At 37.1% G+C, this 72,089-nt stretch overlaps 3 protein-coding genes across 3 annotated transcripts in view; all 3 read right to left on the bottom strand.

Moving 5' to 3' along the window:
• Nucleotides 1–5,381, bottom strand: part of LOC306881726 (solute carrier family 24 member 2) — a gene marked incomplete at both ends in the record, with an annotated part of 39,311 nt that extends 33,930 nt beyond the window's left edge. Inside the window, one exon of the mRNA XM_079435963.1 lies at nt 4,542–5,381. Coding sequence (XP_079292089.1) covers nt 4,542–5,381 — 840 coding nt within the window. The remainder of the gene's footprint in view (nt 1–4,541) is intronic.
• A 20,561-nt stretch (nt 5,382–25,942) lies between these two features.
• On the bottom strand, nt 25,943–45,144 carry LOC306881720 (protein Dok-7-like; the record flags this gene model as incomplete). The annotated part of the gene is made up of 13 exons (XM_079435950.1): nt 25,943–26,118; nt 28,677–28,799; nt 28,913–28,976; nt 30,511–30,602; nt 31,065–31,484; nt 32,335–32,371; nt 33,583–34,232; nt 35,538–35,630; nt 39,145–39,264; nt 40,820–41,020; nt 42,231–42,446; nt 44,963–45,008; nt 45,091–45,144. The coding sequence occupies 13 exons, from the start codon at nt 45,142–45,144 to the stop codon at nt 25,943–25,945; spliced, it is 2,292 nt and encodes a 763-aa protein (XP_079292076.1).
• A 1,404-nt stretch (nt 45,145–46,548) lies between these two features.
• hgfac (HGF activator) lies at nt 46,549–70,773 on the bottom strand (the record flags this gene model as incomplete). Its single annotated transcript, XM_079435938.1, has 15 exons — nt 46,549–47,014; nt 48,202–48,344; nt 50,480–50,620; nt 51,601–51,740; nt 51,834–52,055; nt 53,328–53,429; nt 55,359–55,533; nt 56,761–56,871; nt 58,109–58,240; nt 63,876–64,016; nt 65,379–65,452; nt 70,001–70,094; nt 70,200–70,263; nt 70,350–70,361; nt 70,768–70,773. 15 exons carry the CDS (start codon nt 70,771–70,773, stop codon nt 46,781–46,783), a joined length of 1,791 nt encoding a protein of 596 aa, XP_079292064.1. The 3' UTR covers nt 46,549–46,780.
• Between the last annotated feature and the right edge of the window lie 1,316 nt (nt 70,774–72,089).

Genomic DNA, 72,089 nt, shown 5'->3' with positions numbered 1-72,089 from the left:
CTCATAACGAGGATCTCTCAATTCAATCCTGACCTGTCCTCCTTCAAACCCCACTATCCAGCAAAATAACCTTTCAATCCCTGAGCTCTTCTGTTGTCATGGTTTGTATCACTGTGTGGTCTGAAAAAAAGACTGATTACATGCTTTCTATTATAAAAGTGTTACTGGTGATTGTTTAAGTCTGTACTTAATAGCATGAGGGGGAGTCAAATAGTAGCAACAACAAACAAATGCAGGACAGAATATTATAAGCCCTATTTCTGATGGTGTGCTTTGTGACGGGCATGTTTTGTTAACACATGCTACAAACCAAAGAATACTATACTATACTAATCTTATAATATTGGCATCTCCCAAATAATGCACTTGATGTGGACTTACGTTGTCTTAGACTTCATGGAAATGCATGGTAACCCTTTATTTTAGGGTCTCTTAACTAGTTGCTTATTAGCATGCATATTACTAGAATATTAGGCATTTATTAGTAGTAATTAAGCACATATTAATGCCTTGTTCTGCATGACCTTACTCTACATCCCTAATCCTACCCAATACCTAAACTTAACAACTACCTTACTAACTATTAATAAGCAGCAAATTAGGAATTTATTGAGGGAAACGTCGAAGTCAATAGTGAATAAGTGCTCCCTATTCTGTTACCAAATGCATGAGTGAAGACCACATCAAGTGCACCATTTGGGATGGGCCCTTGGTATGAGATTAGTATAGGAGGGGGTTTTCCTGGAAATTCAACTTCCTGCAAAGTTAAAACCCTAATCAATTTTCAAATGCACTTTTACCAGCTAATTAAGTTCTTCAGGAACACCTGATAATTGCAAACAGGTGTGTTAAAGCTGGAAGTGAAATCTGCAGGAAGGCAGGTCTACAGTTCAGTTCCCCAACCCTGCTCCTGGAGGCACCCAACAGTACACATTCTGAACACTGTCTCCTTTATCTGACCCATCCATTTCTTGGATCCAAATGGATCCAAGACCAAGACCGTTAAGAGCTGGTCTATGTGGTAATACAGTATATTGGGCAGGACATTCAAATGCTCGACTATCATTCATCAATCTCAAATAGGGCTTATCATCTGAAATATGTAAGTACTAGCAACTTTACATGGCCGCTCAATCTAATGTTAACCTACAGTAGGAAAATTTGCGCTATTGAAGTTGAAGCTGAACAGCAGCACGCTCACTGCAGGACAGATGGAGGCGCCGGTGCGCTCACTTGCTCTTAAAATACTCTGTCATTTTTGCTCATACAGATGAGAGTAATACATCTTTCAAGACACCACGTTTATTTCTGTACACTCACAATAACAACAAAACGTGCTTTTGTAAAATAATGAAAGCAAACAGGATTTCTGCCGTCTCGGTCTCTGTGAACTTGAGCGCAAATCTCCATGTATATCTTTGCCTTACATACATTAAAAATATATCTATAGAGAGTGAAATGTCTACTTTAAAATGAAGCAATTCAACAAATGTTCAACAAATGTTCTCCGATTATGTAATCCATATGAAACATGCATACAGGCGCATGCTCTACGACGGAGATGACGAGTCAGTGTCACCGACTTCATCTCTTAAACCGAAAAATGGATCCAAGACCAAGATGGCGCCGATGATGGCAGCTATTGTGCGTTGTTCTTCAGTGTTTGCACCGTTTTTTTTTTGCTTTTCCTGTTTTTTGTTTTTCAAATACAATCAGTTTTACGAGGGATGACCTGCTGAACATTCGGCAGAACACACCACAAAATCTTTTACCAGATTTTGATTTTTCGGACGTTTTGCGGGACATTGTAGTTGGTGGAGCCGTAGCTCTGGTCAAACGCTACAGGAGGCGCAGGCGGCGGGGGAAGAGAGCCGGAGCGCTCGTGAAGCTTCGTTTTGAACGATCACCCCACACCCGCCCTGAACACCTCTCCACACAACCATTCACACCTCCAGCAACCCCTCTCTCCCCCACACCTACGATTCAAATCAGCGAAGAAGATGTGTGCCAGGTCTTCAGGAAGAACAAGAGAAGGAAGGTACCAGGCCCAGATGGTGTGTCACCAGCCTGCCTAAAAACCTGTGCCGATCAGCTGGCCCCCATATTCACACAGATCTTCAACAGAGCACTTGAGCTGTGTGAAGTCCCCTCATGCTTCAAACGCTCCACCATCATCCCCATCCCAAAGAAACCCAAAATTACTGGACTTAATGACTACAGACCTGTGGCCCTAACGTCTGTAGCCATGGAATCATTTGAAAGAGTGGTTTTGGCTTATCTGAAGGACATCACTGGACCCTTACTGGACCCCCTGCAGTTTGCCTACAGAGCAAACAGGTCTGTGGATGATGCAGTCAACATGGGACTGCACTTCATCCTGCAGCATCTGGACAGACCAGGGACTTATGTGAGGATCCTGTTTGTGGACTTCAGCTCCGCTTTTAAGACCATCATCCCAGACACCCTTCAGAATAAACTAACCCAGCACTCCGTCCCCACCTTTGTCTGTCAGTGGATCAACAGCTTCCTGACAGACAGACAGCAGCTAGTAAAGCTTGGTAAATTCACATCCAGCACTCGTACCATCAGCACTGGAGCTCCTCAGGGCTGTGTTCTCTCCCCTCTGCTCTTCTCCCTCTACACCAACGACTGCACCTCTAAAGACCCCTCTGTCAAGCTCCTGAAGTTCGCAGATGACACCACACTGATTGGCCTCATCCAGGACGGTGAGGAGTCTGCTTACAGACAGGAGGTTAAGGAGCTGACTGTCTGGTGCAGTCTTAACAACCTGGAGCTTAACACGCTCAAAACTGTGGAGATGGTAGTGGACTTCAGGAGAAACCCCCCTGCTCTCCCCCCACTCACCATCATGAACAGCACTGTGACTGCAGTGGAGTCATTCAGATTCCTGGGCACCACCATCTCTCAGGCCCTGAAGTGGGATATTCACATAGACTCCATTGTCAGGAAGGCCCAGCAGAAGTTGTACTTTCTTCGCCAGCTGAGGAAGTTCAACCTGCCACAGGAGCTGCTGAAACAGTTCTACTCCGCCATCATTGAATCCATCCTCTGCACTTCTATAACTGTCTGGTTCAGCTCAGCTACCAAATCTGACCTCAGAAGACTACGGAGGGTAGTCCGGACTACTGAGCGAATCATTGGCACAACCCTCCCCACTCTCCAAGAACTGTACTTATCCAGAGTGAGCAAAAGGGCTGGTAAAATCACTCTGGACCCCTCACACCCAGCACATTCCCTCTTTGAACTGCTACTGTCTGGTCAACGCTACAGAGCTCTGTGCACCAGAACGACCAGACACAGGAACAGTTTCTTCCCTCAGGCAATCCATCTCATGAACACTCAACAATAAACGTGGAACACACAACTATAATACACTATCCATTCACCACACTCACTAATTTTATTTTCTCATTTCTAATTTGCACATACTTGACCTGTACATACATAGTCGTCTATATTATATATTGTGTTTTTGCTGCTTTGTACATTGCCTATTTGGTTATTGTTGTTATTATTTTATTATCTGTGTAATCTTTAATCTTTGGTGTATGGTACAGCTCCGGTTATCCATATACAGCGTCGGTGATTTTGTCCTCTATTGTTGTTTTGATTTCTGCCTCCGCTCGTAATCACGTCACTACTAGAGCAAGCTCCTGATTGGTTAACGCGGCGCGAATATCCGCCAAAGTTCAGATTTTTGAACTTGCTCGATTCGTGCGAATCGCGCCGCAGGATGTCTATTCGCGTCTTTGCATTGACTTAACATGTAAATCACTCGCGCTTAACGCTTCATTCTGGTGTGAAAGGGTTTTTACATGTGCAAAAGAAGAACTTTTTTAATATTATAAACAAACAAGCAAGCCCAGCCCAGATTTAAAAGTAACTCAAAAGTAACATATTTCATTACTTTCCATAAAAAACACATGATGTAATTGTTACTTTCATAGGGAGTAACACAATATTGTAATGCATTACTTTTAAAAGTAACTTTCACAAAACTGGTCCCAATACTGCAGCAATACTCTTTACAATCAGACCAAAAACCAAGTGTGACCCATGGAGCACAAAACCATTCATCAGTAGCACAGGTACATTTGTAGCAATAGCCAACAATACATTGTATGGGTCAAAATTATCCATTTTCTTTTTTTGCCAAAAATCATCAGGATATTAAGTAATGATCATGTTCCATTTGGTACATGACCTACAGTAAATATATCAAAACTTCATTTTTGATTAGTAATATGCATTGCTAAGAACTTCATTTGGAAAACTTTAAAGGCGATTTTCTCAATATTTAGATTTTTTTTGTTTGCACCCTCAGATTCAAGATTTTCTAATAGTTGTATCTCTGCCAAATATTGTCCTATCCTAACAAATCAATGGAAAGATTATTTATTCAACTTTCATATGATTCATATTTGTGGTCCAGGGTTACAAATTAGTTCTCAACCAGTCCAAAACTCAAATGGGGGTCCGCTAACTCTACTAGAGTTGGACATTAAGAGGAAGGAACTCACCTTTGGTTGGGCCTCCACTTCCACCACCTGGTTTCTGTAAATGATGCCCTTGACAAAAGACTCTACATTCCCATTGAACTTCATGAAGACCACATAGGTGGCATAGGTCAGCAGCAGACTGATACTCTCCCAGTGTGTGATGTAGTTATCCAGGAAGAAAATGATGAGCATAATGAGGCCGACAATGTAAAAGAAGACGTCCCTAAACAGAGGCCACCACGTTAGGTTCAGGATCTCTTTGGAGAAGACGGCACACATTCCGATGACGAACAAGATGTTGAATACAGCGGAGCCGACGATGGTTCCGATGCCCACGTTACTATGGGAAATGAATACGCCGATGACGGAGGTGAAGAGCTCAGGAGCCGAGCCCCCGGCCGCCATAAAGGTGGCTCCAGCCACGTCATCAGAGATCTTGAATTTCTCTGTGATGACCGTGAGCGCGGGGACAAAAAAGTCGTCGCAGACGATGGCGAGAGCGATGAACATGTAGATCATGCCAAACATGTGTAACACGACAGCACCGTGCCGCCGTTCCTCCAAACTGAACAGGTCAGTCGGATAGTCCCCCTGACTCTCGTTTGACTCCGCGGACGAGCGCATGGCTATGGGTGTGTCCTCCGAGACGTTACTATGGTAACCCAGGTGTGTGGAGAGCAGTGTCCTGTGTGGGGCGTAGCTCTGTAGCCCCTCCCAGTGAGCAGTAGCTCGCCATGACAAGGCCACTGCACTTATTGCTATGAGACTAACGAGGAGGCCAAGCACCCGCGCAGGCCTAAGTTTCTTCCAGGAGCGCTGACGGACGCAGACAATCGGATGGCGCTGGATGTCAGAGGCCATGGTCATTCTCTCTGCTTTAACGCTCTCTCGTTACGCTACAGTGGGTTTAGCACATGCTGAGAATGCTACTTGTGCAGTAAATCCAGATGTCGTTCAGCACACCGGAGGCTTCCTCATATTAGCCTGAGAACAATAATCAGAGAGAGAGAGAGAGAGAGAGAGAGAGAGGGCAGGGTCGGGGGTTAATCACACACCACACAAAACTGATGAGATCTATGCTGCCAGGTCAGGTGTGTCTGTGCGTGTGAATCTGTGAGCATCTGCGATTGCTGACTTGTTCTTGCTCTTAGCTGCGTCTGCATTTTCAAGGTCACAGTGAAACGGCACAATGTCAGAAGCATGTCTGGATCCCTCTCATGCCCGACGCAGCACCACAAATAAGAGCTCAAAACCATTCACACTGATGCTACTGATAAATCTGACTGCCACAAAAACAAATTCTTTTCATTTGGACTCGTTACTGTCTTTAAAAAAAATGAAGAATGGAACTTTCATAGTCTACTTTAAGATCTATGTCACAACACTTATAAAAGTCATCTTTTCCTCACTAGATAAACAGAAATACCAGAACGAACAAATGAACGGCAGCTGTGTAGTTTGATTTTTTATTTTTTTTAAAGGTTGTTCATTCACATGTATGCATACTGTAGTATATTGGTATATTAAATACATTTACCCCATATATTGCATTGAGGCATTTATGCTTAAAGCTGATCAAATAAAGTGCTAAAAACATCCAGCAACAATGTAGTAGCAGAAAGATCTGCAGTACAGAAACTAGACGTGTTGGGTCATTTGGTAAGATATTAGCTCTTCTCCTAGTCTTTATCTTTATTTATTTGTTATTTTTGTACGTATATGTTGTTTCTTGTAATTGCAATATAGTGGGAAATATGAGTATGAATATTAATTTGTTATTTTGTAAATGTCTGATATTTTGACTTGCTGGTTAATGAAATGAATATGTGCATGTCTCTAAAGCCTTTACTCATGCTAGTGGCGTTGTTTTTATCTCTCTCTCCCAGTGATTTGTAATTTCAGGTTGTGAACAGCATCAGTAAATTTCTCCATGCATGGCAATGTCACTTCTAATAATGCTGTCATTTATCATGCTTCTATTAAAGGGGGGTATGGCTGTCTGGCATGAAACAGACCTGTCATTCTCATGATCTCTGAGCTCTGGGACCAAATACTAAAGGACATAAATCTCCAAACATAAAATCACTGAATGATGAATCTGGATCTATGAAGGTGAGTTCTGATCTAATCTGTTTATACTCATGCAATCACTAATGATTGATGCATCATGTGCAATGTAACAATTCCGAACAGTTTAATAAAAGCAAATAAACACATTGATAAAGTCACGGACCGAATGAATGAAAACTATGACTTACATTATGAGCGCGACGCGTGCAGTAGGTTGACAGTCCGCGTGCGTCCTCTCTCGTGCCCTCCAGTTATTCCTCTCCGACTCTGACTCTGACTCTGATGATGATGATGATGTTATTCAGGGGCGGAGCTCAGAGAGCGCATCTCTGTGTCCAGTCCCATGCTTTTATTCCCAGACTTCACCTATGGCGAGGAGCAACGATCAGACTGACCACAGCCCCGCTCTCTCTCTCTTTCTCTCTGTGTGTGTGTGTGTGTGTGTGTGCGCGCGCGCGCTCGCGCAGGTGCCTCAGTGACGTCACGATGGCCAGAGTAGAAGCGTTGCCGTGGTTACAGCTGCCTTTTATTAAAATAAAGTAAAAACAGCAGAAATATTTAATATTTGAAATATATTTAAAAAAATTATGTAAATGGGAATAAATGAAATGAGCATCGTTTTCACTTTAAATAAAAACTAATTAAATAAATTACAATAACTATTTTAAATAGTGATTATTTGTTGTAAGGCATATAGTATAGATAGTAATACATATAAAAAAATTCACATAATAGTGATAAGAAAAACAGAATAGATAGATAGATTTAGGAAGAAATGTGCTTAAGTAGGAGTCATGATATAATTGTGAGCCACTTTCTTCACAGCTTTTCATGAGATTCACCCACAGTCACAGAATGGTTTGACTTTATTTGGTGAACTAAAATCTCTTTCACAAAAAAAAAAAAAAAGCTGTCACTGGGTATGGTACCTTTTAGAAAGGTATATTTGTGCACCTTGTTAACCTCTGAAGAGTGCATATTAGTATCTTGAAGTTACATTTTAGTTTGTATTTCAATTATATTAATATGTTTTGAAAGGATTCCACCACAGTGACAGCTTTTGTACTTTTTTTTTTAAGAGTGTAGCCTACAAGAGAAAGCTGTTAATACTGAGAACATTTCTCTGTTGTAAGGCAAATGCATGGTTGTAATGGAAATCTCTCTCTCTGGATAAACACTCTGCCATTTGTAAAAATAAGGAGTCAGGCTGTATTCATGTGTGGGGTGAGTACATGTATACAGACGGAGAGGAAGGAAAGTCATATCTGTCTCAGATTGAGTCTCCATGTTTACTCTTGTAAAGTAATGGCTGTGTTTACTGACTCTCAGGAGACAGGAGTGTGAAAGCGTTGCTTGTGCTATTGTTTGGGAATGTTGAATCGAGTAATCATGTTTTTTTGTTTGGTTGTTTTTTTCTGGACTGTGCAGATCTATGCAGTGCATTTTTGCTGAATCTATTACAATTGCCCACTCAGAATCCAGAACACTCTCGCCGTCATTAACACACACACACACACACACACACACACACACACATTCCTGCTGTCTCATTAAAAGTCAGGGATTGATGGACACAATCAGAGTGAGTCATGATTTAGTCTGCTTGTGTTAACTCAGCTCTCTCTGTTTATAATGATGCAGCGTCTGTCCTCACTAATGCTCACTGATCTTGGTGCAATATAGTTCTGTTTATTATTATTAGTATTATTACTACTACACTACTACTACTACTATTATTACTGTTATTTTTATTTAATAGGAATAATTTGTAACACCAACAGATTCACAAAATATTATTTTTAGCCAGCCAACTAATAACAGCATCTAAATACTAACAAAAATGTAGAGCCCCAAAAATAATAATTGTATTATTAATCAAACAGTTCACTTGTTCAAAATCAACAAGGCATCAGCAACACTTACTGTAACTTCAAACTCCCACAGTTCAGCAAATAGTTCTGAACTGACCGATAAGCACTTATTTATCATGGACAATACTGATCAACTCACATGCTGTAAAACATATATATGTGTGTGTGTGTGTGTGTGTGTGTTTGTGTTTGTTTTTATATACCGGTGGGGACTTAAACCTGAATACACACAGACTCATGAGGACTTATTGTGTCATGGTGGGGACCTAAATTGAGGGAAAAGAAGCTTATAAATCACACAGAATGACATTTTTGAAAATCTAAAAATGCAAACAGGTTCCTGTGAGGGCTAAGTTTAGGTGGTTGGTGTAGGGCAATAGAGTATACGGTCTGTACAGTAGAAAAACCATTACGCCTATGGAGAGTCCCCACAAGGATAGTGAAACAAGTGTGTGTGTGGAGAATTGTTTTCTACTTTCACGCTTAATATTTCATGTTTAATTCAATGCATGTAATTTCTTTAGAATGGTTTGTGAAATTTAACAAGAATTTTAAATACAAATTTTCAAAATCTTTTATTTTTTTTTTTCTTCGGTGTAGATCTACAATGCATGACCATTAAAATGAAGTGAAAATCTTGTGTTCTGTAATGAAAAGCTGCTCGATGTTGCCACCCAGGGCAGAAGTGTGTCAGAAACACCCAGAGTCCTCGCCTCTTTAACGAGGAGATCGTTTGGCCACAAATTACTAGGATTTATCCAATAAATCGTATTGTGGACAGATCTAAGCTGAATATTTCATGCCTGTAAAATGTGTATTTACTCAAGATTATTTTGGTTGCATTTATAGGCATATATTACAGAAAACTGAGGTGAAATGTATGTATTTGAGGTGCTCTTGTACACTCTAAAAAATGCTGGGTTAAATACAACCCAGCACTGGATAAAATATGGACAAACCCAGCGGTTGGGTTAAACATTTAACTCATCTGTTGGTTGAAAACAACCCAGCATGTGTTCTGTCCAGTATTTACCCAGTACTGGGTTGTATTTTACAGTGTATTTGTCAGGATTTATATTCTTGGAATGCAAAAACAAACAAACAAACAATACATAATGCAATTATTTAATTAATTAGGAAAATACCATATAGCCTATAGGTACATAAAAAGATGGAATCTTTGTAAACCAAATTAATGGAATAAATGTAATATGATACAAGAGAAGTTGATCTGGATGAGCATCACTACTCAGGATTTTCTCCATCATCAAATCTTCCCGCCTGGAGTTTGATGTGCTATTTTATTTATTTGCCTTTGTTGGTCTTTCTATCTTCTGCTTTCAGAGCTTTTCCTCTTCTTCACCCAAACAGGTACTGATACTCCAGGCGTTGTGTCGGCTGGTAAAGCACAGTCATTTTGTCTAATTTGTGATCTTCTAGTCAGCAAACTACACTACTAGCGTGTTTTCAGAGACGGTGTGGCAGCCAATGAGCAGGAGAATTCCCAGCAACTCACATTTCAACATGGAGAAACACACCGCACCTATAGCCTTCTGTATAATTAAAACACTTTTCATAGAAAACTATAATGAGTACAGCATTCAGACAACTTCATAAAAAACGTGTTTCTTCTAATTTTTTTTTAATAGCATCAAACTAGGCCTACTGAATACACCTTAAAATGTCCAAGTGTTGACCACCTTTTTTCAAAATGCAAAACTAAATGTGTCATGTGCCAAGTCTTTAATTAGTCTAACTTAGTCCTTAGTATTGTGGATTGTATGTTGTATTCAAACATACATTTGAACATGTTGGCTGTGCATATATCAGGGTAGTGGGGGATTTCCAAGTGTTTGCTGCCTGTTCAGAACAGAAGAGAGTCCAAGCTAAGTGATAGTGATAGTGATACAGATTTTGATGTAATGCTTTCACGCCCCCTGGTGCAACAGTAATGTTATTACGAAAAATAGTGTTAAGTTAAGTTTCATCTAAAGTTTAAGTTTTCATTATTGGTCGCAGTCACTATACCTCTGTCCGAACAACATAGCTATGATTATAACGTCGCCACTTTAAATATGTGAAGGTAACTTTTGGATATGTTATTTGGCATGTGGTCCGGTTATGTCTTTGAGTTTGTTGAGAAGATACGCTTCATAATTTGAAAACCACTAAAATAATGTACGACGTGAATGAAAATAAAAATAATAAAAGTGATTTTATGTTTTAAGCTAAAACAAAGTTTCACATAGCTAACAGCAGTCAAATCAACAGTTATGAAGAAAACTGAAGAAATACATTAAACATGTTGATCTTCATCAGCACAGCACGTTAAGAAATATGTTGTTTTGACATTCAGATCATTTCACAGATACTGGTATTATCCTCTGCGGTGTTTCTGATGAAGATCTCTATAAGCTCACTTCTTACTGTGATCCGAGGAGAATCTTAGAAGAGAGAGTAAGTGTCTCAGTCTTCATCTTCTGCATTGTATTTGTCCAAACTCTCCGTAGCGTACTGTTTCCAGTATACTCGCCATTCATCTGGGATCTCAAATGTTTTAGTTAGGTATTTTTGTGCATTTTTCTGGAATCTGCACAGAAACCACGTTCAGTAAGGCCGATCGGGAAGCTCAGAGGTGATGCTCCAGAAGGCATCCCAGGTGAAAAAAGTGCACTTCTATGATGTACTTAAACTGCTCTATTTTCATGCACTAATTTTGTACTTAATATGCTAAAAAAAAAGTTTCTTTAGTACTTCTTAAGATAAACTTATGATCATCTAAGTGTACACACCTGTGCTGTTTTGGGACACCATGAATATAAACTAAAATGTGCTTTTAACATACTCTGTGTATTTAAAAAAAGTATTTAGTTACCATTTGTAGTACACTTAAGTGTACTAGTGTATGAAATATGGTTCAAGTGCACTACGAGTGGTAATTAAATACAGAGATAGTACGTTAAAAATGCATGTTAGTTCATATTCATGATGTCCCGAAATAGCACAGTTTAGTACATTTAGATGATCTCAAGATTATCTTAAGAAGTACTAAATAATAATTTTTAGTATATTTAGTGCGCGAAAACAGAGCACTTTAAGTATATTATGAAAGTGCATAATATTTTTTTTTTTTCACCTGGGATAAGCTCCTCCTGTACTCTAATGTAGAAAAGTCCTGATGACTTGTCACCAAATTTGTTCAAATATCAGCACTGAGATTCCTCATTTAACTTTAAGTCCCCCTTTAATGGAACAGTGCTGACACTGAATCTCCTGCTGATCTCAGACATTACAGCAGAAAGTTCATGTCTTAGCACATCAACTAGGAGGTAGAAATCATCAACATCATCGTATTTGACGCCGCTGAGGTCTATTTCAGAGAAGACCAGCATATCGGAGATCTGCTGAGTAAAATGCTTCAACCACAAACCAGCATCAACATAATTCTTATGAAAATGTTCAGTAGATCCACGTGCTTTTTCCATGAGGTTCTGCTCCAGTAATTCAATATTCTCCTTCAACTTGGGTAAAACAGTGACACTGAAATTATCAGTGATGTATCGACTGACTTCATTTCCGATCTCTGAATTTTTGAGGTTGTAGTTCATGCATGTAGTAAAATTTCCATTTTCTGTTAGTGTTGTCAGGATGTGTTTCTCCAGATTTGGCCTGTTTTCATTCAGTGATGGACAATTTATTTTCATTTCATCTGCCAGGTCAGTTGCGGTCTTATTGTAGACGCTCCGCTCAATGTACTCTTTGAGTTTCTGACAGATGTTCTGACCAAAAACAGCAGCTGATGCAGCTTCATGACAGTATTTCTGGAAAACTCTATAGTACTCGGATCTCTTCTTCTCAACATACTTTTCAGGGTCGCTATGTCGGTCAGCGATCGACCGGTTTATGCTCTTACAGATGGAATAAACCAAATCCATGACGAATTCCTCCATGAACACATATTTCACTGGTCCTCCCTGATATTTAGTTATTGTCTCAATGATATAATGTGTGACTTTTTGAATGCAGCTGATGTTGTAGCCCATCTTTGAAATGTTGAACGACTGAAACAGAACGTCTGTCTGCTGACAGATACCACTGAGGAAATTTCGAATTGGAGCGTCATCCTTTGCAGAGAGTTTTTTGAGAGATGTTTGAGCCACTCGAATCCCTTTTTTTGAGGGCTTTTTGAAAATAGCACACTCAGAATAACTCGTCATGGTGAAAATATCATTGTACCCATTGCTCTGTTTCAATTGATATACAGGAGAACTTTTGTAGATGTCACCGAGGACGAGATTCACATCTCTCAGGATGTCCATGTCTTTGATGCAGTGACTGTTTCTGATGAGCTTCATTACACACTTTTCCCAAAACCAATCAAACTCTTTCTTCAGAGTTTCTTCATCTTTTGCTTTGTCTTTGAGTTTTAGGGCAAGTTGCCTGCTCTTTTCATAGACAGTGTTTTTAGGATTATTCCAGGGATCATAAGCCTTCAGGTTTCGCTGCTGAAGAATCTCATTTAATTTCTGCTTGGTTTCTCTGATGATGTTTTGCTGAAGCACTTGGAGTTGGATTTCGAAAGATGTTTTCCACTGAATCAGTATAGCTGCATCTCTGTCGTCCTCAAAGAATTGTGACATTGACTTTTCCAATTCTTCACTGGTCTCCATCAGTTCTCTTTGAAGATCAGATTCCTCAACCTCATCAATTCCTTCATTTTCTATTTGGTTGAGTATTTTGATCTCAGTTTCCTTCATGGCACTGTAAAGACTCCAGGACCATTTCCTGTATTCAGCCTCCAGTTTTCTGTAGGCTGCAACCTTTGGGAATTGAAACCAACACAAATCATTCAGTAAAGAAAGCTTCAACATATGTCTCAGTTATTACTATTGAAAGCTCTATTACTTACGAACACCCACCTGTCGTGAAGCATCAATTTCAGAGGAGATCTTCAACTCCTCTTTCTCTCTTTCATATACATTTCTCCAGTTCACTTCTTCCTCAAGTTTTCTTTTTAGCTCATCTTGATACTGTTCTTCGAGGAGTTTCAGGATTTCGTCGAACGAGTTTTGTTGATTTTCTCTTACCTTTCTTTCTTCATTCAGTCTCTTCTCATAATCTTCTAGTTGGTTCCGTCTCTCTCTTTCTATTCCCTCTTTTTCCCTGATTATTTGCTCCATTTCACTCTGGAGTCTCTGGTACCGTTCTTCTAAACCCTGTTTTAATTTCTCATCTTGTTCTTCTCTTCTCATCTGTTCCTCTAGTTTCTGGCTCTCCCAATGCTCTCGTTCTTTTCTCATCTCTATTTTATATTGTTCTTCTCTCTCATTAATCTGATTTTCTTTTCTCTCTCTCTCTTTCTCATGATACTGTCTATCATTCTCTATTCTGTTAATCATTCTGTCAATTTCTTTGTCATATTTGGTCTGTAGATTGTCCTTTTCTTGTCTCCTGTCCTTAATTTCATCTCTAAACATATCTCGTTCTCTTTTCAACTCATCTTTCATCTGCATCTCCTGTTCCTTGAGCTCTCTTTTATATCTTTCTTCTATCTCTCTAAATTCTTCTTCTCGTTTCGTTATCTCTTTGTAATGATTCTGTCTTTCTTCCTCTATCGTCATCTTCATTCTCTCTTTCTCTTCTTCTAGTTTCTTCATCAGTTCTTCTCTTTCTCGGTTCAGTTGCTCCACTTTCTCCATTAGGATCTTCATCTCTTGCTCTTGTTTTTCTCTTTCCATCTGTCTGAACATCTTGCATGAGTAGAAACTCCCTCCATTTGCTGCCACCATGTCATCTATCTTCTCCAGTAGTTCAGTCACCTGTGTTCCGTCTCCAGTCTGATTATTATTATTGAACACATGATATCTCTTTCCACACGCATCTATAAATTTCATCAAAGAAGATCCAGGTTTTCCCAAACACTGATCAATGGTTTTGTCCTTCATATAATCCCCTCTGGTGAAGAGCACCATGGTGAACACTAAAGAGTGTTCACCAAACGTCTCTTGGATGATCTTCACAGTTGTTGCCTCCTCTTGAGTGAATCGTTGTCCTAAATTGAGCACAATGATGAACGCATGTGGTCCAGGCAGGATCATGGAGATGCAGTTGCTGATTTCCCTCTGGATCTGCTCATTACTCAGTTCAGTATCAAACAGTCCTGGAGTGTCGATCACAGTAACACATCGGCCGTTGATGACAGACGATTCTCTCCGACTCTCTTTAGTAACTGACTCTTGACATGTTTCTGCTTTAAACGCAACTCTTCCTAAGATGGTGTTTCCTGTTGCACTTTTCCCAACTCCAGTTTTTCCCAGCAGCACAATCCTCAATTCATCTTCACTCTCTGTGTGACCTGAGAATAAGTAAATGCATTAGTATTAAATTATGGGTGTAACGGTTCAAGTTTCTTATGGTTCAGTATGTATTGTGGTTTGTTAGAACTGAGATTAATCGTGGTACAAATGGATACCTAACCAATGGTACTTCCCGTTATCTCAGGGAGCGAAGGTTACGGTAATAACCGGAGCAATCCTTGTCTAAATGGTCTTTCATGTTGAGTAAAAAAACACTTTTGGGCAATGAGTGCTATAGCGCCATCTAAAATTAAGCACAGACCGAAAATCCGCTCTGCAAGACTAGAGCTATCAGCAGTGTATTATGGATCTGACACAGCCACCGGAGCTGATCATAGCCACTCTTCAGTGTTTGTGTTTATACCAGCTGTGCCACACAATGTCTAAATAATAAAAATAATGGCTAGTCATTATTGCGTACTGTTTTATAATGTATTGCAATACTGAGGTGCAGATAATTGCCACTATTTGCAATAAGTAGTATAAATAGCAGAACATCCTGCTATTTTAACACAGTGTAAATATAATCTATGGCTATTTGCACTTTTTGTAAATAGCATCTATCGCTAAAAAAAATACATGTTATTTTCACTTAGTGCTAATACCCGCTGCCTTAAGTGATTCTACAACGGGTTACATTTGAGAAATACTGAGTTAGAAACTAGAGTAAATGAAGTCGCCTATAAGGTGATTATTCTGATTAACATCACACACACACAAAGAGACATATACTCAAATTGAAGAATTCTGTTGTTTCAGGTTTCTAGATTCTAGGTTTATGTTTATCATTGTCATATTATACATTTTGCATTCTGCTCTTTTTATGTAGTTTTCAAGTATTTTAGTTCATACAATAATATATATTTATTTCAATCCCATGCTGAATTTTGTTTTTTATAAAAACCGGCACATAATTTGTAATGGTTTTACTGATTTATAATGAGAATTGTGTTGGTTTTAATGGAAACTGTAATGGTGCATGTTGGTCTCTACTGGTAATTGGTCGTTTAAAAAAAAAGACTACATCCTACTGTAATATGTCCCAAAACACACTGCAGGAAACCATTATTTAATTAGTTTAATGGTTAAACGTTGATAGTTTGTAATGGTATTTGTAGTGGAAATCATTATGCTATATTATTTGCCATAAATGCGACAGGATTGCTGCAATATTGTGATATATAGCGACTGTTTATATAGTTGTGGTGGGCCTATTTGGGAAAAAATCCAGGGCCGCTTTTTACTCCCAGTAAAACCGTCCCTGGCAGGGTGAGCAGAGCTCATTAGCATTTAAAGGGACATGCACCGAAACGGCTCACTGTGAACAGAGCTGTTTTTAACAGGGTAAAAAAGTGTTGTTTTACACTACCATTGAGAAATTTTAACCAAAATATGTTGACTTTTCATTAAGACCCTAAAGGATCATTATCAACTTGTGGAAAATGGGCATCCAATGACCCCTTTAAGTCAGATGAACAGCTTTCAGGCTTGAAACGTCACCTGTGGTGAGAAAATAAATATTTTTTTCTATTTTTGGAGCTGTGGTGTACCAACTTTACTTTTCCTGTTTATATATTAATAATCCTGTTCACAATATTAATACATCATATGAAATAAATATAATAAATAATATTACTAATATTAATGATATAAATATACTAATGTAATAATATTAATGAAAATAAATTATGTTCAAAATGTTATTTATAACACCATTATGGTCCTATATAGCACTTTCAAAGCATTGCTCTTTATGGAACTTTATAAAAAGGGTTCTGCTATTGCTACAAGCCAAAGAACCCTTTCTGGTGCTGTTTAGAGCTACTTTTAAGAGTGAAAAGTAATGCCATTGAATAGCTTTTTTTGTTGTTCCTCAAAGAACCTTTCAGTGAACCTTTTCAGTTTTTCTCTTAGTGCGAAGAACATTAAACACAATCTAAAGAACCTACTGTATAAGTGATTATTATTGTAGTTAATTTATCACTAGAAACATCACATATTGTCACACTCACATCTTGCTCTGGCCTGTTGGTTTGTTGTGAAATACTGTGAACCTTCAGCGTAAACCAGGTGACGTCCTGCATTCATTTGCACGATGTCCTCAAACATCTGCAGAATGTCGTCAGGAGAACTGCTCCTCTGAAGACTAAAGTGTCTGTTGAAGCATTTCTGAATGAGTTTCTGTTGGATGGCATTGGTTTCATTGGTCTCTTCGGTGCTGAGCACCATGGTGTGTTGAAAAACCTGCTCAGAGAAAGCATCCAGCACCTTCTTCACACGCTCTTCATCTTCTGTTGAACACTGATTAGGGTTAAGGACCAGAATGATCACATGAGGGCCTGGGTCAGACAGATACACACACTCTCTCACTGTCTGTGTGAGCTGATGAGCTGAGATGTTTGTCTGGAGCAGCCCAGGACTGTTGATGACCATCACATATCTGTCCTTCACTCTTCCTCTGACTCGCTCTACAACATCTGGAGGAGCTTCGTCATCAAACGCTGCTCGTCCTAATATAAAGTTTCCCACAGCAGTTTTCTGACACACTCTTCCCTAGAAGAACAATCCTCAGATCGCTCACTGAAACACAAAACACCAAGTTAGGATGCAAAGATATTAATCCAAGATCACATTGTTGAACAAAATACAAATAATTTCCACACTCTCTTCATGTATTTGTTCATCGATATAAAGACTTACTCTCAGGAGGTAGGCTTCTGCTTGATCGTCTGCGAGGAAGAACATCAGCAACAGTCCCTGTATGAAGCAAAAGTCTTTCATTTCATCTGACTCTCATACCAGTAACACAAACCAACAGAAAGAAATAAAGCTTTGAATGATTCTGTGTGAAATGCAAGAAAATATATTTACATAATACAGTTAGCTTACATTGCCTGTGCTGTTGCATGAACATAATTTAGCTAATTGTAACTTTTACTCATTATTTGTAAACAGTCACAGTCAGTGTTATTTTAGCATCACTGAGATATAACGTGCATCCCAAATTGCGTACTTATGCACTATTCTATGACATTTTGTAGTATAAATAGTGTGAGTAATGCGTTCGTAACCCAGATGATGCACTTAAATAACTGAAAAAAACTAAATGTGGAATGTTGGACACTTCATGCACTCAACTGCTGCAGCTATAATTACGTCAGGAAAGGGGAGGGGCTACCAGACTCTGATAATTAATGTGATACAATAACAGATGCCTTGCCTTGCCTTGTAAGTGCATTGTGTATCGTCCGTCTTTGGGATGCAGTAATAGTGTACTTTCCAGCCTTTTTTCAATCAATTTAATGGATCCTTGAATTAAAATATCAATTTCTTAAAATCTTAATGACCCTAAACATTTGAATGATACTGTAAATATAATACTAGTCCTCAGTATAAACACTTTTGTTGGACTGATTGCTTCTATTGTCCTCATTAGTAAGTCACTTTGGATAAAAGCGTCTGCTAAATGATGAGGTACAGTAACAAGCTTCATTAAATAAATCATTAACAGACATTATATCATGCTTCCATCACAGAGCTAGATCTATGAGATAACATGCTTGTTAATGTTTACTAATGAACTTAATCACCTAGATTAACAGATCATTATGTAATGTAAATGAATAAGCTTATAAATATCATTAAACGTCCAATTCATACGATCATGCACTTTTTAAAGATCTACAAATGATTATACGATTAAAAACTTATTTGTTAATATACTTTTGAAAGATTACACGTCATTAAACATCATGATATGTTTACATTTACAGATATTGTGGGAGAAAAAAAAAAAACGTAATTAGTCATTTTAAGCACTTCACAAAATATAGCATAGTATTCATTACCTGATCACAGTCTGTAATGGTCACAAATAAGGTCTTTGCTCTATAGATTTCTTCTGTTTACACATCTTAACAAATCGTTTATTAATCATGTCTTCATGTTTTTGCAGTACCAAATCTAAAGTGGAAACTATTCATCATTTGTAATTGTTTATAAAAATGCACTAATAATTTTGTATCTTTATAGGCTCTGGACTTTTAGCTGCTCTACGATGTTTGTGTAAAGGGTGGTTAGTTGGTTTAGCTAAATGCATAACACACTGTAATTCAGGTGCAAAACATTGTTATTGACTCAGCATTTATATTACTATACTGTATATAATTAAACAAAATTATCCTTGAATCGTACAGAAAACAAATCAGCTTTTCAAGAAAATTCTTATTTAATAGGAATCAAATTGAGCCCTGTACACTGTAGACCCCTTAACCAACCTGTAAACCCACCCATAGCACCAAACCTGGCCCTAACTCTGCCCGTATCACACCTCAATTAAAGCAGAAGTGTTGTGTATTAACAAAGCTTTGAATCATTGTAGAATCCTGTTAAAATCATTTGTAGATTCACACTCTATCTGCCATGTGCCTTGTGCTACCTTATCTTTTTTTTTACATGTCCTTTGTATACTTGTATTTTGGATTTATTTAATCTGTATTTATCTGTATTTTTACGTTCTACTTTGACAGTTCAGTGAAAAGGTTTGTGTATTTCCATCACCTGTGCTGAACATGATGCTCAGTCTCTCCTCTCAGTCTTTTTCTTTAGTTTTCATCTGATCGTCTCTGACTCGGTTCATCATCCTGTCCAAAGAGATTCAAGAGTTCATTTCACCACTGTCTTCCCGAGGTCTCTCTGCACAACAAATATGTGTTATGTCTCACACAAATTAAATACAGTTTGTCTGTAGTTTTGTTGCTGGAAAACTGAAGATTCTGCAGGACCTGGAGGATTTTTCTGAAGAATAGTACTCAGTTTAACTGTTCAGAACAAACAAGGGACTCATGAACAACCATCACAAAACAAAAAACAGTCGTAGATCATCCAAGGAACCACACACAGTATTAAGAACCAAGGGTTCCCAAACTATTGAAATTGGTTATTTTAATCATTTCAGCTATTATTTTTTTTTGTCTTCTGGACTAAATGTAAACACCTTTTATGTAAAATATCTTACTCAGGACAGCACTAAATAAAAATAACATGCATTGTGTATGATCTCTCTTATTTTGTTAAAATCCCTCACATTTTCACAGATTCTTGAAAGTTCACAAACTTTCAAGTAGCACTGTATGTGTTAAACTGATAATGAACTTTTATTTCTATATGCAGAACTGCAGAATTCTGATTCATGTTCATGTTTCTGCGTGTGTGAACATGAACACTTCATGTCATCAAATATTTCTGATTAGTTTAGAGGTTTCTTTCCTTATTGTGTATATGAGAGCGGGAATAAAGCTTTAACTGGGGGTAAAGTCCACCACACGGCAAAAGTCAGTGAGATTTCCTGTCTATCATACTGCTGAAGGGGAAAGTTCAGTCTAAAGTTCCTGTGAGAATGAGATATCGTGAATAAATGACACGAACAACAACAGATGATCATCATTCAAGTCATGCAACTACAAAAACATAATAAAACAGTCTGAAATGTATTTTAATTTTAAGTTAACAGTTGTTTTCTTCTTACCAACATCATAATACTTTAATACGCCATATGGATTTTAGAGGTCATTTCTGGTTAAAATTCACCGGTATTTTGAAACTGAGGGTGAATGGTAAAGTTGTTGCAGTAATTTTACAGCAATTTTCTGGTATTAGCCTACTGTGTGAAAGGGGCTAATGACAGCATATAACACTGAAAAAACTAACAAACAAAAACAATTGCAAATTATTTTTTCATAAAGTTAGTTAGTTAGTTATAAAGCACATTTAAAAACAACCTAAAGGTTGACCAAAGTGCTGTACAGAACATTAGAAACAATCCATAAAATAAAGAATTACAATCAACAAAGTAAAATACATACCGTAAAAATTCATATGTTGTTAAATGCCATAGCTAGAAAATAAGATTTAAGCATAGATTTAAACATAGAAAGAGAAGATCCCGTGGTAAGCTGTTCCATATTTTAGGGCCAACCCTGGCAAAGGCTCTGTTCCCTCTATGTTTTAGCTTAGTCCTGCACGCAGAGAGTAGTCCAAGATCCCCAGACCTAAGTTGGGTTATGAGGGAGTACCAAGACAGAAAGGTAGCCTGGAGCTAAGGGTAACACTTTATTTCGACAGTCCACTTTAGACATTCAACTAACAGTAAGCAACTGCATGTCAACTAGCAGTCATTAAAGTATTAGTAGATTGTCTGCTTAATATTTTCTAACACTTTTCTTTGATGGGCCCACAACATACAACATACTGACTATAAGAATCTTTGCAAGTATATGCCACCTTATTCTACTAACCCTAAACCTAACCTAACAGTCTACTCTGAGAGTTAGTAGATATGTAGCTGCAAATTAATGAGAATTAGTTGACATGTAGTTGCTAAGTTACTTATAGTTAGTAGAATGTCTAAAGTGGACTATCAAAATAAAGTGTAACCGAGCTAAGCCATGTCAAGATTTATAAACAAAGACTAAGATTTTAAACTTTATTCTAAATTCAACTGGTAGCCAGCGCAGAGATATCAGGATCACATTCTTTATTACCGGTCAACAGCCTCGCAGCAGCATTTTGATCAAGTTGTAAACGCCCAATAGATGAACTATTAACTCCATAATAAAGTGAATTACAGTAATCAAGACATGTGGTGATAAATGCATTAATCACTATTGCAAATTTCCAGAGGGAAAGAAAAGTTCTAACTTGTGCAAGGCGACGTAAGTGGAAAAAGCATGATTTGACAACAGAATTAATCTGTTTATCGAATCGCAGTCCTGAGTCAAGTAACACACCAAAGTTTTTCACACACGGAGAAACATTAGAGCTTAAAAAGTACTACCATCTTAAAAATCACTTGGTCCAAACAATACAACTTCAGTTTTTTCCTCATTTAAGGGCAAAAATTTTTGTGACAGCCATGATTTCAGATCCTGCAGGCAAGCTAGCAAAACTTCAGTAGAACATGAATCTTTACGTTTAAGTGGGAGGTGTTGTCAGCATATAAATGAAACAATATTCCATGTTTAGAAAACAAGGATCCCAGTGGCAGCATGTATAAAGAGAAAAGTGTAGGAGCAAGGATTGATCCCTGTGGAACACCACAGGAGAGGTGTGCTACTGACGCAGAATGAATGTTTTCTAATACAAACAGAAAACTTCCTATTGGTTAAGTATGATCTAAACCATTTTAAAACTATACCCTGAATGCCTACATAGCGTTGCAATCGAGAAATTAAGATTCCACGATCAACCATATCGAACAATCCAGCGCTCTCTCCACCCTCAATACCACGACTGAGGTGCCCTTGAGCAAGGCACTGAACCCCCAACTGCTCCCCGGGCGCCGCAGCATGGCTGCCCACTAATCAAGACATGTGATGATAAATGCATTAATCACTATTGCAAATTTCCTGAGGGAAAGAAAAGTTCTAACTTTTGCAAGGCGACGTAAGTGGAAAAAGCATGATTTGACAACAGAATTAATCTGTTTATCGAACCGCAGTCACACCAACGTTTTTCGCACACGGAGTAACATTAGAGCTTAAAAAGTACTACCATCTTAAAAAATCACTTGGTCCAAACGATACAACTTCAGTTTTTTCCTCATTTAAGGGCAAACATTTTTGTGACAGCCATGATTTCAGATCCTGCAGGCAAGCTAGCAAAACTTCAGTAGAACATGAATCTTTACGTTTGTAAGTTCGTAAGTGGGAGGTGTTGTCAGCATATAAATGAAACAATATTCCATGTTTAGAAAACAAGGATCCCAGTGGCAGCATTTATAAAGAGAAAAGTGTAGGAGCAAGGATTGATCCCTGTGGAACACCACAGGAGACGTGTGCTACTGACGCAGAATGAATGTTTTCTAATACAAACAGAAAACTTCCTATTGGTTAAGTATGATCTAAACCATTTTAAAACTATACCCTGAATGCCTACATAACATTGCAATCGAGAAATTAAGATTCCACGATCAACCATATCGAACACTGAACTGAGATCTAAAAGGACCAAAGCAACAGCATTCCCTTTATCAGTAGACAGCATGTCATTTGTGACTTTCAATAGTGCAGATTCACTACTATGTAATTTTCTATAACCTGACTGAAACGTTTCATATAGTGAATTATAACTCTGAAAAAACCTTTTCCAAAATTTTTTAAATAAACGAGAGATTGGAAATCGGCCCAAAATGACTTGGCACAGAAACATCAAGATTGTGTTTCTTCAGCAAAGCAGTGACGGAAGCATGTTTTAGACAGCCAGGGACCGTACCGGTACTCAGACAAATACTGATAGAAGACACAAGATCAGGCCCTATGATATCTACAATTTGCTTTAAAAAATGTGATGGAATGAAATTATAATTACAGAAGGTGGGTTTTATATGTGCAATACTATCTTTGCAGGTATGTAAGGAAATGTGATCAAACACACTCCAAGTAACTGAGCGACTGGTTATTTCAGACATGCCATCTGCATTGATTGAGGTCTTAACATTTTTGCCATTAAAAAAGACAGAAATTTTCACATAAAGAATCGGACACATCAGAAAAAACATTTACAGCAGGGTTTAAAACAGAATCTATAGTTGAATATATGATCCTAGGACTCAACAATCTCAGTAAGGAATTTGGACTTAGCTTGCCTTCTGAAAAACAGAAAGAGACTCCTTTAACATGTCATATGACCCCTGCAGTCTGTCCTTGCGACTGCGTTCAGCCCTTCTACATACTCGTCTGAGTGAACGAACAGAGTCATTAAACCAGGGCGCCGATTTTTCTTTAGAATGCTTACATTTCAAAGGAGCAATGCTATTAACAATGTTCAAACAAGAGTTTAAATTGTTTGAAATACACGTCAGCGTTGTATTCTAAAGTTTCATAAAGTGTCGTATTTCAAAGTGAAACCGCATAATCAACAATAAGACAAAGATCACAATTACAAATAATAAAGACTTCATGATTTTCATCTTGCTCTCCAAGAACTAGTAGTCCATAATTTTGTCAAAAAAATAAAACATTTTTTTGTGTGTGTGGAGACAGGAATAGAGCACTTCACCAGATCTGCGATGATTGTATGAAGATGAAAATCATTGCCAACTACACACAAATGAACAGTTTTCCACCAAAACAAAGTCTGAGGGTTTAATGTAAGAAATAGATCACTATTGTACTATTATACTAACTGTGATGTAAAATAGAACATACTGCAAAAATAATAAGCAGTAATAATAATAAAATAATAGTTGACAGCACTGACAGTATATTTTATTTTATAGCACACTAGTAATAACAAAAGATTATTATTAGCATTATTATTTTGTCATAATAACGGATTAATATATCTACATATATCTACTGGGGTTGGACAATGAAACTGAAACTACTGTTTTAGACCACAATAATTTATTAGTATGGTGTAGGGCCTCCTTTTGCAGTCAATACAGCATCAAGTAGTCTTGGGGATGACAGATACAAGTCTTGCACAACACAACAGTGGCCAGGTCACTAAGTGACTCCATCCTCCCAAAACACCCCAAAGTTGCTCAATAATATTCAGATCTGGTGACTGTGCAGGCCATGGGAGATGTTCATCTTCACTTTCATGTTCATCAAGCCACTCTGTCACTAGTCTTGTATTGTGTGTATTGGTGCATTATCATCCTGATACATGGCACCACCTTCAAGGTACACTGCGTGAACCATTGAGTGCACATGTTCCTCCAGAATGGTTCAGTAGTCCTTGGCATAAGTATTGGGCCTATAGGGAGTGCAATGATATTGGAGCCCAAACCAACACTGATCCACCCCCATGCTTCACTCTGGGCATTGCAACAGTCCGGGTGGCAAGCTTCTTTGGTGTTTCTCCACACCATAACTCTCCCAAGATGTGGGAAAGACAGTGAAGGTGGACTCATCAGAGAACAATATATGTTTCACATGGTCCATTTCAACTGCTGGCAGCATTGAAATCGTCATTTGGCATTGGCACGAGTGACCAAAGGTTTGGCTATAGCAGCCCGGCCATGTATATTGACGCTGTGGAGCTCCTGACGAACAGTTTTGATGAAAACAGGAGCGCTGAGGTGCACATTTAATTCTGCAGTGAGTGGTGCAGCTGTGGTTTCATGTTTTTTGGATACAATCTGGGTTAGCACATGGACATCTCTTTCAGACAGCTTTCTCTCGCATCAACAGTTACTCCTGTTGGATGTGGTTTGTTCTTCATTGCGGGATGCTGACACTACCCTGGATACCGTGGCTCTCGATAAACCACAAAGACTTGCTGTCCTGGTCACAGATACGCCAGCAAGACGCGCACCAATAATTTGTCCACTTTTGAACTCTAATATGTCTCTCATTATGTTGTGTGCATTGCAATATTTTATGTACAGCTGTGCTATTTCTCTGCTAATTCAACCTTCACACTCTGCTCTTACTGGTGAAACATGCAATCAGTGAATATTGGCCACCAGGCCGCATGAATATAGCCATGAAACCTCCAGCAATATTTTGGCCAGTCTCTCAGTTTCATTGTCCAACCCCTGTATATCTAGCAGCATCAGTATGAGATGGTTATCATATCGCAGTTCAAACTGCAATCACAATATATGACAAAAATACTGCAATAAAAAAAAATATCGTGTTCCCTTCCTTTAGTGTTGAAAAAGAAAATGAAAACATACAGGCCTGTAATGATGTACAAAATACAAAATCAGCAATTTAATGTAAAAATGACTTGAATTTATGTTAATAAAAAGACTAAAGATGCTACACAAATGCAGCCTATTTCATACAAATGCAACTAGAAAGCAATACAACGAATATTCAGCATTTTAAAATGAAAACAAAAATAAATAAAAAAATGCATTTCTGGTTCTGTGCATTGCACACGTTTATCTAACATGAGGACACAGATATCTATCTATTAATGTAGCAGCGGCTCACTGTAGACTGAATGTGTGTTTAACAGGCTCGTCTAAGCATGACAGACGTGTGTGATGTGAACATATATTACGTTGCACTCATTCCCGGTTCACTACATAGTGAATTCCACATAAACAAGCCTAGAGACACTGCACTACGCTGTCTGTGTTTTACTGCCTGGACCGATGCAGGTGTTTTGGTCAGTTTGTCCAGAGGGGAGTCGATCTCTCTTCAGCGTGAGGAAGACCTCGTCGTCTCCTCTGCTGCTCCAGTCTCTGTAGGCCTTCCTCTCGCCCCAGTGCATGCTGGGAACCCGCTCTGTGAGCCGCCTCTGTCGCCGTGATGTCAATCTGAGCGTATTTACTGGAGCTTTTGCCTACAGACAACAAACACAAGCGGCAGGGAACATTCATGAGAACAAGCCTCAGTGAGAAAGTCTTGCCTGAGAGAGCTGAAACGATTAAATTGATCAAAAGTCACAGTAAGTGCATTTATAATGTGATGGAAAATTTTTACTTTGAATAAATGCTGTTCTTTTGAACTTTCTGTTCATCTGTGAATCCTGAAAAATAAAATGTATCACGGATTAAAATGTGTCATATAAGACTGATTTCTGAAGACTGGAGTAATGATGCTGAAAATTCAGATTTGATCACAGAAATAAATTACAGTTTAACAGATATTCACATAGAAATCACTTATTTTAAATTGTAATAATATTTCACAATTTTCCTGTTTTTACAGTATTTTTAATCAAATAAATGCAGCCTTGGTGAGTAGAAGAGACCTCTTTCAAAAATATAAAAAAAAATCTTACCAACCTCAAACTGCTCTTTTGCCAATATTAATTATCTTGTTACCACGGTGCATAAAACGCATACAAATAATTTGAGATTACGTACTGGTTCAAACTGTTATTGAAAACGTCTTAAAACTACTTTGAAAATAAATAAATAAATCCAGTACTTAAATCACAATTTATTTTTATGCTTTTTAATGCACAGTGGTAACTAAATAATATGAACAAAAATATACATAATATACATAAATATTTTAAATAACTACAATAATCATATCAATATCATAAATAATAGCAATCAAAATACACTATATAGTGAAAATTGGCATTTTCAGATGTTTGTAACTGCATTAAATTGAGTGGCATTTCTAATATTGCATTTATTATATATATTTATGCTTCAAAGTGGATGTAAAGTATTATGTATTTATGCTTTAAAAGAGTGACATCTATTTTTGTCTGATGGAGTGTATCTTGCATGTGACTTTGAGTGACTTGTGTGTGCTTTCTCATTTAAGCCCGGTTCAGACTACATGATTTTAGCTTGATTTTGCCACGATCTGCTTGACGTAGGGTGTCGTGGGGATTCGTAAAGGACAATGGGCGTCGGGGCGCACGATTCAATCGTTTCATCTCGTGTAGCGTGTCATAGTGCACGACACCTCTGCGATGCTTCACGACCTCAACACAGAAAGACTAGCATGTTTCATTTTATTTCCTGTCGTACACGACAAGTTCCATCACACCTGTAACACTGGCCAATCGGAGCACAGAAGCGCCTTTGTAGAAGCTTTCAAACAAGCCGAAACTCTTGCTAGGTGTAATTTTACAATGGAGGAAATGTTCGTGGAGCTACAGCAACAATACTCCTGCATTTATGATGAGGGACTACCACGACACAGAGAATAAAAACTATTTTACCTCTTCATGCAATCCAGATTTGCCTCAGATTTAGGCCCTGGCCCGAGATGCTCAGGCCCAGGCACGTGTCCGACATCTTAACAGAATGACCAGCCCGAGTCCGACCCGAGCCTGTCTTGTTTCCCCCTTCTCCAAAATCAGATTATACTGTTTCAGCTATTAAAATAGTTCAGTTTTGTATGTAATGGCAAAGTGATTATATATATATATATATATTTTTTTTTTTTATTAATTTAGAAAAAGTTTGGAGCGTTTTTTTTGTTGTTGTTCATTAAATAAGTTTTTTCTTTCTTAAAGTAACATGATATAATCCGTGAAGATGCATTTCTCTCTAAAGGCACGTCTAATGAGGAGATGGCGTCAGGATCATCATCTTCATCTTTGCGACACTGACACGAAAACACTAGTTTATTAGTAAATATTTAAAATATCTCCTTAATATCAGGGGCATACTGGCCATCTGGAGGTTGTGGAGAAGTCCAGAACGGCCGTACATCCATTACACTCACTCAATAAGTCATTATTGCGTATTGTTTTATAATGTATTGCAATACTGAGGTGCAGATAATTAACAAAAAACAAAAATGTAATATGTCCCAAAACACATTGCAGGAAACCATTATTTAATTAGTTTAATGGTTAAAAGTTATGTAATGGTATTTGCAGCGGAAATTATTAGAATTTCTGTGATTGTTTCTATTGTTTTTGTCAGTTATGTTATTTGCCATAAATGCGACAGGATTGCTGCAATATTGTGATATATAGCGACTGTTTGTACTGTAGTTGTGGTGGGCCTATTTGGGAAAAAATCCAGGGCCGTTTTTTACTCCCAGTCCGTCCCTGCTTACTATTTCCCCCGGACACATTCATGATAATTACTTTTGCTGGGGCTTTGCAGCAAGCTTCAGCCTATTGCGTGTATTTGAACGCAGAACTCTTGAACTGTGCTGACGGTGCCCCTGATGACGGCATGCAATGAATGCTCGGGTACCATCGTATAGTCTTCCATGTTTCTTGTTCACGTCACGACAAGATTTTATGAGTTAAAATCACATAATCTGTCACAGTGACTGTCGTAACCGACAAAAAAAATAATGTAGTCTGAACAGGGCTTTAGTTTAACTTAAACTGAATAACCAATCATAGCTATGCATGATGCTGATCTCTTGTAAATATATGATGATTATTATTATTATTAGTGTATTGTTGTGCACCTCTGACGGTGGCGCTGGACTCCTGTAGCTCCAGTTCCATGTAATGCAGCTGTTTTTTGGACGTGGGGCTGGTGGGGATATTCACGTATGTCACCATGTCTCCTCTGAGTCTGTCCGTCAGCGCTGAACAAAACACAGAAACACACGCACATTAGATGGCATGGAGAAATCCCAGAAAACACACACATCAAACAGCACAGAGAAATCCCAGAAAACACACACAGATCTGAGTTCACCTTCAGTCAGATGAGGAGAAACCTTCTGCGAAGCCGGTAGGAGCTCGTACCTGCTGCACTCCTCCTGACAGACGGAGAGAGAGAGACGTTTATCCATGGAAAAACACACCTTAATTAGTGCGATTCCTGCTTAAAAGCCAACATGTCCCCACCGGTTGAATGCGTGACCTGTCTGAACAGGTTCAGCACGGTTTCCCTGTAATTGCTCTGGATTTTGAGACAGACGACAAAGCCTTTGCGCATTACAAATGCAGTTTTTACATGACTGACTCTCAGTAGAGCATACTGTGTGGGGCATTCAGCTGTATTTAACTCCTCTATATTGACACCCTGCAGGACTTATTAAATGAGGGGACTTGGAACAAATCTGTATATATTTGTTTTAAATAAAACAAGCTTCTTTTTTTCATTGCATGCAATAAGAAATGAAAAATTAGGTCATTTAATATAATATTTAACTATTTTTAAATGCTAATAACTAATGTCTTCAGACCAAATTAATCCTAAATTCTAAGCTTTTACATTTTTCTAAGATGATTACATTTTGTGTGTAAATAACCACTAGGTAGAGCTGTTACTGCACTGTTTAGATAACTGCCCCAATGTCGTCGTGACGTATTGTCAAGTATGGTGACCCATACTCGAAATTGGTGCTCTGCGTTTAACCCATCCAAGTGCACACACACACACACACACACACACCGTGAACACACACCCGGAGCAGTGGGCAGCCATGCTGCGGCGCCCGGGGAGCAGTTGGGGGTTCGGTGTCTTGCTCAAGGGCACCTCAGTCGTGGTATTGAGGGTGGAGAGAGCGCTGGACATTCACTCCCCCCACCTACAATCCCTGCCGGCCGGGGACTCGAACCCGTAACCTTTCGATTACGAGTCCGACTCTCTAACCATTAGGCCACGACTTCCTGAAGCATTCGTAAACTCCTCACATTTTTGTAAATATTTTATTATATCTTTTCATGGGACAACACTGAAGAAATGACACTTTGCTACAGTGTAAAGTAGTGAGTGTACAGCTTGTATAACAGTGTAAATTTGCTGTCCCCTCAAAATAACTCAACACACAGCCATTAATGTCTAAACCGCTGGACACAAAAGTGAGTTGATGTTGTGGGGGAAAATGAGGAATGTTATTTTGGCAATGAAAAGTTATATAAAATAATATTTATGCAGAAAATATTATTGTAATCAGTATCATCAATTCAACCTAAAGAAACAAGTCAAATTATTTAAAATAAAAAAACAACAATTTCTCAGATTACTGTCAGATTCATTGGCACATTTCACACACGTTTTAATATATAAAAAACTATGCTATTTTTAACCAACGCTGTCTCAAACATTCATATTTTAGTATTATTTACATATTGTTATAGGTTTTATTAATATTTTGAATTAGATTTGATTTATATTATATTATTTTTGTTTTAATTTCAATTTGTTTACATCAGCTACAGTAGCGAGGGTTAACAGAGCTGACCGACCATCAATATAGACATGAATTAAGCTGCTGTTTTAGGTTATATTTGTTTTTAGTGCTGTATTTTTCGCACACTTCTATCCACTGTAATTCAGACGGTCACCTCCGGGCTCCTGTCTGGTGATCGGCTGTCCATGATTTCATAAGCAGGATCTGTTCTTCCTTTCTCTGCCCATATTCTCTCTCTGTTATTATCTGCACAAAGACAGAAACAAACACACGTTATCTGCACTACATATCAGTTTTCAATTGAAAACGTATATTCTCCTATACCAGCTTACGAATCGTTTCTTCTGTGTAGTATATTTGGATGATTTGCATGAACAAATTTGAGACTGTAGGTTTTGATCAGAAAGTGTCTAAAAACACAGTTTTGCAAAAAAATTAAAATATATAAATAATAACAATTCCAAAATCAGACACACTTGGAAGTAACCGTGCATCAAACTCGCTTTCAAGTCCTTGAGGATCTTCATCCATCCAAACCTTCTCAGAAACGGGAAACAACAACACAGACGGGTTTGCAGGCAGAAGAAGAAAGGTGATATTAATTCGATTAGACAGAGACTCCTGGAGTGAGGAGGAGAAGATTGGAAGGGTCCTCAGAGGAGAGTTGGGTTAGAGAGGAGACGAGAGTCCGGCGTGACGCTCTCTTACCTTCTGCAGGTATTTGCTGCAGAGCGACTGTGGAGGAGCAGGAGGACTCTGAGATGTTTCTCCTCAGTTCCTGGACAAGCGTGTCTCTGGACGGAGGAGTGGGTCTGAGGATCCGGCAGCTGCCCTCTCCTCTCCTGCACTGGACGCAGTTCTCGTACAGGACGGTGTGTCTGGACGCTGCCATTGCCTCGTAGACGCTGCTTCTGTCCGATCTCGCAGCAGGACTGTAGTGTGACAGGAGATCAGACAGGCTGGAGTCGTAGTTCACCGATCGCTTCTCCTCACTGGTCTGTGAGCGTCCAGGCGAGGGCTTCCGTGGATCGTGATTGGCCGAAGATAAGTGTCTCATTTCCACTGGCTCCTGATTGGTGGGTGGTTCGGTGACATCAGCAGTGGGCGTGGCTGAATGTTCACCTGGCGCTTTAAGAGTATGTCTGTGCTTATTAGCTAGATTAAAATGTGCTCTATATTAGCTAATAGATATGATAAAATCTTAAGAGTATATTTAAAAGACCTTGCAAATAATTGAATATTAATTAAATAAAAGCCACTTAAGTGACTTAAAAGAGACACTTTCATGACTTGTTTCTGAACACACTTAAGTAGACTTTTTAAAAAGTGACCTTTGAGATAATGTCAAATTAAACGTTTGATTTTAAAGTAAATTTTAAATCATTATGTTTTAATAATCTTTGTCATGTTTTAAACAAGCACACTTATTTTGATGTGTTGACTAACATACTAAAGCACATGTTAAGTACTTGATTTTCATTTTAACTGTATTGTGTTATTTGATTTACATTTAATGTTAATATATTGGAAAATTAATTGCAAGTGTTTAATTGCATTTTTTAAATGCATGACAATAGAAATGACATTAAAGTATATTTTAGTTTATCATAAATGCTTGTCAGTAATTCAGCAGTACTTTAAGCATATTTCAAAGACAGCAGAAGTAATTATGAAATTACATATAAAGATGTACTGAAGTTCTACTTAAGTGTGTCAAAAAGCAAGCTAAAGTTCAGCTAATTGCATTTAATATAAATTGAAATTATATCTAATTTTAATTTAATTGCCATTACCGTGCAATTAATTGTTCAAAAACATTGCATTCAGTTCATGCATAATTAAATAATTTCTGTCATTAGTGCGCTTTTTAAAAGTATGCTAAAGTATCTTTTCCAGATAAGGACTTCTAAGCAGTGAATTATGGGTCATGCAGATTGAGGGAGGCTGTAAACAGATATATTGGCTGTGTGAATCTCACCTGGTGCAGCGGGCAGTGAATGATGTGGAAAAGAGCTCTGTTTAACAAACACACAGAGCACATCGATTAACAGCTACAGAACACCATCATCAATGCCACCAAACACAACACTGCTCTGGATGCAGGAGTCTGCTCTTATAGCAGTACATCAGGAGGTTTTCGTTCGTAGCTCAGTGTTTCCTCACAGCTCACAGAAAGAAATGTAAATGTGGAACAACTATAACTGCAATTTAAAAATCAATTAAACATTTAATCAAAAAATAAAACAACTCTAGGTTTGCTGTGCTTGTTTGTAGGGCTATGCAATTTGGCCAACACTTTTGTGATGATAAATTAAATATTTTTTTTTATGAAAATAGCAATAAAGTTCACAGTAATATACAGAATGATGAAAGAAAACGAGTATAATGTGTAATAAGAACCAACAGAAGCAACATCTCCAAAGACGCTTGGAGAAATGTACTGTGAAAAGTTAATGTTAAAAGTAAAAAAAAAAATATATATATATATATATTGTATTTATCAAAACAACTAAACTTCAGCCTTCGTGACATGACTAACGCATTAAGCCATGTCGCAATAATGATTATTATGATAATTGTTGTGGAAAAAATAAATAGAAAGAAGTGTTATATTAACAGTGTAGTTTTTTTAATTATTTATTTTAATTTTTTTAGCATTTTTTTGTCTTTTTTGTTGTTTTCTTAAACGTCTATACATTTTTTATTATTTCAGTTTGTTATTTTTGTACATCAAGATGAACCTAATGAAAACTGTATATATATATAAATAGATTTTATTTTATTTTAGTTAATGTTTTAAACATTTTGATGATTTTATTTAATTTAAAGGTTTTATTTCAATATATCATCCAGCCATTCCATTCATTATTGTGTAACAAGTAAAGAGAAAGTATATATTAAAATAGTTTTTGTTTTTAAATTTTCTGTTTTCATTTAAATTTTGTTTTAGAAAATTTAAAATGTTTGTTTTTTCAATTTATTAGTGGTTTTTTTTATTTTATTTTTATTTATGTACATAGTTTTTTTTAATAATTTAAGTTTTAGTTATTTTAGTATATCAAAATAAACGGAATGAAAATGAGAAACATTGCCTTTGTAATTACCTGAAATTTGGTAAGTTAAATGAATGTTTTTAATGATTAATAATTTTAGTAACAATTTCACTCAATTTAAAATGTTTCAGTTAACTATAATTAACTATAATAAACCTGAGTAGTGTATATACCTTGAGTCCTCCGCAGACAGGGCAGGAGGTGTAGAGGGATTTCATCCCCGCAGGAGGAAGTGAACAGCAGTTTTTACCACAGGATAATCCCTGAGCCTCCTCCCCTTTTATTAGGCCATCCCTTTTCTGTGACTCCTCCCCTTTATCAATCTCTGAATCTGATTGGCTGGGAGATTCGGCGCAGGGCTCATCTTGAGATGTGCTGCTGTGTCTGCTGTCCTCCAGCAGGCTGCGGGGAGAGTCGTACAGGAACCGCAGAGACGAGGGAACCTGGTATTCGTGGACGGGACAGGATGAGCAGGAGCACAGGTGTTTCTCTGGCAGATTAAACAGTGCGCTGTATTCCTCTCCCGGACCGGCAGCATCCAGACTCCCGCTGTAGGACGAGAAGCTGCCGGTCGCGATGCCGCTGTCGGACGAGTTCTGTCGGCCGGACTCTTTCAGTTTCCGTGAGCGAACGGGATCGGCCGGGATCTGGAGTTTCTCCTCCACCTGAGACGTTTCGGCAGAGCCGGGCAGAACCAGATCGCTCCACGGTGTAGGACGACTGCTAATACTGCAGTCTGATTGGCTCGTGTCCGAGGTGTCAGAGGAACCGGAAATACTGCGGTCGTCGCCCGCAAGCGAAGAGCCAAAGCGCGAGCTGGTAGCTTTCAGGACAGAAGAGAAAGAAAGCAATATTATTAATTCTAATTATATATTTAATGCACATAACTGACTTGACTTTTTAAATGACTACATTATTGATTTGTATGACAAATATTATTATTTTAATATACCCTTGTTAAAAGAAGTGCCTTTAATTGTATTGAATGTGTATTTGTAGTGTACTTCCAATTTTAAAAATACATTAAAAAACTGAACTTGTAGATAATATTTAAAAAATTAAATATGAAATATGGCATGCATGTATGAAATAAGAGGCCACTTAAGTGTCTTAAAGAGAGACACTTTCATGACTGTTTCTTAACACACTTAAGTACACTTTTAAAAAGTGTAAATAATGTAAAATTAAACATTTTACTTTGAAGTACATTTTAAAATCATTATGTTTTAACACTTAAGTGGTCCCTTATTTTTTTTAAGCGTCTTAAAGAGAGACACTTTCATGACTGTTTCTTAACACACTTAAGTACACTTTTAAAAAGTGTAAATAATGTAAAATTAAACATTTTACTTTCAAGTACATTTTAAAATCATTATGTTTTAACATTTAAGTGGTCCCTTATTTTTTTTAAGTGTCTTAAAGAGAGACACTTTCATGACTGTTTCCTAACACACTTAAGTACACTTTTAAAAAGTGTAAATAATGTCAAATTAAACATTTTTCTTTGAAGTACATTTTAAATCATGTTTAAAATTTAACTGGCCTCTTATTTTTCAAGTGACTTGAAAAGAGACACTTTCATGACCTAACACACTTAAGTGCAAATAATTTCACAGTTTAAATCATTGTGTTTTAATATTTTGTCATGTTTTAAAGAAGTACATTTATTTTGATGTGTTGACTAACATACTAAAGCACACGTAAAGTACTTCATTATCATTTTAACTTCAGTGTGTTATTCAATATTATGTTTAAAGTTACTATATTTTAAATGCAATAAATTGGAACTTAACTACTACAAATACGTAATTACAAATGTATTTAACTACATGGTTTCACTAGAAACTTCACATTAAATTGTTTTAGTTTATCATAAATGCTTGTCAGTACATTCTGCGGTACTTTAACCATATTTGAAAAACAACAGAAGTACTTATGAAATTGCATATAAAGATGCACTTAAGTCATACTTAAGTGAGTCAAAAACACTCAGCAAAAAGTTCAGCTAATCACATTTAATATAAACTGAAACGATAGTATATTTTCATTTAATTGCATTTAACATGCAATATTATATACAACAAGCAGACGGATGTTTTGGTGGTGGGACAGACAGGTGAGCCGGTACCTGTGCTGTGAGACAGCAGACTGAGCCTCCGCTCCAGGTCCTCCGTCTCATGCTTCAGTCTGTCCTGCACTGAAGCTGCACTGATGCTGGGCTCTGACACACAGACAGAGAAAATCAAATCCAACTGTGAGACACACAAACCAGAAACTGACAATGAAACAAACAAATGGGAATACCAGCATTTGATCTGCAGCTGTGCAATTATCAAAAAGATGGTCAAATGCCATGTTTTGGAAACCCATGTCTGCTAACATTTACTAAACACAAAGACACTTTTACTTTTAAGCAAATAAAATGCCTCAGTGATCTGATATGATATATTAGACCCGCATCTTGGTGCAGTCATGCTTCAACATTCCTGAGCGAGTTTCAAAACTGAACGTCTGACTTCAAGCGCCGTTACGCTGCTCATGTGAAACAGTGTTGCTGTTGTTTTAGTATTACTTACAGTATACTATTACACTGTTTATTAATTATTTGAATTAGCTTTTATTTCATATTTTGATTATTCAATTTAAATTTTTGTATTTTTTTGTTATATATACACATACATGCACACATTAAAACGTGTGTGTGTGTGTGTGTGACCCTGGAGCACAAAACCAGTCTTAAGTCGCTGGGGTATATTTGAAGCAATAGCCAAAAATACATTGTATGGGTCAAAATTATTGATTTTTCTTTTATGCCAAAAATCATTAGGACATTAAGTAAAGATCATGTTCCATGAAGATATTTTGTAAATTTCCTACCCTAAATATATCAAAAGTTAATTTTTGATTAGTAATATGCATTGCTAAGAACTTCATTTGGACGACTTTAAAGGCGATTTTCTCCGTATTTAGATTTTTTTGCACCCTCAGATTCCAGATTGTATCTCAGCCAAATATTGTCCTATCCTAACAAAACATACATCAATGGAAAGCTGATGTATTCAGCTTTCAGATGATGTATACATCTCAATTTTGAAAAATTGACCCTTATGACTGGTTTTGTGGTCCAAGGTCACATATATAATTTGAGAAACAACAACAATGCAATGGCCTGCATGCTGAACATGGACCAATAAGAGCAAATGCACAGGTTGTCTACTATAATGTCAGTTCACATCTTTGGTTATTTCTTGAGGACAATATAGACATTATATAAAGAATACTGTAAACTGACTAAAATTGCAGATGTAGAAGTGATTAATATTACAAAGCTTGGGTAAGTATTACATCACCCCTCGTTCCCATATAAATCCAATACTGAATATAAAAACTGAGAGAAAATCGCAGCATCACTGATTAACACTGATCATACTAAAAGCGGTGTTTTTAAATCATTTACTGATGTGGTCCCCTCCCATCTCTGTCCAGGCTGAGTTGTTACACGCTGTACGAGTGAGTGAGGGACACGTTGAGCACATGTTCGGGGGGTTACAGCAGAACCCCAGTGTGTGTCTAGCACTTAAAGTGCTATTAATAGAGCAGACATGTGGATGAGATGGCAAACGGCCAGAGGAGCGCTGACGCTCATCATCACTGATCAACACACATCCCGAGGGACTTCATAAACACTGCTTTGCATTCAAGCTTTTTGACCGAATCAAACATGCGATGTAGCAGATTGACAGAACATGGCATTTTCCTTCAGCTCGGTCTCACACCTGCTTTCAGACACGAGTTTCACAACACAGAGAGCGAGAGGATGAGGTTACAGTCATCAGGAATGCTCGCGTATATAAACTGTGACTTTGACCCCTTGATCTCCCGTCGTCTCAGAATAGGAGAGAAGCTTGAGCTCTGATTGGTCAGGAGGAGGTGTGAAGCATTCTGATTGGATGGGCCGGTATGTAAACACTTGTTAGTGTCTTAAATGTCCCAGTAAAAACCTTAGGGCTGATCTTGCATGAATTATATCAGAGGCTACAAAGGGGAACAGTTTCACAGAGACAGAGAAAAATAAATGAATTTTTAAATATAAATTTAAATGTTTACATCTCATATTACTCTATTAGTGGCATTTTAATTACTTGCTCTGGCTTTAGTACAATGACAATATAAAAGCCAGTTATTTAATTTCGTAAACTACACATTGTCTTTATAATATCACACTTGCTAATTTTCATGCACAATTTAAATGAATCTTCATACATTATATATATTTTTTAATAACTTTTAATTTATTTTACGAAAAATAAGTAGATTTTAGCATACTTTTAAATATATATAATAATATACTTTAAAAGACTACTGAATTAATGTTTTCAGATATTTGTTGCATGCTAATTGCAATTAAATGAAAATGCATTATAGTTTGAATTGATATTAAATGCAATTAGCTGTTTAGAGTGATTTCAATGCGTCTACATCTATCATCGTTGCACTTGCGTCTCACACAAGAGAGCCGCATGTTTAGAAAGCATGTAAAATTAAAAGTTCAACTTTTACAAAACATCCCCATCCCACTGCATCTCATGTTTTTAAATAAAGAAAGTGCTCTTTGTGATTGGTTTTTGGTCCTAAGTATTAAACTATACATATATGATGCTTTTTGTTTCTAATTGTTTAAGCAACATAATTAATTATATATTGTTTATAAACATTATTTTAAACATTATGCACTTTTTTAAAGATAGTCGTGTTATTTTATTGCTTCGAAGAAACATGCATTAGTAATATTTTGCTCGATGCGCCCTCTTGTGGCCTCAGGAGAGAAGTCAAAAGCTTTTTTCCCCCTAACAGAAATTATGCCTTTTAAATTCGAATAGAATTCGAATATTGACAAAATTTGAATTTAGTTTTTCAGCCAATTTGACGGCCCTAGAGAGAGACAGACTTAAAGGATTAGTTCACTTTTAAAAAAACTTTTGCTGATAATTTACTCACCCCCATGTCATCCAAGATGTCCATGTCTTTCTTTCTTCACGTAATACGCAATTACGTGGAAAAGGTCACGGTTGAGGTAGGCGGAAGTACCGAGTCAGTAGGCTTTTTAATATTAAAACACCCAGGATACGCACACGAAATGGGCATTTTAAACGATAAACTGACACAAAGACATTTGAATATGTGTATATGGTCCTCCTTCCGCACATTTGTAAACACTGACTCGGTACTTCCGCCTACCTCAACCGTGACCTTTTCAACGTCATTGCGTATTACGTGACGTCACGAACGCGCATCACAGAACAGAGCAAGGCGAGCATTTGTGCTTATAAAACTTAAACTTTTTTATTTATTTTTTAAATGACCGATCGTTTCGCTAGATAAGACCCTTATTCATCGTCTGGTATCGTTTAAAGCCCTTTGAAGCTGCACTGAAACTGTCATTTGGACCTTGAACCGTTTGGGTCCCATTGAAGTCCATTATATGGAGAAATGTTTTCATCAAAAACCTTAATTTCTTTTCGACTGAAGAAAGAAAGACATGGACATCTTGGATGACATGGGGGTGAGTAAATTATCAGCAAAAGTTTTTTTTAAAAGTGAACTAATCCTTTAATTAGAGTTTGGTGGCTGTAGCATGAAAGCGTCAGGAGTTGGAGCCAGATTTTGGCCTCAGATGTGGGTTTAATCAGACGTGATGAGACTCGTGCTGGACGTGTCCCGGCGGCAGCACTGACCTGGCAGCAGTGGCTTCAGTCCAAACGGGCCTCTGGACGGGGAAATGCCACGAACAATACAGTCAAAGAGAAAACTGATCTGCTCGCCCTCAGCGCAGGACAAGAAGAACACGCCGGCCCCTGCACACAGACACATGAAATCAAACCCATGTGTTCAACAGTCTCCCGCGGAACACAAATGGAGTATGATACTGAACTGAATAATGCACTGGTTGCTCTTTTTTCATTCAAATGAATAGGAATTGAAGTTTTCAAGCTTCAAAAAGGACACTAAAGCATTGTTAAAGTAGTCCATATACTCTATACCGAGGAATTCTGAGCTTTGTGTGACGAGGAACTGACTCAAATTGATCTGAAACAAAACTATCGTATGGCTTCACTTTTATGATTTTAATGATATTTTTGTCATTTTATTTAATGTGATACACCACTCCATCATTCTGTTTTCAATTAATTAATTCATTTAGTCATTTTTATCAGTTTTTTTTTAACTAAATTTAAATAAATTTTGTGTTTAATGTTTTATGGTTTTAGTTTCAATCAATAATAATCACAAGAAGGTGCTTTTACTAAATGATTTGAATAACTGATAAATATATTCTCTGAATGGCATGCTGTGCCTCCAGCTGGTATTGTGTTGTGTGTCCGTCTCTAGAAGGATGTCATTGATGTCTGGCTTGCTTCTTCTAGGAATCTGATGAAGTTTGATGAGGTGGAGGTCACTGAGCAGAGACATCCATCACTCTACAAACAAGACCACCCAAAGCCAGCTGAGACTTCACAACCACACTGTCAGCTGTGGCCACACACACACACACGCACACATTTGTATTCCTATCATTATGGGTTCATTCCATAGGTGTAATGTTTTTTCTACTGTACAAACACTACACCTAAACCTACCACTCACACAAAACTACAGGCATTTTTAGATTCTCAAAAAACTTCATTGTGTATTATTTATAAGCTTGTTTCCTCATGGAGACCAAAATGTCCCCACAAGGTCAACATTTACTGGTGTTACTATACCTGTGGGGACATTTGGTCTCCATAATGTTGGGAATAACAGTTACACACACACATACACACACACACACAACCACATTCAATCAAGTAAACAAATCAGCTGTTTTGAATGCGGTCACAAACCAATGCAACCATTTAGAGCATCATACTGCTGCATACTGAGCAAAGCGAGCATTTGTGAAATCTGGCTCTACATCTATTACCAATGCTAATAACAACTGCTGAGCAATACAAGGAATGCTATATATAACTATGCATAATAATATATAACCATATTTCAGTCATAAACTCTTGGAATAGTTTTAGCATGTTTATGGATATGGCAATGTATTTGGTCTAGACAGGTGGAGCTGGGGGAGGTGGAGGGTTTCAGAGGTGGATATACAGTGATTTATTCAATGTTATTTTGTTACCAACTTAAAACTTATATTTCAGAATTTGGCTAGATAGTTTGCTTTTTTCTTTTTCTTCAGCCTAAAAAAAGTCCCAAAAGGTGCCAAAGCTCTTTCAAACTTTACACGTCATTAAGCAACTCACAGACTGGTTCTTAGCATCTAACACAAGAGGCCAAACTGGATCACGATAACGAGAATGCTCATTGATATTGCATTTTATCAAAAAGCTTTCCTCGTTTTATTGCCATACTCACAGTAACCACAGCGCGTTCCTCCCTCAAACACAAACCCGTTGTTGACCGGCCCGTATCGCCGCAGGTCCAGCAGATTCCAGTGACCGATGATGACGGCCGGCAGGTCTTTAGCGATGACCAAGACATTGTTGCACAAATGAAGAGTCGCCGGGCCGCTTTCCAGTTTAGTGCCAGGCAGCACAGATACACTGAAACTGTGGACTGAGAGACAGAAAACAAACACCATAATGTTCATGCACTATTCCTTCAGCTGTGAATAACACACTCACACTGGACGCTTAGCTATATTCTCTGCAGGATATGCATGGCTTCTTATATTCGTCTCTGTCAAGTGAAAATGAACAGTCTTAGAAAAGTTAGAGTTCAGGGTTTGTTTAAATCCCTAATCCAACAAACGAACAATAGTCCTTGTTGCCTTACTAAACACACTAACTAGAGAGCTCTGATGCCATTTGCTCCACGCTGCCATAAATCACGTCTACACAGTAACAGCTTCTGTTTGTGTGATGTGACGAGGGAACGCAAGCAGGGTTAAACCTGTTAGCACTAACTTTGAAACTGATTTATGAGGGTTTGCATTATCAAAACAAAGAGGCAGATACACACACAGCTGCCTACATCACATTCCTGCTCACAACTACAAAGAGCTCAAACACAACACAACAATCACATGAATCAAACATCTTCACGTAAATTATGCATAAAGTGTCCATGAACCATCAAGACGTAGTTATACGTAAAAATATATTTTTTTTTTTAGATTTAATGTAGCAAGTTTAGCATGAATGTATTTCACTAAACCACATTTTTATACACACACACATATATATATATATATATATATGAATAAATTAGTGCTGACAAATGACTAATCGCGATTAATCGCATCCAAAATAAGTTTTTGTTTGCATAATATATATGTGTACTGTGTTTATTTATTGTGTATATATAAACACATACACATGCAGTATATATTTTTTAAATATTTTAATGTTTATAATTGTTCATATAATTTATATTATAAATAAATATATTTATTATATAAACCTAACATATTTTTTTCTGAAATATATACATGCATGTGTGTGTATTTATATATACACAATAAATATACACAGTACACACACACACACACATATATTATGCAAACAAAACTTTGTTTGTTTTGGATGTGATTAATCGCGATTAATCGTTTTACAGTACTAGAATAAATATATATATATATATATCAATATGAGCTCATAAATCTGTGTGTATAAAAAGCATTTTAAATGTTGGGTATGACACATTGCATGATGTCAATTTCACTAAACTCCCAATTTATTATAGAAACAGACCCAACAGACTCACGTATATTATTTATTATTGTGGATTGCTAATGAATATTGTTTGTTGAATGTTGTTCTCTGACCTTCCCCGAGGCAGTAGCGCAGCCGCAGGTCCCAGCTCTGCAGCGCCTCCCTGCTGTCGAAGCCAAGCACAGCAGTTTGACTGAGACACAGGACGGAGAGGATGAAGGGAACGCCGCCGTCGCCGCTGACACACGCCTCCAGACCGCAGATGTGCTCCAGCGTCACGCTCCTCTCCTTCACACCGCGCTCCTTATACACGTACAGCACCAGACAATCTGACACAAACACACACACACACGTTCACCTACAGAGACTTACAATAAAAACAGCAAATCATCTGATATATTAAGAGGCTTATTAACCTTCACATAACATCATGAAGGTCTGAAGGGTCTATGATATCATTCGAGTTTGATTACAACCGGGGGGGGGTCAACAAGAAATAATAACAAAATACTACAAAAACTACTAAATAAGGTTTTCGTAAGAATTGAAACTCTTTAATGATAAGTTGTTGTTTTTTTGTCGTATTTATGGACAAATGATGATAGTGGCCACAATATTGTTTTGTAGCTCTACTTCAGACTACTGTAACCATATTTACATGTAGATAAATCAATATAGAGATAGGGCCTAAGTGTCCAAAAAACAAGTTCTACATCCTCTCAAAGATGAAGGTAGGTCGAACATGATACTGCGACTACGAAAAGCAAACAAACCAACAAACAAAACAACCTTTGGTACGTCCCACACACACACACACACACTAGTGTGAACAGCTGTAAAAACGGCTTTCTGATGTCCTGTGATCTGCACACACTCAAACACGCTGCAGCGGACGGTTAGGTGTATCAGTAAAGCAGTACGATACGAGCAGGAGTGCTGTTCTACTGAATAGTGAAAGATTCCAGTGCTGTTATATGAAACTCCTGCAACGCCTGACCAGTCAAATTAGTGACCAGCACGAACGACAGAATGTAAGACACAATATAAGTCCATGAACCCGGTATGTTTGGGGAAGTCGTGGCCTAATGGTTAGAGAGTCGGACTCGTAATCGAAAGGTTGCGGGTTCGAGTCCCCGGCCGGCAGGGATTGTAGGTGGGGGGAGTGAATGTCCAGCGCTCTCTCCACCCTCAATACCACGACTGAGGTGCCCTTGAGCAAGACACCGAACCCCCAACTGCTCCCCGGGCGCCGCAGCATAAATGCTGCCCACTGCTCCGGGTGTGTGTTCACGGTGTGTGTGTGTGTGTGTGTGTGTGTGTGCATTTGTTCACTACTCACTGCTGTGTGTGTGCACTTGGATGGGTTAAACGCAGAGCACCAATTTCGAGTATGGGTCACCATACTTGACAATACGTCACGACTTTACTTTACTTTTTTTTTCCTACATATATAGCCTATGCATCATGAAGAAACAAGAGTGGTTTATTTCAAGAGAAAACACTGCTGTGCATGCTGACTGAAATAAAATATGACTGTGTAAAACTGAAGTCAACAGTCAGAACCTGCATCATTCAAAGTGTCCTATGAAAATTAACTTTCATATTGTATTACATATTAAATAGAAACTCTCTTAGACTCATTTTATTCTATTCTATAGCACATTTGTTGTTAGCTGGGATGGAACCAAATAGGATAAATGTAATACTGAATGTGTTGTTAATATTAAAATGTTACTTCTGAATGTTCTATTTGTGAATGTTCAAAATGTCCAGTTTATTTAAATGTTTCAAGAACACAGTTTTTGTTATGCAAACGTTAAAGGAACATCCCAACGTTATGGGAACGTTACTTTCGAATATTCTCGGAATGTTCAGAAATAAACTGTAATATTTAAAAAAAAAAGTTGCTTGTTAGCTGGAATGCTATTATGTTTATTACATTGATACAATAATTTACAGGCTACATGGTTATATTTGCTAAATCTATTTTATTACAATTAAATTACAACTAAAAACTGTAAGCAACGACCTCACAGCGAACAAGAAATGTCTGTGATGCAGCATCACAACAACTGTCTGTCTGTTTTACAGAAACACTTGTTAATGTTCCCAGTGTGCATCACAGTAACATTACATTCTGCTGGTTTACTTTGCTGTTACGATTGTCGTTGTCACTTTTACTTATTTTGCTAATGTAAAATTATACTTGTTTGAGTTTTGGAACTCTGGTGTTTATCGTAAACTAATGGAATAGTTCACCCAAATATGAAAAACCTGTCATCATTTATGAAAGAAGATATTTTGAAGAATGTTACCAAACAGTTGACGGTAGCCATTGACTTCCATAGTACTTTTTCCCCTATAGTCAGTGGCTACCGTCAACTGTTTGGTTACCAACATTCTTCAGAATATATTATTTTGTGCTCAACAGAAGAAAGAAACTCATACAGGTTTGAAAAAAACTTGACGGTGTGTAAATGGTGACATTTTTTTTTTATTTTGGGGTGAGCTATCTCTTTAAGATCAGACTCTGCACTTTTTATTCTAACAGTAAATGGTTTCCAGCCAAATGGACACAATACTTTTTTCTTTTTTTTCCCCACTATCGTCCCACAATGCAGCCATTATTTAACACGAATAATAACGTCTAAATATATATATATATATTACTAGATTTATTTTTTTGTAGAACAGAAATATTTTACTGTATGGGAAATAATTGTAAATCTAGTACAACTCTTATTGGTAAACGTACAGTTTATTGTAGCATCTAGAGTAAGCGAGTGCTTCGCTCCTGAGCTGTATATGTGTTTGTTTGGTGTTGTTAGTGTTGTGATGAACTGACCTGCGACCGGTGAGGGTTTGCGCAGAACCAGCCAGCGGCTCCTCCACTGCAAACACAGAAACCAAGCACAGCTTTACACACATTCACTCTCAAACTCCCAAACACACACACATGCGGCGTTTAAGTACTTTTTTGCCGTCTCTGAGTTTAGCGGCTCCCTCCGCGATCACGGTGTCGCTCATCTTCCCCTCATGACAGCTGCGCGAGCGCGCGCCCCCGCTGCCTCGAGCACGCGCACCGGTGAGCCGCATGTGTCAGATGTCAGTCAGAGGTCAGTGTGTCAAACATAATTAACCCTTACACGCATCGGTGGCCCTCATGAAAAGAGACGATTTATATCGGATATTAAAGCACACACACGTTTGTTTCTGTGAATTGTGGGGACTTTCCATAGACTTCTATCACAACCCGAATTCCGGAAATGTTGAGACGTTTTTATTTTTTTAAATAAAATGAAAACTAAAAGAATTTCAAATCACATCAGCCAATATTTTATTCACAATAGAACGTAGATAACATAACAAATGTTTAAACTGAAAAAGTTTACAATTTTATGCACAAAATGAGCTCATTTCAAATGCAATGAAATGCTACAGGTCTCAAAATAGTTGGGACGGGGGCATGTTTATATGGTGCAGCATCTCCTCTTCTTTTCAAAACAGTTTCAAGACGTCTGGGCATCGAGGTTATGAGTTTCTGGAGTTTTGGTGTTGGAATTGGGTCCCATTTTTTGCCTGATATAGGTTTTCAGCTACTGAAGAGCTTGTGGTCGTCTTTGAAATATTTTTTGTTTAATGATGCGCCAAATGTTCTCTATAGGTGAAAGATCTGGACTGCAGGCCGGCCAATTCAGCACTGGACTCTTCTACTACGAAGCCATGCTGTAGTAGAAGAGTAATAGCTGCAGTATGTGGTTTTATATTGTCCTGCTGAAATACACATAGTCTGGAGGGGAGCATATATTGCTCTAAAACCTTTATATACCTTTCAGTCCATTTTAAATGAGCCTTGGCCCACAGGACACGACGGTGCTTTTGGACCATGTTCACATATGGCCTCCTTTTTGCATGATAGAGCTTTAGTTGGCATCTGCAGATGGCATGGCAGATTGTGTTTACTGACAGTGGTTTCTGGAAGTACTCCTGGGCCCATTTAGTAATGTCAATGCCAGAATCATGCCAATGAGTGATGCAGTGTCTGAGGGCCCGAAGACCACGGGCATCCAACAAAGGTCTTCGGCCTTGTCCCTTACGCACAGAGATTTCTCCAGTTTCTATGAAACTTTTGATGATGTTATGCACTGTAGATGATGAGATTTGCAAAGCCTTTGAAATTTGACGTCAAATGGCTGATCAAAAGGAATTCAACACAGAGACCTGTTTGAATGAAACTCAAAGGAATGCACTTAATTAATGTTTATAGTATATAGTGGAATAATTTACTATTCAAATGATGCTGCTAAACTATGATTTAACAGCAAACTATTGCATCTGTCTATTCACTTTCAAGGGTTTATGTGTAAATCATGACCTAGCCAATACTAGATTCACTCAAACACTGTAAAAACTCTCTTTTTATTTTTTTTTAATGCAGATTAAAGACATTTATTTCACAGCAATCAAAATAAATCAAAAGCTATGCAAAAAACATAATAATAATAATAATAAGTTTACATAACACTTTCCATTCCAGTGTACGTCACCATATTGCTTGTTAATATAAATACAATAGCAGTAAAGCTCACGTTCATCAGTATGACACAGTAACACTGGAATGGAAAGCCTTCATGAATACATTAATAGTAAAGTCACAGTTGTTTTATCTTTGGCATTGACTCCCGATACAAATGTTTATTGTTATTCTATTCACTGATGTTTTTTGGGATGTTTTTCTGGATTTTTTGATGATGCTGTTGATCCAGTCGGAATATTTGGGCACGAGGGTGTAAACGCCCGGTTTTCCCGAGCGTCCGCATCCGTCTCCCCAGCTGATGATCCCGTACAGGAAACTCACGCCGTCACACTCGCACGCTAATGGACCGCCCGAGTCGCCCTGAACAAATCACACACACACACACACATAAAACAATCTGTCAGTGCAAACAATTAAATTATTTTAAAGTAATACTGATATGTATGGAAGCCTGTTTCCGCCACGGAAACAAAAAAAAAAAAAAAAGTTGCAACTTTTTATTTCACAATTCTGACTTTTTTTCCCCCACAAAATTGCAAGATATAAACTATCAATTGCGAGTTCTGAAGTTAGAATTGCAGAATATAAACTACATTTTGAGAAAAAAAGTCAGAACTTTGAGAAAAAATTTCGCAATTACCTTTTTCAATATTTATTCAGTGGCAGAAACAGGCTTCCATAAGTTTGCAAGCATTTACTGATAAAGAATATTCTATATGAATGCATATATTAATACTAATTATATTCATATTAATCTAAAACATTATATTATTATTATATTATATTATTATTATTATTAATATTACTGATATTAGAGTATTTATTGATAAATATATTCCATATATATTATTATTATTAATATTACATACTATTATATATTAAGATAAATAATATTACTCAATAATATTTCAGGGAATTCATATTATTAAATGAATATTAAATATTAAAATAATTAGACTTAAACGTCGAAATTACATTGACTCATCAACAGATACAGCCGACACATCTGATCGAAATCATAATGTCTAAAATATGTTGAAACTCGGTTAGAGGAATCAGAGATATGAGCAAGTATTATTTATTGAATAATAATATTTAATAAACAACAACAACAGCCATCATAAATGTTGCTAGGCAATTCAGTCAAAAGTACAAAGGCAGCGCTCTGATATTGAAGTTACATAAACATGATGAGATTTTGCCAAAACTATTTATTCTGGAACAAATAGTAGATTAATGAGACCAAAGTCTGCCCGTTAGATTTACCCAAAACTAATTATATCTCATGTTTATCCGCTATTGAGACATTAGAGCCAGCGGTAAATTCCAGAAGATCTGACCAAGGTGAGGCGCTCTCTCTCCATGGGTTTATGAGTGCTGAACGGTCTGGAGCTCACATCTCCGAAAACATCAACGCATATTTTCAAATAGACATTATCTTTATTTACAAACTGCATATTTTATGTCATATAAAATCCAAATTTGCAATCCAATAAACTTAATAAATAACATGACAATTGGTGTTTGGTGTTGTTTTGGCATCTGACCTGACAGGCGTCCACACAGGACTCACTTCCAGCACACAGCATCCCTGACCTGACCTCTGACCCGTAGACGTCTGGAGACGAGCACTGATCGAATGGAATGATCTTCACCACTCCCTCCATCAGGTGAGAGTACGAGTTCGCCTCTAAACACACACACACACACACACAAGTCACATTCACTGAGATACAATTCATTGAGGTGTGCATTACTACATAACAGCTCTGTTCCAGCATTGTGGATTCATTTCTGATCTTCATTTAGTCATGTTGGCTTGACAGAGCCAACATACTGAACTCCATTTCTTCTTCTACAACCACCAACCTTGGCTCAGACCTCCAGACTGGTCTGACTCGTGTTGCTGTATCTTTTCTAACTGATCGGATGTATGGTTTTCATAATGGATTATCAAATCTATGAAAAACCCCATCAATTTTCATTGAGGGGCTCAAAACTTTTTTACAATCAGACTAGTAAAACTTTACAACATCCTAGGACGACATGCTAAAACATGATAGCAATATGCTAAAACACGTTAAACACATTAACAATGTGCTAAATCAGGCTAACAACGTGCTAAATCATGCTAGTAATATGCCAATCATGCTACCAACATGCTAGAAACACGCTAACAATGTGTTAATTAATGTAAACATGTTAAATCATGCTAAACCATACTAGCAACAAGTTAAAACATATTAGCAACAATTTAAAACATGTTATCAACAAGATAATCCATGCTAATAACATGTTAAATCATGTTAGCAATGTGCTAAATCATGCTAGCAACATGCAAAAACATGTCAGCAATGTGTTAAATCATGTTAGCAACTTGTAAAATCATGCTAACAACAGGCTAAACGTTGACAAAATGCTAAAACATGCTATCAACATGCAAAAACATGTTATCAACATGATAATCCATGCTAAAACATGCTAATAACATGTTAAATCATGTTAGCAACTTGTAAAATCATGCTAACAACAGGCTAAACATGTTAACAAAATGCTAAAACATGCTATCAACATGCAAAAACGTTAGCAACTTGAATAAAAATTTTGCAATGCAGTAGAACAAATCTTCAAACATGAAGCTTTTCAAAGATATTAAAGATATTTGTCAAGCCAACAAAAAAGTTTGTTTACGATCTTTACTTATCTATTTTAACCTGCACTAAAACAACTCAAACTAAAAACTGATATAAAAATAAAAAAACTATATAGACATTTAAAAACATAACTAATAAAACGACAAACACCAAAATGACTAAAAATGAAGTAAAATTCAAATGAAAATATTGTAGGAAAAAATTGCAATAAAAACTAGTTCAACATAAAAACCAGTGCAGTGGCGGTACTCAACCCCACTCACACACCCATAAATAAATACTAACTAAAGTACAAAAAAATGTACTTTTTAATTTTCATAATTTGCGATGAATATGTATAGTGTCATAATAAATAAATAAATGTTTGCAATTCAATACACATTTATTTGTATAGTGTTTTTCATGATACACACAGTTGCAAAGCAGCTTCACAGAAAACTTTTACAGTAGTAGTTTGCAGCACTTTAATTATTTTTTTTGCACAAGTCAAGCTGTGATACCAAACAGGACCACAAGGAGGCACCAAAATACCATTAAACAAGCTACCTTGAGCTGACTGATCCATGCAGAATTACTAAACCACTGACTTCTGCATAATCTAAAACACCTTCAGCCAGCATCCAGTATAAAACACTCACTATTTTAAGCCAAATAGCTGCATACTGAAAATAATATTGACATCTGCACATGAGTACTATTATCTCTGATGAAATCGACTGTTTTCTCTGCATTAGTGCTGTTTTGAACTTACTGCTTGAATGCATTCGCTTACTGGATCCTTGGACTTTCCAGGAGTTTACCGGTTGATCTGATCGCAAAAACCTGCTTTTTGTTTTAATTCAATTTTATAAAGTATTGTTTTTGTTCAAATATACTGATTCAAATCAGTATTTTACTACTCTGAATGCTCCCTGATATGCTCGTTTGATAACCCCTGGAAGACTGACTCAGCTTGCATTCATTCACGTGATTTGTCGAGATGAGAGGTGACCACTCCTGGGTAGTGAGGTTTATATCGTGTTATCTCTAATCAATCAGACACTGACGCTTTGACTGTAAGTTCTGGCAACATGTCAGAAGTGCCGTACACTTCAAGCACTGGAAAAAACTATAACAGAATCTGAGTGATAGTAAAGCAGTACTGCTGCAGAGTTAATGATGGGGAACTCACTCTCGTGCATGTGACCCCAGCCTGAGATCTTACAGGAGGAGTGATCGGGAAACGTCATGTGTTTCCCCGGCAGACAGATGGGCCTGATGAAGGGCGTTTTCAGAGCGCAGCGTCCGTCCACCTTCTTCAGCTTCACTAAAACTGCAAAAACAGCTGCTAATACACACAAGACACTAAATCTCACACACATATACACACACACACACACACACACACACGCTTACTCGCCCCATAGCAACGCTTAGCACAGGTGAGAAACACTCAGTGTTTTTATGACTGTTTTAAACTGAGTGTATGTGCTTTTGGAGACCGAGATCGGGGAACAATGTGGTTCAGCACAAGACATGTTGAAGCATGTCTGATACACACCGGCCCACGTCTCCACGTGTGAGTTTGACATACGTTTCCTGAGAAGCTTGAAAAGCACATTTTCACATAATATATTGTCTTCGTTCAATCGCCCATGTTGCAGACGCCCACATCTGAACACACATTGGACTTAGTACAAAACACGGTCTGAAACTCCTGAAACAATTTACAGTTATAAGAATGAAGACCGATGAATGTTAATTTAAACAATTTTATTTAAGCTGTTTAGCTTCATTTTATTCATTATTTTTATTTATTTTTTATTTGCAAGCCTGTTACTAAAAGTGTGTTGATACTAAAAGATGTCATTTTCTAGCAATGAACATAAAATCAACTTTAAAATTAAACTGACAGTAATTTGTAAATAAATATTGTAAATAAATTAATATAAATAATTTATATGTGTGTGTGTGTACAACTAAGACTGTAAAGGTAAATATAATATATAAACATTTTTAATTCTCATTCAGTTTAAGTTGAAGTACTAAAATAACTACAGTAAATAAACTAAAAATAATTAATAAAATAAATAAATACTATACTGACATTCAAAACAAAAACTAATAAAAAAGACATAAAAGTGAACAAAACATAAACTACAAGTGTGTGTATGCATATACATTATATATATGTTTTAATAGAAAAGCCCTGTTTTTAGTTTAAAGCACTACACACACACACACACACACTGATATGTAGGTTTGTAAGTGTTTAATGATGTTAAAGTTTCTGTATTTGGAGTCCAAACTCACCGATATCATTTAAGGTCGGCTCAAACTGTGTGTAACGCGGGTATAAAATATAATCCTGAACAGCAAAGGTCCTGGTGTTGGGACCGGTGTCGTTAAAGGTTTGCTGTCCGAGAACGACCCGAATCTGTGACTTTAATGGACTGAGAGAGAGAGTCACAGTTATATAGCTGTATGGAGTTAGAATGAAGCTGTAACTCTATAGAAATGCATGAAGTGCACACAGAGACACATACTTGCGCAGGAAGCAGTGAGCGGCCGACACGATCCAGCAGGACGAGACCAGCGTTCCTGCACAAAACTCGTCTGCGATGTACAGCGCTACCATCCAGGGGTGAGCGCCGGGCAATGCAGACGTCCCGCCCAGGATTCGCCCTCGACCGATCCGCTTCTCATGCCTCTTCCCGCACGCCGGCGTCCTGGCAGGATTGCGGGACGGCCGCGGGGCCACGGGACCTCTGCGGCCCTCTGACAGAAACAAGAGAGATTATGTGTGATGAAAATAATCTGAATACACCTGACTGTTTTTTACTGAATATTCTATCGCTTAACATGAATGTACAAAAAGTATTTAGTGTCAAGTAAATAAAAAATCATGCTAATAAAAGTGTTTTAGCTGTATGCAATAACCAAATAATAATAATAATAATAATTAAATATAATTAAAATGTGTCACTGTTCCAGGAACCAGGTAATTGGTGTTCATTATAGTAGGGGGTTTAAAAGGTCTGGGGACCCTCAGAGGGGTAAGTAAATAAATAAATAAAAAATAGATTAGATCAATATAAATAACTCAAATTTAATAATAATTAAAACAAATCAAATAAATAACAAATAAACATTAGATTAAACAAAATAAATTAAATAATTACATTAAATACACAAAAAATATTTAAATAATGAATAAGAAGATATTAAATAAATAAATAAATAAATGCTTAAAATAAAAATAAAATAATGTACTATAACGAATAGTACTATAAATCTATAGGTAAGCTGTTTTAGTATTTGCTATTGCTAACACTAGAGTTAAGAGACTTTCAAAACGTTGATTGCATTTATTTGATCAAAAATGCAGTAAAAATTTTGAAATATTATTACAATTTAAAATAACTGTTTTCTAGTAAAATGTCATTTGAATTTTCAGCATCATTACTCCAGTCTTCTCTCCAGAAATCATTCTAATATCCTGATTTGCTGCTCAGGAAATATTTCAGATTATTATCAATGTTGAAAACAGTTGTGCTGCCCAATATTTTTGTGTAAACTGTGATTCAATGTATTTTTCAGGATTCTTTGATGAATAGAAAGTTCAAAAGAACAGCGTTTATCTGAAATAGAAATCTTCTGTAACATTATAGTTGTCTTTGCTGTCGCTTTTGATCAATTTAATGCATCTTTGTTGAATGCAATATATTAATTTTAAGTTGTGAATGCTAATGTACATTAGATGTATAAAGAGCCTGCTTGAACACGATCATGCATGTGCTGCAGCGTCTCACGGTGAACACCGTTAATAATGAACCGCATAACATGATCATGGTGTTTCAGGCTCATGATGACAAACGCTAATAACCAATCAAATCTAGCGCTTCGGGCCACGCTGGCTTAGACTTTCCCTTCCCACACAAGTCGGTGAGATTTCTAGAGAAGTTTTTAGGAAAGGTTATCATTCATCATTTGATTCTTGTTTACTGCTGAGTCATGAGAAGCTCAGGATCTGCTTTTACTGACGCGCTGGTTTGGAGCAGGGCTTGATGTCGCAGTACTCCCACGAAACGGCCCGCTCCGCCATCGTGTAACACCACGGCAGCTTATCTTGATCAGGATTCCTGCCAAATCAAGGAAAACACCTCAGACAGCACAAGATCACAATCACACATAACAGCAGATCTACTCGGTTCAATCCAGTGCATGGTTCTGAGTTCCAGGTGCTGATTCCAAAATATAGTGTCTGTTTTGCTAGAGAAAGTCACGCTTTTTCACAAAATATGTGCTTTTCGTAGCATTTTTGCTTTGCAATGTGAAGAAGTCCTACATTCTCCCTTAAACAGCAGAAAAGCACCATGAACACATGATTCCTGTCTGAATCTGAGCTGCAATGTGAGTATTTGTTCAATTCTCAGCCCATGTTCACATGTATGAATGATTCTGAAGACTTTATAAAACTGATTTACACGCTTTTGCAGATTGTAAATTAAGATTTGTTAGTTAATTTCAGACTCTTTTTGTCATTAAAACCAAAACTTTTGCTATTCAATTCTATATTTGCTGCTTTATTTTGATAAATTAAACAAAGCTAATGCATATATATAATTTGAAAAATGTGCATTCATATTTTGTAAAAAACAGAGAAAAAAAACTGTATGTGAAAGTTTTTATTGATATTTTTAACAGCACCATCAGTATCATCAAATGAGGTAATACTAAGCCTTTTTGCAAGATGCAGGGCTGTGTAACTTTCTGAAAATAACATGACTTTCAATACATAATGTGTTCAATTGATAATCAATCCATTGCATTTTTTTATTTATATGATTATATATTGACTGCAATCAACAAAGTTTGACATCTATCTATCTATCTATCTATCTATCTATCTGTCTGTCTGTCTGTCTGTCTGTCTGTCTGTCTGTCTGTCTGTCTGTCTGTCTGTCTGTCTGTCTGTCTGTCTGTCTGTCTGTCTGTCTGTCTGTCTGTCTGTCTATCTATCTATCTATCTGCATCAGCTTTAATGCATTTATCAAAATATAGCAGTTAAATAGCACCATTTATGGGTTTTAGTGACAAAAAGAAGTCTTCAAAATGTATAAATTAACTTACAATCTGCAAAAGAGTGTAAATCAGTTTTATAAAGTCTTCAGAGTCATTCGTACATGTGAAAATGGGCTGAGAATTGAACAAATGGTTGCATCTCCGCTCAGATTCAGACAGGAATCATGTGTTCGTGGTGCTTTTCTGCTGTTTAAGGGAGAATGCAGGACTTCTTCGCATTACAAATGCTTATCAAAAGCAAAAATGCTCTGAAATGCACATATTTTGTGAAAAATAATGACTTTCTCTAGCAAAACAGACAGTACTTTTGAATGTACATATTCATCTGTTCATTCTGCTATTTATTTTACTTATTTCTCATTTTCATTTAAAAAAACTACAATGGACATAAATGTAACAAAATTACTTAACTACGACTAAAAAGGTTACACTATTTGAAGGTGTCCTTCTAACTAATATTACTGAGTAATATTAATGAACTACATGCATTCAGGATACAGGAGCTTTCCTGTAGCTCAAATAGTAGAGCATGGCGCTAGCAACACCAAGGTCATGGGTTCGATTCCCAGGGAAAGCAAGAGTAAAAATTTAAAAACTGTAACTTGAATGCAATGTAAGTCGCTTTGGATAAAAGCGTCTGCTAAATGCATAAATGTAATGCATGTACTATATGGTTAGGGTTTGGCTTAGGGTTACTTTCATGTAAATATGCATAATTAATTGTTATTATAATAGTAAGTACATGTAACGTGTAACAAGGACACCTTCAAATAAAGTGTTACCTCTAAAATTAAAAACTAATTCAAAATCTTAAGAAAAACTGTAGTGATACTAAACTAACGCTGGTTGTTGCGTGTGATCTTCTGCTCTCTAGATGCGTCTATGGGATGTTTTGACCTGTTTTATTGAGTGGAAATCGTATGTCTGATTGCACAGAAAAGTAAAAGCTGTTCTCCTTCCCCCCTGCGTTACAGTAAGAGCGTGACCTGCAGAAGGCGTGTTCCCCGAGGCCCCTGCGGGCGGCGCTATCCACCGTCTCCACCGTCAGCTCAGTGAAGAGCAGATCTGAGTTCCACGGCAGACAAGACGAGCCCGAGACCGTGACATTCACCACACCGCGGTACTGAGCACCTGAGTCACCGAAGCACTGCTCTCCTGGCTCTGATAACACACACACAGGGAGAGATTATGAGACGTGTGTGTGTGTGTGTGTGTGTGTGTGTGTGTGTGTGTCTGCATTAACGGCACAAATGCAATAATTTTGTCCTGTTAGATAAACTATTATGTTGAATAATAAAATAGATTTTGAAATGTCTTTACAGGCCTGATCTACTCAACTGTTTGCAACAGATCAATTCAAATATTAGTTCTTTCAAAACTTAATATATTGAATTGATATTCAATTTATTGCATTAAAAACTATTTACAATTAATTAATTTTCCCAAAGTTAATACATGCATATACACACACTGATTGTTTGTTTGTTTATGTAATTTATCTATATGAATATACTGTTTTAAACAACTACAATTCATTTAATTGATGTAAATTATATCATATATATATTTATTGATTATGTTTAAAGTGAAACAACAACAGCTGATATGCTTTTATACTTTTACTTTTAATTTTATACTTATGTTGTATTTATATGCTCTTCTTTCTTTGTCTTTATCTTTTCTATTCATAGTATTTCTTTCTTTCTTTCTTAATTTAAATAAATTATACATTTTTAAAAGAGTACAAGCCATTTGAGTTTTTCCCAATATTTTAACTATACTTACAAATAATTAACTATTTGAAATAATTACATAGAAAAATACAAACCTCATATAAAATGAATGGGGGATACAAAAACTCATATAATATGTAGTTTAACATCCTGAGGGAGATAATTATCAGTTTCTGAAAGGAATAGATTTACATTTAGATTTGCATTTACTGGCTATTTGAAAGATTAAAAATACTTTCAGGCCCTGCTTTTGTGTGTGTGTGTGTGTGTGTGTGTGTGTGTTTTGTGTGTGTGTATGTATGTGTGTGTGTGGTTTATGAGGACACAAATGTGTATAATGACATGGGTATGACAGAGGTATTACAATATGAAGGTGGTTTATGAGGACACTGCCTATGTCCCCGTAATTCAAAAGGCTTAAAAAACATACTAAATGGTGTTTTTTTGAAAATCTAAAAATGCACAAAGTCTCCTGTGAGGGCTAAGTTTAGGTGTAGGGTTGGTGTAGGGCAATAGCACACACAGTTTGTTCAGTATAAAAACCATTACGCCTATGGAGAGTCCCCATAAACCACAAAAACCAACATGTCTGTGTGTGTGTGTGTGTGTGTGTGTGTGTGTGTGTGTGTGTGTGTGTGTGTGTGTCTTTACTCACTGATGTCACAGTATTGTCCAGTATATCCAGATATACATCCACACACCTCTTCACCAGTGGCTTCAATCATCCTACAGACTCCGTCATTTTCACAGCGATTCCTCAAACACACTAAACACACACATAGAAGAACGTTCAGAAAAAATACCGCAGTAGCTGCTGTGGCCTGTATCATGAAGCCGGTTTCAGTGTTTAGGTAAGTTCAGGTTTAGTTTGAACAAACTCTGAGTTTTCGGGCTCAAGAAGATGGGTTGGTTTTGAGTGGGTTTCGTCAGCATGGTAACTTACGCCACACGGCTACCCTGCTCTGAAGCAGGTTTTATTCTGGGTTAGAGATCAGAAAACCCAAACTGGACCAATCAGCTGTGAGCAAAGTGACATATTTCTGATGCAATGAAGCCACTTCCCCATATCTCTCTCTCTCCAAATTAAAGCAGTTTAGAGTAGAAGTATTTCAGAGACAAAATTGCCTTATTATTTATTATATTAATATCATATGAATTATAATTATTAATAATTATATAATATATTTGACAAATATATTATATGAACTGGCAATTAATATAATATTTGCATTTTAATTAATTTAAATATATACATTGCCTACGAGTAAGTTTCAATATATAAAGCTTTTAAAATAACTAAACGTTATGTATTTTCTTTTGAGCTCTGTGTGAAACTATATACACAGTTCTGCCATGAAACTCTAGATGGCGCAGTCCGATAGGTCTAACTCAATCTGACCTAATGACATCATTATCATATGGCACAGCTGATTGGATTTCTTCTGTATCAGTAGCCAATGAGCTCAGTATACACATTATTCAAATACCTGGCTTTTGTTTGCAGTAGCAGTTCGCAGCGCACTTCAGAAACCCTCCACCTTCCCCAGCTCCACCTGTATGGATCTGATACGAGGTGATTCATGCATGCTATGTGGGGGTTATTCATATGTGTTATATGTGCAGCAGCAGCAGTATGTCCTACATGCTCACAGCAGCATGTTGTGGATATATTGGCAGTAGTAAGTCTCGGTACTTGCTGTGCCGCAGCAGCAGCAGATAAATTCCACCTAGACCAAATACATTAACATTGTCATGTACAATACCATGCCAATCCCTCCGAGAGTTGTCATGACAGAAATAAACTTCAATTCAGCTGATTCTTTTGCATAGTCAGATATTTTCTTTCTGCTGTCTTCTCAAATATTTGCTGCAGCAGAAGTGTTTATAAACCAGGGTGGATTTGTTTGGTTTTGTCAACTCTAAACCTACGCTGAAACTCAGAGTTTGTTCATCTCGGTTTGTGCTACAGGCCACAGGTGATCAGGTGTGAGGTGTTTATTTACCTGTGTAACGTGCACGCTCGCAGCTCACTCCTCCGCTGAGGCACGTGCACAGCTCTACGGAGCGCAGGTAGATCCGTCCCCACGAGTCTCCGATGTCATAGTACTTCAGATGCAGCGGCTCGTAGCACTTCTCTATAAAACAAACCACAGAAGCGAACCCGAGCATCAGAACAAACTCTCCAGACTCTCCCACCCATCCGAGCTCCACCGATATCAGATGACAGACAACATAAAGGACACAAAACCTTCACAGATCACAGGACATGTGATAGCGTTAAAGATGAGAGATTTCAAAACATAAAAGAGAACGACGCATGAATGGAGACCAACATGTGAAGTTGTGTTACAAAAATGAAGCCTACATGTAAACAGATCCAACACTACTATCATTAATTGATACTGTTAAGCTTTATCATTACTGCAGGCTATAATATTCCTATTACTAAACAAAAAATAACTGATGGAACTATAATTCATTATTTCAGAATTAAATAAAAAATAAAGACAGACAGACAGACAGACAGACAGACAGACAGACAGACAGACAGACAGACAGACAGACAGACAGACAGACAGACAGACAGATAGATAGATAGATAGATAGATAGATAGATAGATAGATAGATAGATATTATATATAAATATTTTTAATATATTAACATAACATATTTTTCTTAAATATATACATGCATGTGCGTATATTTATATATACATAATAAATAAACACAGTACACGCACATATATTATGATCACAAAAACTTTTTTTTTTGATGCGATTAATCAAGATTAATCATTGCATAGCACTAGTTTAAATTGATAATAAATACAATCAGCTGAACTTTAGAGCGTTTTTGACCCACTTAAGTAGGACACGAGTGCATCTTTACAGTATATGAAATTTCATAATTAATTATATTGTCTTTGAAATATGTTTAAAGTACTGCTGAATGAACTGATATTTTGTCACGAATCCGGTCTATGAACTTCCATTCACTCACCACCAGAGGTCCCTAACTCACCACATGGACTCTTGCACTACACTACTGTTGCACTTCACCACAGACTACAGTTCCCATCATCCATTGCACTGATGACACACACAGCTGATTGCACTGATTACACAGACGCCTTACTTAATTCGCCTACTGATTCCCATCACACGCCTTACTTAAGCCATGAACTTCCTCAGCCAGATCACCGAGTATTGTAAGCATATATCGCTAGCCTAGATGATAGTTACGTTACAGAGCCTGTCTTAGTAGTCATAGTCATAGTCATAGTCTTGCCTGTTTCGGATTGTGTTTTTCGCTGCCTGGATTATTGCTGTGTACCTGGATTATCTCTCTTTGCCTTGCCCTGTTGGATACTGTTTGCTGATCGAAGACCCACGCTTGTCCTAGGAATACTCTTTGTCTTTCCTCATTCATGTCTGTTTGCTGTTTACTGAACCATGCCTGTTTGTGACCACCCCTTTGAATAAAGCTCTGCACATGGATCCGCACGTCTCACGTATTGTTCGCCCCGTAACAGAGTACTCGGCCAAACAAGGATCCAGCAGCTTTTCCAAAGAATATTTGCCAGGTATGGACGCAGTGATTCTGTTGCTAACGCTCAAGCAGGGCACACGATCACTCGAGGGTTACATTGCGGAATATTTGGCTCTGGCTAATGGCTCAGAATTACCAGCCTGTATGTTGATAGACTTTTTCTGTGATGGCCTTAATCAGCCTTTAAAATTAAAAGTGATTCATAAGGGCCCTCGTTTGTCTTTGAGTAGTTTTTTGGATTGTTCTGTGGACTGTTGGTTCAGCGTTCACTGTGGGTGTCGCAGAGAAACACGACACCGCACTCACTTGTGTGATAGTATCCTTATGGTACCACTGCAGAAACCTCCAGAGGTGGCGGCATCCGCTGCAGAATCTCTAGAGGTGGTACTCGCATGTGAACTCCCGCCCTGTCCTATCACGGCTAAGGAGGCCATCTGTGAACTCTCGCCCCGTTCATGGTTATGGAGGCCATCAGTGAACTTTTGCTTTTGCTCTGGACCGGCCGATGGGCTCCTCTCCGAACTCTCGCCCGGTTCTGAATCAGCTTTGGAGGCTGATTGTGATCTGTCTGTCTGTATAGATGCTGATTTTGAACTCTCTGTCTTGCCTGTTTCTGTCAATCTGTCTGATCATGAACTGTCAGTCTGCCCAGGATCAATCTATGAATCAGTTTTTGAATTGTCTGTCTGTCCCATTTCCACTAATGAGTCTAATGTGGAAGCACCTGTTCATCCAGTTCCTAACAAGAGACCTGTTATCTGCCCCATTAGTCCAGTTGTGATCCCAGAAACTGTAAATGCATTACATATTTATCCCATTAACCCTGTCACTGCCTTAGAGGCCATCGCCAATCGAAGACCCACGCTTGTCCTAGGAATACTCTTTGTCTTGCCTCATTCATGTCTGTTTGCTGTTTACTGAACCATGCCTGTTGTTACCACGCCTTTGAATAAAGCTCTGCACATGAATTCTCACGTCTTGTTCGCCCCGTAACACATTTATTATAGCCTAAAATATACTTTAATGTAATTTCTAGAGCAGTGGTTTTCAACCTGTGGGCGACGGTATTGCAGGGGGGCCGCCAATTATTATTAATAGAAATTGTAATATTGTTAATATAATAAAAAATGTCTAGTCAAAATCAAATAAATCATGTATATTTTCTGTTTATTCAATACATTACCAGTTTATTCAATAAAGACAATTAACAGCCTTGCTTCCGAGTACTTAGTTAACCCGACACAAAAAGCGGGATCGTTTAAATTCTTTTGCAGTGGGCCGCGGAAACATATGTGTTTGGCTGTGTGGGCCGTGAGTTAAAAAAGGTTGGGAACCACTGTTCTAGAGAAACATGAATGTGCATTTTAATAGAATTTAAATATTTTTAATGCTGTCAATCGATTTAAAATTAACTAATCACACACTTTTTTTCTGAAATTAATCGTGGTTAATCCCACCTAACATTAAACTTTTTAAATATACTTTTAGATTGCACTAATTTCACATTCAATCGTGTGTGATTGTACAAACAACAAAGACTATTTTTAATATTTGTTTAGTGGCATCTTTTTTATGACTGAAGGCCAGTATTACTGATCCCAAGTATACTGATTTCTCTCTCTATCTCTCTCTCTCTCTCTCTCTCTATATATATATATATTATATCACCTTAATATTTAACCATTGACTATAGCCATTCAACATTACATTATAATTAAGAGTTATCAATTTTAACATTTATTAGACTTTAAAAATAACTTCTAATTTAAGTGAACTTAAAACAATCTTCACATAAACCCATTAGGCTATAATAAATATTGTATTTAGCTACCTGTGCCCCTCAGCAGAAATATGCAGAAATGGAAGTTATCAAACACTAAATTCTAAACTAAATAGAGATGAACCCTTAAAGCTATAAAAGTTATTGATTTCCTCTTTTTTAATTTTGTTCTTGATAAACAGACATCACAGCAGCTGGTTATTAGGTTGTTTTGGCTGCTATTACTTTAAGAGCTGCCGCTGCTGAACGTGACTCGAATCTGACATGCATCTTACTTTCCCTCAATTCTCTTTACCTTTTCTGAACCATTTCAGTGTCTACTAATGAACTGACGAGTTGAATCGAGTGTGTCAGATGAAGCAGACTGTGCTGGGCTGCTCCAGGACAGTTTGAACCATTTCAGAAACATATTCTTTGCATGCACAGTTTTAAGGCAGCTTTAATCACTTGGTTATACTTTATTTCGATAGTCCACTTTAGACATTCTACTAACTATAAGTAACTTTGAAACTACATGTCAACTAATTCTTATTAATTTGCAACTACATATCTACTAACTCTCAGAGCAGACTGTTAGGGTAGGTTTAGGGTTAGCAGAGTAAGTTGACATATACTTGCAAAGTTTCTGATAGTCAGTATGTTGTATGTTGTGGACCCATCAAAATAAAGTGTTAGAAGATATTAAGCAGAGTCTACTAATACTCTAATGACTGCTAGTTGACATGTAGTTGCAAATTTACTTACTGTTAGAGGAATGTCTAAAGTGGACTATCGGAATAAAGTGTTACCAATCGCTTTTTTGGTAACTTCATGCCTTAACTAACCACAACATTGCATGCATGTAGTTTTTATATGAATTGATACAGGCTATAGCACGCGCCGGTTTCTGCGCTTGTTTGACTCGCGCCTGCCGCTGAAGTGAAGCTGGAGCGAGCGTCTGAAACGTCTACAGTTTTATGTGGTCGTAAAGACATTCTGCGACTGAATAAATGCACTTCTTGTCAAGAAAAAAGAGACAGAAGTAGCAGTTATGAATGGGGTGGCCAACCCTAGGCTCTGCCCCTGCATTAACACCGTTAAATAATTTTAACACGTTAAAGCCCGGCTCACACTGTGCGATTTTGGCCACGATTTGTTCGTCTGAGACAAATTTTGAAAATCCTAAAAGATTCCTATAATCCTAGGCTAAAATCGGTTGTCTAGATCGCTGGTTTGACATGTTCACCGACAGCCGATTAATGGCCGTTGCGATCATTTTTTTCCTCCGATTAAATTCTGGCAGTGTCAGAAGATTTCAGACACTTTCCTCAAGTTTCCTGCAGTGTGACATCTCCTACGACGACCGTCAAACCAAGAACCAATAGGAGCACTGAACCTGATGACGCAATTAGCGCGACAACTTCAAACCATTCATTATTTGTAAAAACAATACACGTACAAGGTAAAGTTTACTTAAAGTTTATTTATTAAGGGGCAGGATGTTTAAACTCGAATAACAAAATGACCTCAAGTTCGCTCTGTAGAACTGGAAGTCCATAAAGTCCTCTTTTGCCCAGCCATGACTTGCTCCACACACGTCGTCTTTTTCGTTTTTTTTTTTTTTTTAACATCAAGGCATGTAATTAATAAAACTAACGCTGCACGTTGCTGTTGTTTGCTAGCTACCATTATAGCGAGATAACGCGGGTCACGTATTGATGACGTAAAACTCCGGACAAGTCTTCCTGAGTACGTCTGTTTTTATTGCGTCTGGGCTGTCGTACAGTCTGACATTAAGACAACTGAGATCCTACAGTCTGACATGGGGATCATGTTCGTACAGTGTGACAAGCAACAATCGCAAAAGACTTTTAAAAATCGCACAGTGTGAGCCCGGCTTTAACTAAAAAAAAATATCACCTGCATTAACGCACTAATTTTGACAGCACTATTTTTACATTTAAATATATTAGAATTTATAAATATGTATATTTTTTTATATTATAAATATTAAAATATTGTGCAACAAGTTATGAATTTAGAACATAAGATTTTATGTAATAATTTAGAACATTCAGAATACATTAACTGTAGTACATTTATATATTAAATGTAATATTGAATAACATGCAACAGGGAAAATTATATATATATATATTTTTTACATGTGTTTTAGTATGTTAGTCAATACATCAAAATAAGTGCACTTTAAAACACAACAAAAGTTGATTAAAACATAATGATTTAAAATGCACTTTAAACAAACTTTTAATCTGACATTACACTTTTTAAAAGTGTACTTAAGTCTGTTAAGAAAGTCACTTAAGTGGCCTTTTATTCCATTAATATTATCTGCAAGTACAGCCTTTTAACAATACACTTTAAGATTTGAAGTACACACTGTATTTATCATTACATTATGTAAATATGACTTCACTGTATGTGTGTGTGTTTGACTCACTCATTTCACACAGAGCTCCAGTGAATCCATCTGGACAAATGCAATCAAATGAGTTCAGGTGAGCGGCCGTCGCACAAACGCCACCATTCAAACACGGGTTCTGCTGACAGAGACTCGGCCTGTGATGCGGGGGAAGAAGCCCTGAGCAGAGGAAGAGATAAAAACAGCAAAACTTGCTTATCATCATGACTGGAGAGCGGATTCATCGTGCAGCTGAGTTCACTCACTTCGCAAACCCTCACTGAGTCAGAGAGACTATCTGTTTTACAATCATAAAAAAATGCAGCCTGCATCACTCCCAGACCTGATTACTGAACTTTCACATTTAAAAGTGCGTGTAAATATAGTACAGAAGCATTTCTGCCCACTCAAACTCGCAGAGCACATTCTGGGCTGAGAGTATTGAATTAATTTGATAATTAAGTTAAAAAAATCTCATAAAGTCTCATAAAGGAAACCAAATAAGCCACTAATGACCTTTCACAAAAACAGTGCATGACGCCGCTCTTCGTAAGCGTATACACACGTAGTGTGTTTGAACCAAAGCACAAACTCTGTACATCTGCTGTTATAAACATGGAGGTCTGGTGGAGTGCGTCTCACAAACAAAGCGTGTCATTTATGCATGAACATAAACAGCTCCCTCTGAAAGTCAAACATCCTGGAAAACCCACACTTTCTGTCATTAATCCATCCACGAGCAAAAAATGTTCCCTTGACCACAGACATCATACTTTTTATGACTTTGCTGGTGATGTAAAATGAAGCAGTAAGGTGAATAATGCAATGATTTAACGATTGTTGACCATTAAGTTTCTTTAGAAGCCATTGTTTAATTTTAAAACTATTTAAGTTTAATTATGTTTAAAACTGTTTAGTTCACTTCCATGCAGTGTTGTTTTTGTTAAGTAAAATGGTCAAACATTGTTAAAAAATGAGTTTAAGTTGAAGTACTAAGATTACTTAAGCTTTCTAAAAATAAATGTAAATTAAAATAAAAACATAAAAGTTTAGTGCTGTCAAACGATTAATCGTGATTAATAGCATCCAAAATAAAAGTTGTTTACATAACATATGTGTGTATACTGTGTATATTTATTATGTATATATATATAAATACACACATACAGTATATATTTTGAAAATATTTACATGTATATAATTATATTACAAATAAATATAATATATTTTTCTTAAATATATACATGCATATGTGTGTTTTTATATAGACAATAAATATACACAGTACACAAACAAATTTTTTTATTTTGGATGCGATTAATCGTTTGGCAGCACTATTTATTATTATTTATTGTTAAATTCATTTGAATAACTTTGTGTTCATTTAGTTAAATTAGATTTTACTGTGCTTCATTTTATTAAACATTGTACACATTTTGAATCTAATTGGAAATAATGACTGTTTGGTTTCTCTGAAAGGTAAAAACAGAAGAACGTATGCTGACTTAATAGTTTTAATAGAACGAAAGGACAATTTCTTACCATTAAAGAGTCGTGTTTGTGAACTGCAGAATCCCCACTTCTGGTCGCGGTCAAAGTTATGTGTGACAGAACACCTAGAAACAAGACCAACCGCAAACACAATGAGCCTGACACACATCTGAAACACTCCAGACCTGAGAAAGACCAAACAGACTAAAACAAGGGTCACAAACAACTAAGTGAACTGACTGTACAATATTCCCTTTCTTCCCATTCTTGACAAACGCAAACAAAACTACAAAAAGCAGGTAAAAGCAGACAGCTATGACAACAATAAATACCAGTTCAGTGGCAATATGTTTTAAATAAACTGTACTTGCAGATAATATATTAATGAAATAAAAGGCCACTCAAGAGAGACACTTTCAAGACTGTTTCTAAACGCAATTAAGTATACTTTTAAACTGAACAATGTCAAATTAAAAGTTTCTTTAAAGTACATTTTAAATCATAATTTAAATAATCGTTTGTCGTGTTTTAAAGTAGTACACTTGTTCTGATGTGTTGACTAAAAGCACATGTAAAGAACTGGATTTTAATTTTAACTGTAATGTTATGCAATTCTGCATTTAATATATTTTATAAGTACTAAATTGCTAATTAAAAGCATATTTTTTTTAAATACATGACATTCTGTAGCCTACAAGTTTAATAAAAATGACATTAAAGTATATTTTAGTTCAACCATATATAATTGTGCAATTACATTAAAATATGTACTTAAGTCCTACTTAAAATAATTAAAAAACACTCTTCAGCCAAATGCATTAAATATAAATTTAAAACTATTATACATTTTCATTAACAGCAACTGACCGTTTGCAAAATCCCGGCCACCCTTAGTTACGGTTGCTATATCTGACAAACAATGCCGCTCTCACACTACACATGATGTGCTCATGCAGTGAAAAATACATTGCAGAGCAAAGAGGAAACTGACAATGTGCCGACAGACAAGACAACAAGGTCAGTATCAGGACTGTCAGCTTTCAAATTTTGTCATTTTTAAAGAAATTCAAACAATATATATCGTTTTGTGGCTCTTTAATTTTCAGTTCAAGCAGCACAGATGAACCGATCTTTTTTTCAAACGTACTTAAAGCATGAAATAAACATGAATAAACATCAGAACTTTACTTCAACCCTGTTTTTCAAGTTTAAGGCCACTGAATTGAATCTGCTCTCCTGGTTTGTGGTTAATGCTAGAAGAGATGCAGCTGCGACTACTGGGCATGCGCACACCAATATAGCATAAGTTCCCTGTCACACTGCACAACAATAATTACTGTTTTTGCAATATTGTTTAGGGTTGGGGTGGATGTAGATGTTAATAAAACACAATCTAATCTGAACGCGGAAGTCTCGCCCGACTAGAACGGTGCTTTACAGTTCTGGTCTTTGGTGTTTCTAGTCACATTTACATATTTTCCAAGCTGAAAATATAAGATATAAATTGTTTAAAAAAGCACATGGCACCATAGTTTCATCACTTCAGAGTGTCGCAATGACCGTCTTTGTGCAGTAAAGGACCTGACATAGTTTGATGAGTGGGAAGATGACATGAAACGACACGATTAGCTGCACTGAAAGATGAGCGCACATGTGCATAAACAGCTCCCGATCAGAGCGAAGTTCACGGGATTTTTCCACAGAATGATAAAAGCACACATTATTTTATTATTTCACACTCAGTATTTTAACTTCAGCACCGTAAGCCATGCACACAGCACCGGATGCAACAGATTTCCTGGTACGCCAAACAAGTACTTCCTTAGCTTATTATTCTCATTTATAAGTCGCTGTGGATAAAAGCTAAATGACTAAATAAATAAATGACCGTTAATGTGGCAGCCAACAACAGCACAGCTTAACCCTGCGGAGATTTTTATATTTAGTTATGTTGAAAAAGTTTCAATTCAGTCCATCTTTTTTTACCCTGTTTTAACATGGATTTCCATTGAGACCAGCCTTAGCTGTCGGACCAGATGGCGGATAGCAACGGCGGCAAATAATATCTGTGTTCTGATTGGTCGGATCGCCTGTCAATCAAGCTCCCAGCGAACCGTGAATTAACATGCAATTAAGAGTCTGAACATTCACATTTAAAGTTTATGTTAAAGTGTCCTCATTTTTCACAACAGAACCACTGTCAAAGTCAAAAACAAACAGAAAGCACGATATAAATACGATATAAATACAGTATGTCTGTTATATTCCAGATTTTCTGAAGCCAAACAAAGCTTTGTGTGATCAAGCAGCGCAAACAAGATTTAAGCGTCGAATAAATCACTATTTGAATCAGACTATTCAGTTCATTCTGTTCAAGAATCAGACTATTCAGTTCATTCTGTTCAAGAATCAGACTATTCAGCTTCACTCTTGCAATGGTTTTCAATGCAAGAGAAGCTTCTCAGTGAATAATGACATAAAGCATCATATAATTTGCACACGAATGGTATGGACTTTTGTTTTTGGGAGGGGGTGGACTTGACAAGTGATAAATGAAAGAGAGCTGCGTGATCTTCTTTTGCATTCCAACAGAAAGAAATTCTAGCATAAAGGTTTGGGAGAATATGAAAACAAACTGACAGGCTTTTGGAAACAAGTCAAACTGAGAAGTGCCATGTCACAACCACAAGCAAACCCTGCTCCAGATTTCCGGAGTGAATCCTCAGTGAAGAGTTGCTCCATATGGAGATGTGCACACACTTGTTGAGCTGCAGTGATGTCACAGTAATAACGCACCGCCTCTTTCATCTCTCGTCACGGCCCTGATCTCTCTGCCTGATAACCCTCACTCACTCTCAGTGTTTAGAAGTGTTTATGAAATCGGTGTGTAGTCATCTGCTCCACTCGCTGACGTATGGCAGAGGAACCTAAAGAGCTACGCAGATGATGACGAATGAGTAGTTCTAGAGTTAAGTCTGTGCTGGATAAAGGTTACTCAAGCTCTTTGATTAGGCTTGCATTAAAGTAAGGGCTGGGTTCTGACTTTGGCTTGATGTTTCAGGCATGTGGGTTTGGATTAGTAAGGACTTGGCTAAGAAACTGCTTTAAGATGGGTGATCATCAGAGCCCAGCGGTTTAAATCGGATTAGGTCAAATCTTTCAAATGCACTGATTAAAGATTCCGAAAGCAAATTAGATCCTATAGATAATTTTTATGTTTTGGATTCATTTTTATTTTATTCCTTTAAGTATTTTTGTGCATTTTTTTTGTCATTTTTAATTTATTTAAAGTTTAGTTTATTTTGTTTAAATTTAGGGAACAAGGTGAAATAAAGTTTGCAATTTCTTTTCTTTAATTGTAATGTAATAAATTTAATGTAACATACCTGATTCAGTCTTGTTTTGATCTAGTATGTGTTGTTCAAAACAATTACATTGATCCCATCAGAAGAGTAGATTTAAGATTGATTCCAGGAACAAAATGCAATAAAACTTTAAAGCTGTTAACTAATACATTCGTATTATGTTGTGTATATATGAATTTATACTTAGCGCTTCTAAAAGTATACAAAGTAGAAGTAAGCTATTAAGCCTTTCAGTATAGTAGAAAAAAGATCGTGTCCCAAACAGCTGTCAATATCATAAAAATAGTGTCAAAAAAGTCATTTATCACTGTATATTAATTACAATGACAAAAGGCTCACAGTTTCTAAAATCTGCATCCCTTACTGCATGTATATTTGTGTGTTTATATTGATTTGTTGTAGGTTAGATGGGAGTCTGGCCGATTCTACCTGATTTTCTTTCTATAGCTATATTGTGATATGTAGCCCAGTTAAAAGCACTGCTAATCCAGGTTTTGGTAATCTGGAAAACAAAGAGTGTTATCAGAGAGATCCAGTCCAATGTTGGTCTGAAAAACTGGATTAAAAGTAAGATGGATTACCTGATCCAGGATAGCAAAACATGTTACTTTTATCATATTTACTCATCAATTTAAAATAAAATGGAAATAATAAATGTTGCCTTTGGAACTAGTTTAAATCAAATAAATTGATATTTTTATATATTTTTTGTTTTATTCCAGTTTCTTTTATTTCCAGTAACAAAATATTTTCTCTGGATTTAGTTTTAGTTAACTTTGATAACCCATGTCATGGCTGACAACGGATCTGAATTGATGTGGGTTTAACTGAACAGATTTGAGCTGGTCAGAATCTAGGTTTGTTTGACTAAAGATCTGGTTAAGAATGTAGGTTAACCGCCTTAAACCAGATCTTTTCTCTACCCAAAACCCAGTTTCTAACTCATCCCAAACCAGATCCTCAGAATGTCTACGGACCTACGACTGAGCTTGGTTATAAACTGATCGCCTTTTCTCTGCTGATTTATTGGATAGTTGAACAGATAAACATGGATCTGAGAGTATACGCTATTATCGGTACATGAAAACATCTAATTAGCCAAACTATTTATTAAACAAGCACATTCCACACATTCTTTGTGAGTCTGGTTGTGATTTGCTGCAGCTGCGGTTTTGGGCTTTGAGACCTGAGACTGGGTTTGATGGTCAGCGGTTTAAGGGTTATTTCTCTGTGATTACTGAAAAAAATAACAGTTGAAGGACAGCGACACTGAACGTGTGCATACTGCAGGTGTGTGTTAGCTCTTACCAGGCCTTGTGAGAGTTCATAGAGATACACTGCTGATAAATCACCCCGCCAAAGCGAAAAGGAAACTTGCACTCTTTACCATCTGTTGTGAGAACTAAAACACACACACACACACACACACACACACACACACATCAAATAAACCAAGAGTTATTAGAAACAGAAACTCTCTGGAAAGCAATTGGAGAACAGTTCATACCTTTCTGGGTTACTGTGTTGGACTGTCCGGAAACTAATATTTCAATACCAGGAGGCTGCTTGCGCTTTAATGAGAGAGAGAGAGAGAGAGAGTATGCCAAGATGTACACCAAATTACATGCATTCAGCCAACCTCATACAGGACACTCACCGATTCAGCACACTGCAAACGGGGCAATAAAACAAGACATATGAGGAGAAGAAGAAGAAACTCTCGACGAGTCAGAACTGGAGAAAACACAGGCATTTCTGTACGAGCTCTGCTCCCTCTGCGTGCCAGCTCCTTGGACAAGATTCACCGGGACTCAAAGCAGATGAAGTCCGTCCCAAAGGCGAGTGTCATGTGTGGGATTCCTCCATTATATCCCCGGGCGATGGATGCGTGGAGGCGCACCGCAGGAAGAGCCTCTGCAAGGGAGTTCCCACGAGAAAAGCCTGTGATCACACCTGGCGCAGTGGACAGACCCAGCCCACCGCGAGCCTGTGATGTAATCCCGGTCCTCAGGCTTTGATTTCTGGCTGGTTGTCAGTGACAACGGAATCCGCCCCCAGTGATGCTGCATGCGCACCTTCATCTCGCCGACAGAGAGAGAGAGACTCAGAAGATGGTGTAGGTTGACGCGCGTCACGTTCAGATCAGGAATGCAGTTAATCATTCATAGACCGAAACTCCCTCAGAGTGAAAGCAGCGGATTCCTCGCCTCCATAAAAGCGTGCATATCCAGAGAAATATGACAATAAGAGCCATGGATACGCTGCGTTATAATAATACATTTTACAACAACGATAAACTATTTAGAGTAATAATTAGAATTACTCACATAGCTTTCCACATCAGAACGACCTAAATATACAGAGATTGTTGTTATCATCATCATCGTTGTTATTAGGCTATTATTATTATTATTAAAATATATTTGGTAACATGCATAAGCTAAAACAAGACTTACTGGTGAAGCTTCCCACATCAAAACGTGCTAAAATTATACATATACATATTGTTATTATTATTATTATTATTATCATTATTAATGTCACATGTTCAGTATGTTTTGTCCTACAAAAAAATGCTGGGTTAATACAAACCAGCGCAGGGCAAAATATGGACGTTGGGTTGTTTTTATCCAGTGGTTGGGTTGCTGCCCAGAAGGTTGGGTTAAACATTTAACCCAACTGTTGGTTGAAAACAATCCAGCATGTGTTCTGTCCAATATATACCCAGTACTGGGTTGCCTTTAACCCAGCATTTTTTAGAGTGTAGTTTTCTTTGTGTTTTCAGTTGGCCTATTCCCCTGTGACCTAGTTTTCCTTAGTTTCCTGATTACCATTTTGTTCACCTGTGTCTTGTTAATTTACTCATTAGTCCCTCATTTTGTTTAGTACTTATAGCCCTGCATTTCCTCGGTTTCTTTGTCCTGTCTATGTCATGTAAAGAGGTTGTTCTCTTATTTTTCAATGTGGAATTATTAAAGACTCTGTTCATTTGACTATCTGCCTCCTTCGAGCTTCTTTCCCCGGCGGCCCGTGACAATTATTAAATATTTAGTGTAATGCCTAAATAAAAGTAGAATTACTCACAAAGCTTTCCATATTAAAATTAGCTAAAAACATAGTTGTTCTTGTTGATAATAATAATAATGGTGATGATAATAATAATAATTTGAATAATGTGTGAACTAAATAAGAGTAAAATTAATTTTTGCAGTTAAAACCTATATTAACAAGAAATATAGCCGCTAGCTATACTTAAAATACTTTAAAATAAAATAACAAATAAAACTAGATAAAATCAAGACAGACTTTAGGTTGGCCTGAGAAAGCCTAGCCTGAAAGTGTAAAGCAGCTGTAAAAGCCTGAATTTTAACATTTAGATAGATTGGATAAATGATGA

This window comes from Barbus barbus (assembly GCF_936440315.1).
Source record: "Barbus barbus genome assembly, chromosome: 2".
Taxonomy (NCBI): Eukaryota; Metazoa; Chordata; class Actinopteri; order Cypriniformes; family Cyprinidae; genus Barbus; species Barbus barbus.
Note: the sequence above shows the minus strand (reverse complement) of the source record. Positions and strands in the feature narration are given on the sequence as shown.